This window comes from Grus americana, chromosome Z (assembly GCF_028858705.1).
Source record: "Grus americana isolate bGruAme1 chromosome Z, bGruAme1.mat, whole genome shotgun sequence".
Taxonomy (NCBI): domain Eukaryota; kingdom Metazoa; phylum Chordata; class Aves; order Gruiformes; family Gruidae; genus Grus; species Grus americana.
Window position 1 is genome coordinate 57,911,357 of NC_072891.1, and position 72,089 is coordinate 57,983,445.

Genomic DNA, 72,089 nt, shown 5'->3' on the forward strand with positions numbered 1-72,089 from the left:
TCATGCAATAAAGACACATGAAGACCAAAGTCTGGTACCTAAAGATACTGAAATTAGACAAAAGAGAGAAATGAAAGTTCTAAGACGAGGGATCACCTTTCCTTAATTGCAGGAAAGATAGGCTAATCCCAAATGGACATAAAGAAAAATCTTTCAAAGTGTTTCATGTTGCTTTATTTTACTATGACTTCTATTCAAGAATCACATTTATAACTGTCTTCAGAGGTCCTACAGACAAACCAAAATTCTGAGAGGCCTCAAGGCAAGGAGGACAGCAGGTGCTTTTTTTTTTTTACTAAAGATCAACTATGGCAGCCTTGCTCAACATACTTCACTAACCAGTAATTTCTGAATATGGCATTTGCAAAGCATGCAACTTAAGTCATTTTGTTATTAAATAAACATGGAGTAACCAAATTGTGAGTATACTCAACACTCATTCAGAAAAGGATTTTTAGCAACTTCCACATGGAACCTTTATCACTTTCCAAGGTAAGAGCCCCAAATGAGTAATAAGATCTAAAATCCTTCAGAAAAACTGAAACAAGATTGTATTTCTGAGATATGTAGGCATAGCAAAGACTTCTGAACTTTAACTTCAGAAAAACAAATAAACAATACTTAAGGTCAGAGTAACTATCAGGTCTCATGACACATAACTATGGCATGTTGCTTCTCTCCTTACCAGCACTGCACCTCCTTGACCTCTGACTGCAAAGAGCATATACCCAATCTTTGGAAGGCAATGTAGTGCTGAGGGACAGGGGACAGGAAGGGGACGAAATAAGGAGTGCAGCATGCCATCGGCCTCTCTATCCTTCCTTACTGCCCCTTCCCCTATGGCTGTCTTCATCCTTTCTTGCCCCCATTGCCAGAAGAAGTCTAAGGCAAAAAAAACCCAACTCTTGCTGTTTTACTGGGGTGAGAGATCTTCACTAAGCTACTTAAAGAAGAGAACGCATGAGAGAAGTGACTTACTGACATACCTGAGCCTGTGCTGTCTAGGCAGACTGCTGCAGTCACTGCTATCACAAATGTGAACCTCTTCTGCAGTCTGTGGTTTTTCTTCCTCCAGCTAGGCAATCCTCTTCTTTGCTTATTCCACAAACCAATCAGGCACAAACTTTCCTGCCTTGGCATTCTGTAGCAATTGCAAAAACAACTTTTAAGCTCATTTTCCCAAGCTGTTATTTTTCAGCTATCATGGTTCACAGACAGATGGAAACGTAGTAAGACTTACTAACCAGAAATTACTTCAGTCAGACAATGTTGGCTGGTCATCTTTGAACATCTTTGCATGGTCAGCTGACCTTTTGAAAGCTTCCAGAATTCCTTTTGCTTTCAGTCTTAATTAATTGCTGTTAAAGCAATTTTCAGTGCTGTTGACGCGGTGGCACCTGAGTGGACAGTGTGCTAGCCATGAAAATACAAAATGGAATTACCGCAGCATGTATTAGTACTTCACTGACCACTAACACTCATGCTGTAAGGGGACTATTAACACTCTTGAGACAGGACTATGAGGCTGCAATTAGCCAATAGGACACTTATTAAACGGCTAATGAACTAGTGAACAATACAGGCTATTAATGTTCATTACAGTAAGTCCTTTAAAAAAAAATAAATTGGCCACTGCACACAGATATATCCTTGAAAACTACTTTTTCAATGCCCTGGCATGAAAGTTACATTTCGCAACAAGATCATTCATATAGATATAAAAAGTAATTAAACTGCATCCAGCTGAAGTTTTTGGCAAGAAAAGCCCTTCAGAAACAAAAGCATAGTTATTTGCTCACATAATGCTTTTTTTTTCTGTCTATACATGCCTTGTTGTTACCACTTTCTTTTTTCTTTTATTACCAGGCTAGCATTTGAAGATACCTACATATTTACCTCCTCATTTTTAAGATAACACTTAATAACACAGACACAGCCCAGGCAGTTAGAAACTAAGAAAATGTCCAATTTGTCTGAAATGTTCATGGCTTACAGCTTAGAAACACCATAAAATGACACATACAAAAAATATTTTCTGTGCATGTAGTACTGACTACATATCAAATCAATGCAAAGTTAATGACATTAAAATATCTGAGTCACCTTATTTGTTCCTCATTAACTTCATGAGGTTTATCAATCAATCTGCATATGACAGATCTCATCTACATTTCATATGACAAGTTACCTGAATGAACATAAAGGATTTTTTTTTTTTCAGGAACTTCAGAAAACTGCTAAAGACATGAGGCTCCAGCTGGAGTCAGAGAGCATTGAAGCTTCTTAGAACTATGAGACAAGTCCCAGGCAGTGCCACAACAGGCAAGTGTCGCTAATTGGCCTTAATCACCTGGGATTTCCTCCCCTCCACCCAAAGGTGTGTGAGGAGCCCCAAGAGCCTGGGCAGTTACTCCTACCTGAACTATGTTGTTCTATCCTGTGGATGAACCTTGCTGTATCCTTGTCTCTGGTCCTACCTCCGGCCTCACTGGATAGACACTGGACCTGATACATTTCTGTGCCTTGTCTGGAACTGCTGACAGCCCCTTTGTTGAAGTACACCAGACCCCAGTGTGTTCAGGTGTAGCAGGACTGCCCTCTGGTCAGGGAGGGTACTGCTGCCTGGGTTGTGGGCATCGTCAGCACCTGTTTTGTCCCCCAGTTTGTTGAGTAGCCCTGATGTTGCTGCTTGGTGACACTGACTATGTGAAATGGAGCCACAGTAATATGAAGTGGGAGTTTTCTCTTCAGTCATCTCTCATACTAAGCTGCCTTGTGAAGGCGGAAAGCAGAATACCAGGAAAAAAAGCAAGCACAAAGAGCCTGTCAAACATTGCTTCAAGCAAGGCTGAAATTCATGTCTTCCAGAAATGGTTATTAGCTGTAAAAAACCATACAAATTCAATACAGGAGACTTAATACAAGAACAATTTGCTTTACAATCACATTCACCAGGATCTAGGTAGAAGATGCTTGAGGAATGAGTTTCTTGCACCACAAAATGACTGTGGTTTTAGGATTCAGAAGAAATGGCCCAAACGTGCTCAGAGAAGTACAAGTAGCTCTTAAGCACCTAAAATTCTTTTCTCCCTCACCTGTTGCAAGTTGTTTCTTGGGCTTTCGAGAGCTGTTTCCCCCTCTTTGTTTCCATACAACAGAAAAGGAGCATGTGAGGAGAAAACTAAAAAAATGAGTAAAAGCTTTTGCTACTGAATTTAAAGAAATCAGTATTTTAGCATATAGCCCAGTTATACTAGATGGCAAAATATTCCTGAAAGTGGTGTTCCATATAGAAGATACAACTTTCTAAAACATAAGGACAGATTCAGAAATGGGAGTACAAGTACAGGGAAGTACTGCGAGCAAAAAGAGGCCATAGTAACAAACTGTTATTATCAGCTACCGTTGACAATACTAACTCCAGAGTCATCAGATACAATTTCTAATGTAATCAAAGTACAAAATAATGAAAGCACAAATAAGGGACAGATGTTCTCTGGCATATTGTCCAAGTCTGTGATGGAAACATGAAAGCTCAGGAAACAAAGGCAAGTTGAAAGCTATCTTAGGCATGCCTGAAGGGACAGAAGGCAAACACCCTGTTCTAATCCTTTGAAGGATGATTCTGGCAGCCCTTTCACCTAGAAATTCAACAGGATAATAAAAAGACTGAATACTTCCAACTTCAAAACACTCTGATTAGAAAGATGGGGAGTTTTTATTTTCATTTAAATTAACTTTGGTCTCCCTAGCACATACTCACAAAGCAGAAGCAAACAGAATGGAAATGCTAGGCATCTAGCTCAGAGATGATTTCTCAGAGCCAGTTTGTCAAGCCAGTTTGTCATGTTTACTCATTGTTACAGTTTTGCTCAAGATCTTCATGCCTCAGATGTGCTTCACGCTGTTTTGACACAGGTCAACATGCCAGAAAATTTCTCTGGCAATCACTGGAAGACTACTACACTCCTACAGTATCCTTTTCCAAGCCAAGATATGATTACATAGAAGTATGTTTTTATTATTTGACATCTCTTTATAAATGTTCTGGAATACTATGCTCTGCTCACTGTATGACAGTGAGACTGAACCCCAACTCTATCTTTGCAGGATCCAAAAGTCCACTGTTGTGAGCTTATTCCATTAGTAATCAACAAAGTTGTTCAAGGAGTGAGAAAATCTGAATATTTCAATTTACTTCTCTGGGAGGTTATGGCTAAATCGGCAAATGGCTCCTAGTACGAACACAGTTTCATGAATTCAGGCAAAACTATAGATTTGCCCATAGAATTTATTCAAAGCAAATTAACGGACAATAATAAAGTGGGGCTTTTTTAATGATCTACTACATTAATAGTCAAGCTTTCTGTTAATAAAATTACATCTACGACAGATAGTATTTCGCTACACCCTTAAAAGGTTGACACAAGTTGGTAGTGTTAACATGCTGTAGTGAATTACTTGAGACAAGACAGTTCATGTAATTCAAGTATTTTAAATGAATGTCCACATAGAAGCACAGAATAAAGAATCATTCCAAAATGTTATAAAAATGATCTTTCATTTCCTATGGATTTGAGTCCTAAATGCTTTCCAATGATCAAAACCTTCCATAATTTCCTGTCCCTTCCACCATAACAGCTTTAGTCTTTACCTCCTCAGATCCCTGCAATAACTCTAGTATGACTACACCACTCATCGCCCAAATCCCCATGTGATAGTATTAGTGAAGAGTTAGTTTTGTGTGGCTGTTTCAGCACTATGACTTGCTGATTAGCCACTAAGCCATCCATTCCTGGTTTGCTTATTACTTGTCTAGTTTTAGATTTTAGATTTTAGACTTTGCTAGACATAAGTTTCACAGATAAACTGTGGAACTTAATAGACACAATTATTTAGATATAATTATTTTACTTTAATGGGGATGTAGTTGAATAGTAAGATATGAAGAGCTGGGAATTGCATTTTCAAGGTATGTTTATTTTTATATAGATTTTCTAGATTATGTTTCTATTTTTTTAAAACATAGAAAAGGGTACAACAGATACTAAGGAAGAATTCAATAGTGGGGGACAATCTGCAAGATAACCTTCAGACAGTGAAGCTGTTTTCTTCCTTTTCCATATTAAAGCACTCTCTGACAATCTGAAAAGCTAGCTATTTTTAACTTATAGACACTCTTTTCTTCTAGGAATTTCTATTTCACCTTTTTCTGCTGTAAAATTCAGAACTTCTATTCCAGAAAAAAAGTCACTACTTTAAAATTACTTTAATAAAAAACTGAAATAAATAGCTGACACTTCAAAATTTATGCTATTATTTTCCCTGGGGAAAAAAAAAACTTCATACACATAAATACCTTATTTAAAAAAACCTCTTTTTGGTTTTAATTGAAGATTTCTGTTTGCAGACGCTTATGCTACTAAAATAACACAAGGTAATTCCCTTAGGCATATTAGCATGGTTCAGACTTAATACAAATATACATGCAGCACTGTATTATGCATAATGTGTCAAAATGATAATATCAAAAATACATTTTTTTTACACTACAGAAGCATTTCAGTAATTTGTGTGTATTTTCTTGCTACATTGAGATGCTTCAGTGAAATCTTTCGGTTTTATCTAATCATATTTTTAAAAAAGAAATTTTTCTTCCATCTGAGTTCCACCAGAAGAAAATTAAACTCCTTTATATTTCATTATTGGGTCATACCATACTCTCGGGCATCAACATGTTTTCTGTTGAAGGGAAATTGAGCAGAATAATTACAGTGTACTAAATAATTCAGGGCTCAGTGGTTTCTCTGTGGTATGAGTTTATGAGTTCTATATAATGTCAAGAGTAAAACAGATTCCAGCTCACAACATGTAACAAGAAGCCATTTAACGGGTAAATGTCTTGCTATACTTTTATTGACTTAAAAACAAACATCACTACATTTAAAATGTGAGGTTTTAGAGTTACCATTTGGAACAGCCATAGTTAAGGTTTCCTCACAATATGAATTTACCACCTGCGAGTATGTGTTATGTTAGTCATTTTAATCTCATAATAACACACAATTTTCCCCAGACAACTATTGCTTTATTCAATGCACATGGCAGCTTGTATTTTCTTAACAACAGTTCAGTAGTTTGTTACACTCATTGACCCATGCATGCAGAAATTTTTATCTTCACTGCTGATGTTAACTAGTTAATATGAAATAAAATTATTAATTTTTTGTGAGCCTTTCAAATCCTATGCTATTTACTTTAAACAATATTAATAAATGTGCATACAACTCCATTGGATAAAAAAATGAGACTGTAGAGAGCAAAAATACTGAAGGTGAATTTATCTCTCCTAACTTTAGGGGCTAGATGAGCTACTTAAACTAGGGCATGTAATTGCCACTTGGGATGCATGAGACTGGCAACTATGACTCAAAAGCTCAGCACCTTCTGCACAGGCACCTAAGAGCAGGCACGTATTGCCAATGAGTCTAGAATAGTACTAGATCTCTAATCATAAGCAGCTGATTCAAGCCTAAGGTATACCCAATGCCTGTGCATAAGCTGCATTCTTACACTGCTGTTACAGTTAAGTTGAAATCTTGTCAGGATAGTCTAGCAAGCAATTCAACTCATCCCAAATTAGACATCCACATTTGGTCAGACGAGCAACTCTAAATTCCCTTAGTCATACTCAGTCTTCTTGTGCAAGCTCCCACTATAACCAATGTTACCCATCTACATCACAAATACCTACGAGCTGAATCTGACTTAGAAAAATTAATCAAACGTGTCTGATAATTTTTAAGGGTTGAACTTTTCAGCATTCCATTTAGCATAGCATAGAAAGCATGGCTCCCCATGTCTTCATTTATAGTTGTTTGAGTAACCACTGAATCAAGAATCTAAGAGGGTCTTAAAGTACAAGGCTAGGCATATAGCTAGGCTAAATCACCCAGTTTGGGGAGGGTGTAAGTGATTAATCCAGTATCATACAGGAATTCTGGCACAGGTTGGGATCAAATCCAATTCCAGTATTGTTTCACCTGAATTCTGTGTCTCTTTCATTGTCTACTGAAATGCCTGGCCTCAGTTTATCCATTTTTATAACAAATGAGAAAATTACTGAAAGCCAACTCAATACACTGTAGAAATTTCCTTCCTCCCTTGGGGAAGATGACACGAAGTACATGAATGTTAACTTTACAAAGAAACTTGGACATGAGTACAGAGGATTGATATAATTTCTGTGCACAGTTGAGAGGAACAGGGACAATCAGAAATGACAAAACTACAATCTTCCTTTGAAACTCAGTACTTCAGAGTATCAGTCTTTATGTTAAAATCTTGCTCATCACTTCTATTCTTTGGGATTAGCAGCATTGATAACATCTAAAGCACAAAATTCTTTCTCTCAGTTCTCACAACTAATGTCTTTGGTGATGTGCTAGTCATTGGTCACCTTAATAAATGCAATCTCCTGCTCACTTGCCTATCTGATTTTCAGTTCATGGCACAGTATATTTAAAATACATCTGTCATCCACAGGCCATTCTGGATTTATCTTCCTTTTGTGCTCTATCAATTACCTATCATCTATTGTTTTTCCTTTCACTGTCATCAGTATATCCAGAGTTTTTCATAGATCTGACTCTTCAAGTATTACTGTTCTCATTTCTTGTGACATCTGCACTACAGGGCAAGAATGCCTCCACTTCAGCTTTCTTTCTGCCTTCGTCAAAGTAGTCATTGCAAAAAAAAGTATCTTTCAAATTCCCTCTGTCTTCTTTCAAATCAACATGTAAGTATACATCTTCTTTAAAATTCACAGTCTTTCCCTTTATTCATTATTTATGTACATTTATGTAGCAGTTAACAATGGCAAACTCTAGTCAACCAAATAACTGTACAGTGGGAGTTTTTTACATTAAGCATAGGTTACTGTAATATTTAATTTACTTATTAAAAAAACAAACCAACCATCCAAAAAACCCCTAAACTCTGGCTCATTAAGTTACCTTCACCTAAGAAAAGCAAGCTAAAATTCTATCTCCTCACAAAACTAAATACTTCTGTCTTCCTGTAAATGTACCCCTATACAGGATACAACATATACAGATACCTCCATTGCACCTTACAAGTAAGGAACACTACCGTATCAATAAAAAACTATTAGCCTACTGCTTTTAAAGAGCCAAGAAATCTACTTGTAATCTAGTTTTGCACTATTTATTTTGCTTAAATTTGTTTCCAATGGATGTCCAGACAGCACTCATATAACAAAGCTGTGTCTGTATATTCTTAATCAGGCCTCAGTCTTAGAAGGAAAACAGAAAATAACAGTACTAGAACCAGCTGAGAACACAAGTCAACTCTTCAAGTGCCTGTTCCTCTTTGGGGCAAAGTCAAATGAGTTAGCCTAGATCAAAAACTTTATGATAAAAACTAGTCAAAACCATAGAGTTTTGAGCTAAACTGATTGTCTCTGCAGTTGGAGCTGACAAACAAAGACCACTCATGATTTAACATAGTTTGACTATGCAATGACCTAAAGGAAATGTCCCAGAATAAGGAGCATACTTAGTATTGAGAAGCAGTGTAAGAAACTGTTGCCTGCCACTGTTCAACGTGTTTGTTGCTGCCTCAGCTCATCTTTTTCCGTGATCCTCTCATTCAATTTTCAGTGCATACAGGACCACAGGAAAGACAGTTCATATGATTCTGAAGGTTAACACAAGAGCTAAAAAAAAGTTTTTTCAAATGACATGGAGAAATGAGCATGAAGCTGAGCTTTGGCTCGAGTCAAAAGGCCAGAATTAAATTTCTGTTATTCCTTGTGTTCCTCAGTTTCAAGGGCAGGAAAAAATCAGAATAAACTGCAACTTTTCCTGTTAAGATTAGTGGGGGATTGGTACAAAATCTACCTTCAAAAGCTCTGGTTGAATTAAGTCTTTTCTCTCAAAAATAAACTACCAATTCTCCAACTGCATGATGTGGAAGATATGCCAAAAAGCCTGAGAAATCAATGATCCATTGTTTCTGTTATGAACCTTATGTAGTCATTTTTTCAAACATTGAGAAAGGCAGTGTGCACTGTGATTTAGGGTGATTTACAAGTTTTTGAGTTTGTAGAACAGAAATCTGTGGAGGTAAAAATCTTGTAATAACATGACAATTTGAGGAATCTATTTGCAGCATTTGAATTACACCCCTTGAGTTCTTTATTAGTTCCTTGTTTTCCTACCAACTATTGGGTAACAGGAAAGCAATGGCATATGTGATATGCTGCAACCTTGTTTCATCCTCTTCTGGTGAGAGGGCACGTTTGTCCTTTAATGAGTCACTTGTTCTGTGGTTTAATCAGAGTGCAGGCCTCCTGGGCTTGCCGGAAACAATACATTCCTCAATTTGATTGCCTGGAAACCGAGTTCTTCATTATCAGTACAGATCATCCTTTCAGCTCTTTTGCAGCTGTTGCCTCTAAAAGAGGCTAAGGAGATCCTTAGACATAAAGAGGAAGATTTGGGCAGCAGAGGGGAAGAAGCTGACAGGAGTTTCTTACTGAGGTGACCTGGGTTAGCTAAGAAACCCACCAAAGTTAGACAAAGCAAGCTTTGACAGAAAAATGCCATGGTTCAAAGTAGGTTCTAAGTTTTGTAAGGAGGACTCTGGACAAATTCAGGCCATTTGCTTAATGTATGAAATGCTTAAACCATAACTGTCACATGTATTTCCAATACATAAAGATTTTAATTTGCCATATGCAAACCGCATCTGCCCTAGAAAGAAAAGCTGTATAGTACAGGATGGTTTACAGGCTAAAAGAGTGACTGATATTCACAGCAGGAGAGAAATGAAAAGAAGGAGAAAAAAGGAAGAAAAAGAAAAAAAGGAGAAGAAACTGTAAACTGGTAGCAAAGAAGAATGGCTGGGGGGTTAGCAGAACAGGAGACAGTCCCATTGGGCTAGATGCAGTCTGGATGAATGGGATACCAGATAAATGTTTTAAAGAAGCAAAGGTCTGTCAGGGCTGTTAAGGCCCTGAGCGTGGAAGCACAAGCAGTGGTTGGAAGACCTGCAGAGCAGAAATTGTGGGATGTTGTCTGGATGTAGTGAGGGAGGATTCTAGAAACAATTGAGTGACAAGTTGCTTTTACTGTTCAGGATTTCTAATAACATGTGTGCTAGACAGTCTCAAGAAGGTTAGCATATCCTTTCAGGTATGAAAATCCCTCCATGCTACTCATAAAATTCAAGGTGAGTCTGGAAGATGTATCCTGTGGTACATAAATTTCTTCTTTATTTAGAGAAGGAAGATTTACCTCACTGACTCCAAAGTGCATAAATGACACAGCAGGCTGGCTTGGTATCTGAAGAAGACAATGGAAACAAGGGCTACACTGTCAGCTTTCAGATCTCACAATTAAGACCTACTATTTTGGGGAGGAAAAAGATTTGAATATCAAGTGCCAATTGAATGGATGAGAAGTACATTCTTGCAGATATTGCAGCAACACTCTGGAGCACAAATCAAGATAACACTCTGGAGCACTAGCCCAGTACATGAGGCAAACGGTAGGAAAGGGGTGAGGAACATGCAAGAGGCTAGATTATTCCAGTGTGATACTGTCCACAGGCAGACAGAGGAGTTCATACTGCGAACTACCAGTGCTTACGGTCTTACAACTTTAGAAAATTCACAATTTTTCAAAAGCATGTTTGTATCCTGTAAAAAAAAAATGCATTTACTATAGGCTAGTTTTAAAATAAGTAAGTACCTTCTGAGTTTTTGTCATGATGCACTAGAGTAACGAATTCAAATTGTTTGTGGCCAACACAAGGGCAGAAAACATGTGACTCCTCATCTTACTTGAGGTGTAAAATGACCTCAGCTTCTCATGGTCCACTTCACTCCAGACTTAGCTGCACTAAAACACATGAACATCACATGCATCTCACCAAGGGCAACAGCAGTGGATGCCTTTGGATGGCAGAGAGCCATTAGCGTGTTGAAGTGCTTGGGGTGACAGACCTCAGCAGCAGTGGGATCAGCACCGTGTCCAGGTGTAACTGTTTCTTGCCAGCAGCATCCCTCCAGCACAAAGATGTTTGCATGGTACACTGACCCATGGCCTTGGGCCAGCCCCCAGTTTCCAGGTGGACTGAAGCAGTCCTGAGAGCACCTCCTGGACCTGCGTTAGTTGCAACGCTCATCTCCTCGCTCTAAAACTGCTCCTGAGGCCCATGTGGTGTGTGAGCACAGGCAGCGGGCTGGCCTGGTCCCTGTGGTGACCGTGCCTGGACGCGGAGTCCTGCACGATGCCTCAACATGGAGCCGAGCCCCAGGGACCAGCGGTGTAACTGACTTCCCGGGGCCGAACCGCTTCAAGTAACGAGCGAACAGCCCGGCGGAGGGCACCTGCGCTCCCCGGAGCGCCCCACCGCTTTCCCAGGGACCCGGGCCCAGGCCCTCGCTCTGCCGCCGCTCGCCGCGGCGAGGGCCATCCCCGGGCAAGGCTTCCTGCGCTCGGCCGCCGCCTTACCCCGGAGGCAACCTCCCGGGCTCCCGCCACCGGGCATGGGGTGAGGCAGCAGACCGCGCCTTACGCAACCGGCTCAGGGAGCAGCCACTGTTGCCTCGCCAGTTTCTCGGTGCTGACCGTCAGTCGCGGGGGGGGGGGGGGGGGGGAAGGAGGGAGGGGGGGGAAGGAGGGAGGGGCGGGAAAGGGGAGCTCTAAACTCAGCCGTGCGTGGCGAGGACAGGAGCTTCCGCCCTGCGTGCCTTCGTTTCTGCCGCCGCGACGTGCTGTCCTGCAGGTGCGGGGTCCGACGCAGCGGGGTAGCCTGACGCGGGCGACGGCGCCGCGGTGTGTGGCTGGCGGTCTCGTCGGCTGCTCGACTCCTCTTGCCCTGCTGCAGCCTGACCGCGGGCTTCCCTGGGCGGCGGCGCACCTCTCTGGAGTAGAAGAGGGCAGGAAAAGCCTCAGCCCTTACCGGCTTTCTTCTCAGACCCCGCACCCTGCCTGACTGTTCACCACATCCCAACTCCGCGTGTCAAGCCGCCTGCCTGTAGGGAGATGAGTGGTTGGGACGACCTTTATCCACTCCCAGTGCTGCCCTCCTGGCTACCTGGCACTGCCGTTGCGATTGTCTCTTTGCACCTCATCCAGAAACTCTTCTTCCCCTACTTCTGGGCTGACCTGAGATACCTGCTGAAAGTATTGACGTATGGGCTGAGAGTGGAGATGTATCGGCTGCAAGGGAGGATTGTCACCATCCTGGACAAGTTTGTGAAGCTGGCTGAGAAGCAGCCTCACAAGCCGTTCCTCATCTACGAAGGAAAGGTGCACACCTACCGGGATGTGGACAGGAGGAGTAACAGGATAGCGCAGGTCTTCCTACACCACGGGGCTCTGAAGAAGAGTGACACGGTGGCCTTGCTGATGAGCAATGAGCCAGACTTCATCCACGTGTGGTTTGGACTGGCCAAGCTGGGCTGTGTGGTGGCTTTCCTCAACTTCAATGTCCGCTCCAGATCTCTCTTGCACTGTGTCAGTAGCTGTGAGCCCAAGATACTGGTGGTGGGAGCAGGTAGAGTATACACCTGATTTGTACATCCAAAGCTTTTAATGTCACATCTCCCTGGTATATGTCTCTGCAGGTCCTTTACTGAAAACCTGATTTTCAGATGTTCACGGAATGAAAGAAACTCAGGGCTAAAAGGGGCTTCAGGTGATCATAAAGCTTAAGCCTCTCAGGCAGAATCAAGTATATCCATGTTTTGGGGACATCCATTTAAGCTTTTCTTAAAAAAAAGTGCATTGAAAGAATTTTTGCAACATCTAAGCACAGCTTGTTCCAAGCATTTAATCACTTCAGTAGTTGCTTAATGTGTCTCAGAAAAGTTTTAAGTGATCTATTAAGAATAATTTCCCATTCCTTTTTAAATAGTCAATTTTAATCTTATTTAAGTTAGGGACTTTCCTCTGTACTACCTCCCCATCTTTCTAGTGATCAGATACACTGCAAACTAGAACGTCTAAGCTCAGACTGTACAGCCTCTGCTGTACAACTGTTTGCAGAGGTATAATAGTCTTCCAGGGACTAAAATTGAGAGGGTATTTTTACAGGTGTAGTACATAGGAGTTTGATTTGTAATAGCCAACTTAATGTGGGCGTTGGATTGTAGAAAAAAATTGTTGTATTTGAATAGGAGATAATAGTGTGTGTTGTGTAAGTTTCCAAAGTATTACATTTTTATTAAGTGCCAGAAAAGAATTTAAAATCTTGATGTAGGCATAATATGCATTGTATATTCAAATTGGGCTTCAGTTATAGAGATGTGTAAATTGAAGACAGATCCAAAACCTAAACTTGCCTCAGCATTTATGATCAAGTGCAAGTGAACGTGCAGTGCTAAAAGATCACACGGCATCTTCGCATTTGGTTGGAGGAGGATATTTCAAAATATAAATATACTAATATTGACCTGCCTTTCTAAAATTATTATTTCAAGTCTACTTTGCCTTATTTCTATTTCACAACTTCTTGCCTTATTCCTGTTACACAGGTTGTGGGGTTTTACATCCATGACACCTAAGTGGTGGGATTTTCTTCCATCTGTTCTGTGCTGCTACAAATTTGTGCTTTCAAAAATGTATTTAAGATTTTTCCCTTGCATATTTTTTAATTATAAGTGTTGTCATTCCGATTGTGTATGATATGCTGGTTTAAGAATGCTTGGTAATTAAAACAAGCTAATGAAACAAAAGCCAATTTAAATATAAACCCAGAAAGCATTATAACAATGCTTCTGAAGTGACAGGTTTTAATTTTGCCTTCTTACTTTAAAAAAAAAAAATCTCATTTAACATCCTCTCATGAATATGTGCTTTTGAGTGTATGTGTTGAGGTCTAGAATTAATGCTCAGGAAACTCTTGCTTATTGACTGTGGTGAAGGAGAACTTTGGATCAAAATTTGTATCTAAGATCAGTCTATTTAAATGAGAGGTTAACTAACTAATGAAAAAAAGCATTTGCAAAGCAGGGGCGGAGTCCGTGTTTCTCCACACTTAATTTGTTACCTGCAGCTGATAGTAAGAGTGACTATGTTGAACTTGTTCTAGGAGTCTGCCCTGCTCACAAAAGAATAGCTATGTGCAGACAGATAATAGAACAGAGATACCAACAAATTAGTCTCTAAGCTGGTCTTTTATGTGTTGGTCTTTTTACTTTATTAATCAGTTTTAGTCTCTGCATTAAGTTTGTCAATCACTTGTGCCTGCGAGGCTTCACAGTACTCGTCTTCGGGACTTAGAGGCTCTTTTTTCTCTGTATCTGTGAAAGAAGTTGAAGTTCTGTTACGTCCTTGTTTATTGGCCACGACATATGGAAAAGAGCCTCTCCAAAGGAGTCCAGGTTTCAGAACTGAAGGTTTATTGCCATTCAGAGGCTGAGGACTAATTCATACCACTCTTGAAACAAAAAGGTTTTATACATAATTATTGTACATAATAATTTCCCCCCAATGTTTATAAAAATTGCAGGGCAGTGTTTAAAACTGAGGTTACACAGTTATGTTTAACAGATCTCTGAGAATTATCTACCTTCTTCCTTATCAGTAGGCATGACTTGAACTTTCTTGTGTGTTTTGCTCTTGTGGCACCATTTTCCACAGGATTGTGCATAGCTCAAACATAGTATTTTATTTTTTTTGCAAAATATTTACACTAAAAACAATCAACCTGTGGTCCATTATCTGTCATTGTCATAGGCAAAATGTTTGCAACTAAGATTGGTTTTTTAGAGATTAGTATGTAATGGCATTATTTCTGGATAGTGTAACTTTGAATTTTCAAAAATATGTAGTTTTTTCACCCTCCGCAAACAAATAAAGGCTTGGCTTAGCAATTCCATTTCTTGTAATAGTTACAAACCTATCTTTTCAATATTTTGGATGACCTTCAATCTTGTTCATATACTGCAGCACAGCAGAAATCATCCCCTTAACAACTTGACCATTAACTGTGCTCAGCAAGACCAAATTTACTCTTGAAATTCTTGTCTGTAATTGCACATCAAATCAGGAACCTGTATTCAAATCTACTTAACATTAAGGTTTCATTTCTGCTGAACAAAACCTTCCACCTTCTGCTAGTATCTGGAACAGTTCCCACAGATGTTCATTGCCGAATCTTCCCTGCTCAGAACGGTAGTGTAGCCTTTCTCTGCGTGAGATGATTGCATCTTGCAGCTTACAGAATCATAGAATCATTTTGGTTGGAAAAGACCCTTAAGATCATCAAGTCCAACCACTAACCTAGCACTGCCTGTCTACCACTAAACCATGTCCCTAAGCACCACATCTACACGTCTTTTGAAATACCTCCAGGGATGGTGACTCAACCACTTCCCTGAGCAGTCTGTTTCAGTGCTTGACAACCCTTTCAATGCAGAAATTTTTCCTCATATCCAATCTAAACCTTCCCTGGCGCAACTTGAGGCCGTTTTCTGTCCTATCTATTGTTACCTGGGAGAAAAGACCAACACCCACCTCACTACAACCTCCTTCCAGGTAGTTGCAGAGAGTGAGAAAGTCTCCTCTCAGCCTCCTCTTCTCCAGACTAAACAACCCCAGTTCCCTCAGCCGCTCCTCATAAGACTTGTTCTCCGGACACTTCACCAGCTTCGTTGCCCTTCTTTGGACACACTCCAGCAGCTCAATGCTTGTAGTGAGGGGCCCAAAACTGAACGCAGTACTCGAGGTGCAGCCTCACCAGTGCCGAGTACAGGGGGACTATCGCTTCCTTAGTCCTGATGGCCACACTGTTTCTGATACAAGCCAGAATGCTATTGACTTTCTTGGCCACCTGGGCACCCTGCTGGCTCATATTCAGCTGGCCGTCAACCCATACCGTTTGTTATACCTTTCTTTTGGTACATCTTGTCATTTTTCCAAAATGCTTTTATTTTTTACAGATGTGATACCTCTATCCAAATGGGCTGGGTAGTATTTATGGTTGCATTTTCTTCCATGATTTGTTCAGTTTTTCATGCGGCCTCTTGCAAGATCACTCTCATTTGTGTAATTTGTACTCTTCAGTTTTGTGCCTACATATTTTTCAGAGGTTGTGCTTTGGTAACCTGGTCCAATTAGTATCATCTTGTCTTTCCTTCAGCACTTGCAGTCAGACTTTCTTCTGGTCTGACAATTCTCTCATATTTTGATAGCTTTTTCTAATGTTAGATGGGAGTCTTCCAATAGTACTTTAGTTTTGGGTGTTTGGTTTTGACTTACACATTCTACAAACTCTCTGCAATTGAATGTTTTATTCTTAAGCCTCAGATATGTTATAAAAGCTTCAAAATTTCTCCCTCGTCAGTTTCTTACATGAAATGGGTATCTCTAAAAGGTTGAATTTTTTCTATGACAGCAATGTTCTTTTAATTCATTTAGCACAATCTAGTAACTTTTTTCCTTCTTATCCAACCACAGGCAGTAAGGCAGATAAAAATTCTCTGATTTACCAATATTTAATTCCTCTCCAGTATTTCCACTTGCCTTTGTGGCAGCGAGAGTTTTTGTTTCATCTACTTTGATTTGTCTGCTGCATCCCCAGAGCATTTAGCTCTTGCTTTAATTTGTTATGTAACATTCTCACACTTCCATTCCCAGAAACACTGTCTACCACCACTCCCATTCTGGGGAATGTTTGCTGAAAGATATTCAAAAGTTGGAGTTTAAAACTGCATTTTTAATAAAACAGCAGTTGACTGACATGTAAGTAAATGAGGAACTTGTAAAGGAGAAAAAAAAAGAAGCTGTGTGCCCTTCTCCCTATCAGACTGCCAGCATTAACTTACTTTAAACAGCAATCTAAAGTGTTCGATGATAGGTATTCATCCTTACTACATTTGTTACCAGATTATACCACCCTTATTAATTTAAAAACTACTGGTTAAACAGTAAGGTACTGCTTAAAATGAAGGCACCTTTTAAGGCACTGTGTCCTTTCTAGGGAATATTTCTATTCTTTGGAGTCTTGCTTGAACAAGGGATTACATTTTATCTTTTGGATAGTACCTGTGTAACAGCAATACTATTAAACAACACTTACAATCTACTGACCCACCAGAAGGGTACAAATGGAATTTGCTAGTGCACTTATAGGGTGTTGCTACTGGGAAGAGTTCAGCTCTTAGTAGGACATCCCAGAGTGCCGTCATGACTTCTGATGCAAGGATTCAACTGCATTACTGAACTCCATGAGATTGGTTTACATCAATTCTGATAGCAAAGGCTATTCAGGGAGTGTACATGACACATGGACACATGTGGGCATTCTGTTCTATAAGGGCCTGCTTGAGCACGGGTGTTGGACCAAGATGACCTCCAGAGGTCCCTTCCAACCACAGCCATTCTGTGATTCTGTAACTCTGTACAGAATTACGTTTCCCAGCTGTTCAAGTATAGCATTTTCCAGCCTAGGATTCTTTACTCATGAGGCATCAGTAGTGCTTTCTGCTGCTGCTGAGTATATTCTGAACTTCTTGCCTTCTGAGCTCAGAACAGGGTTTACGCTGGCAGGAGTAAAGTTCAGACAAAAGTATGTCTACATCCTGGAAAAAAAGAGTAAACAAAGTCTTTTTTGGTATTTGTGGATTAAAGTAATGTGGTATTATATACAAGTAGCAGTATCATCTCTCATACGTTAATCACTGAGTGAAAAAAGTAATGGATTTTATCAAAACCAGCTTTTCTTAACTATTTGGAATAAAAAAGCTATTTAGATCTAAACATTTAGGACAAGGAAACCATAGATGTCCTGCAGAAGACACTCTTACCTGCTGTGTTAGACACCATATTTCTTTGATCACTTGCTTTTACTTAGTCTGTGTCTCTGTCACAGATGGCCATTAAGTGGAAAACATTGCCAACTGTGATTTCCGAGACGGTTTCTGTTTTACTACCTTTACTGCCTTCAGTGGCATTTCAAGATACCAGCACTGATCCTGAGCCACGTCTGACTTGTAATTTCTGTTGTTATTACTTAGTGAGAATAAGTGCTGAGTGTAAGGAGTCCCTTAGGGGATCAAGTACAAGTAAGAATTATTTTCTGAGGCTAGACAGTGTGGGGAAGAGTTGGGACTTGCCATAGCTTACTGAGCATATCAACTAGGGTACACAACAAAGTTATGTAAGAACCATTTCAGATAGTTTTCCTTCCGAGTAACTTTCTGTTCAGTACAAGCTGATCTCATAATCTGATGTATTCCTTTCATCAGTGTAGGACTGTATCCCTGCCAACAGGCTGTCTTGTTTCTTTGCTAGAAGATAACATAAAAAACCTTTTGTGCAACTTGAAGCCTAGGACAGTAGTTCAGAACCAAAATGTATTGTCCTTACTTTCTCAAAATATGTGACTGAGTTATGTCTTCATGTAAATTTAATGTAACAAGTTTCACAGACTTTTTGTTGAATAATGAAATGCTTTAAATGCAAGGGGGGGGGAAGCAAAAAGAGAAGCATATTCATCTTGACCAGTTACAAATATTTTTTTTCCCAGTAGAAGCCCAATATTTAGCAAATGGTGAATATTCATATACAAACTATGTAAACAACACACATGGACTACATTGCCAAACTTTAGATAAGCAGTCGTTTCTTCCAAAACAAATAAACTAAAACCTGAATATACTTTCATAGTGTAAAAATCAAACAAGTACTTGAGAGTAACCACGAGCTTAAATAGCTAAATTGCTTTACTATAATTGCTTTCCTATATGGTAAAGTACACATACCAGAACCTCTAAAAATAATCAAACTATGGTACCTCCAAGAGGGCTGGTTTTTCTTGACACGTGGACAAAATTATATGTAAAGACCAATGAGACTTACACAATGTCTGGCAGAGAAGTTCTTTTTTTCATGGAACAAAACATTTGTTGACTATCATCAGAACTATTATTTGGAAATACGTTAGTACAGCTGAGAGTTATCTTCAAACACTCCATGCTCCTATGTGTTCCAGAAGTAATTTTCCATTTCTAGCACTTTGAATACAGCTGTTTTAAATTACCCTTTCTTATTCAAGAAATCAGTTATTGTTTCTGCTGTCTAACCAGCAATTTCTTTCAAGGTAACTTATTATTACAAGTTGTTCACATATTGTTCCAAGTACTAGATTCTTGAGCACATAAGAAAAATTCTATTGTATAATCCATTCATAGTTCAATAGTAGTTAAAAAACAAAGCAAGCCTCTGTGCAGCAGTAAAAACCATAGGTTTCATGAGCGAGTGTTTAGAGAAACAATAAACAGTGTGTATGTTTAATTTGAAGACTGATCTTAATTATTTAGAGTAAATATGTTTCAGTCTACTAAAAGGGAACTATGCCCTCCTGTCATTCTTGAATCTTAAATAATTATGGTTGTAGAGTTGCAATTAATAGTCGCCATCTTTCTTCCTTTGAAGGACGGAAAGAAAAGAGGGAAAAAGAAAAAGAAGAGCTAAGTCCTCTTCTTTTTTACAGACTTGCACTTCATGTTACTCAAATACACAAAGAACGTGGTGCACATCTTATCTAGAACTTCTGAATACTAAAAAAATGAGAAATATTTGTGAATTTCTTCATGCTGTGCAGTCCTAAACAAAAAGGTCTTCCGTAGAGAAGTTTAGAGTTGGTAGGTAATACAGCTTCAGCTTCATCACTTTCAAAAATGTAAAAAGCAAAACAATTAAAGGAAATGCAAGAAGGAATTAATTTATCTATAGAAGATAAGGAAATGTCACAATGATCCTTTTGGTAACTACAGTACTTAAAAAGGCTGATACTCACTGAGTGGTTTTTTGACAGGCCTTTTGCAAGGGGATAGTTTTCAATTAAACAACAGGTGAAATTTCATTTACATTCACACTTTAGTTACATGGAATAATTTTGCATGATAACTTTTATTGGGCAGTTTGTCTCAGTATTTGTACTTCATATTTGTTATCTGGTAAGGAAGGACACTACACAGAATGGACAGCTGAGTCTGGTTCCAATGCTTACTGGAAGCTGAAGGAGCCAAGAAATTCTTAACAATCCTTAACAATCTTTAACATCTTTGCTGGTACTGTAGTTGGAGCCAGTGCACCAATAAAGAATGACAGAGAATGCTATATTCTTTTACTACTTTTGAGAACAGAAATGGAGCTCCAGCCACTTCTAACACCTGTGTTTCTTTTACTAGGTTTTCAGCCTAACTTATAACTACACCAACTATCATTACTATATTTAGGAGACATATATGTATATATCTGCATAAAAGGAAGACAAAAATCAGTATTAGAAGGTAATAAGTATATAGTTTTTTGTCACAGTTTATTAATAATTCATTAGAAGTAATACTATTGTATTTTCATATTTACTACTTGAAAAATATACCCTCATTTTACAGTAGAACAGCAAAAAATTAATGTGCCAATGAACCTTGATTTTCAGTGCATTGGGTTTCCTGCAGTTAACAGTACTGTCCTTAACATTATATTTTATTAACAATTTTTCATTCTCTTGCTATGTATAGTGGAAGGGGACTGTACTCCAATGATTCAAATAGAAGGCTGTCTTTTAGATTTTCATAATTATTTGTGTGATTCCTTCCTGAAATCATTCTGCAGTGCAGGAAGTTAGAATACAAAAAATTTCAAGTCACACTCCATGAGATCTATTTGCTAAACATACATAAAATATATAGAACTTGTACTTTGTATGCTTTAGGTTTTTAAGACATGTTTAGTTGGCAACAGTAGGCTGTATCTGTGTTATAGTAATAGAGATTAGTATATCAATCATTAAAATAGATGCTACAGTCCATCATTAGGAAAGTAATTTTCTGAAAGATTAAAAATCTTCAGTTATTTTGGTGTAAAATGTATGCAAGGGGGTTCTGTTAATGGTGTCCATATTTAATATTGTCTAAATGAGTTTGGAGTTAACATCAGGATTTCAAATGCTGGCTCTGGTAATGCCTCATTATGAGGCTCTGGGTGAGTCATGTCAACTTTGTTTGTTTATTCGTCTATAAAAACAGAGACAATAACAAATTTATACCCACAGGGATATTTGCAAGATTAATTACATAAGCTGAGATCCAGCAAAGCACTTAAGTGTAAATGAGTCTTTAAGTATATGAATAGTTCTATTGAAAGCAGTATTATTCCTATTCTTGAGAATTTTCCTGGATTAGTACTTTCATGCCTGTGCAGTGTTCTGAGAAAGTGACAAGTTGTAAAAATGCTTAGAAATATAAACATAAATACCAAATGTTTTACTTAGGGATTGGCCTCTGTTATATTTTTTTATTTTTATTTAATCTGAGAATCTCATGGATTCTTTCCTGTTAAGCCAACAAAATAGATCTTGGTTATGCTGCTAGTTTTGTTTTATAAAAGCAAGTTTGTATTTATATTCAGGTGAAAGCCAATGGAAGGAATGGCTTCAGTGAATAAACATGTGATTGCAAGAAAATAAAATTGTCTGATATACCTAAAATCAGATTCATTAAGGTGTCTAAAACACTAAGAGCACTACCTAAATAGCCACATGGTTCTTTGGCAGTGTCTGAGTAAGCTGCAGGCTTGTATCATATTTCTGTTCTGTGAAATTCAGGTACCTACATACACAATATAGGTTTTTGTTTGTGTGTTTGTTTTTAAATTAGTCATTTCTGTGCTTTTGAAAAAAGTACTGCTTGATGAGAGATTGCTGTTGAGGGCATCCAGGGAAATCTGCACTGTAAGTACCAGCTGTGTATACATTTGCCTTGCATCTTCAACAAATTTCTTCATGATTTATTTGAACTACACTTCATTCTGGTCTTAGCAATGAGCAAGAGTTATCCAAAATTAAGTGGGAAGCAGGGGCTAGTAATCAAGGCTCATCATTTTGCCTTGAGGGCTAATTGACTGTTAGACCTTGTGGGTTCAGCAGTATTTTTGCCACATTATATTCTATTTTCAGTGAATTTTCATTCTAGTTTGTCATTATTTTATTGAATTTATTTATGTCCATGGAGGTGACTGTCGTTCCTCTTTCTGTTATAAAAAGTAAAACTTTCAGAGAAAAAATACTTAATTTACTAATTTTGTGAAGACATAGTATAAGTAACATTTTTTTATGTTAATTTTTAAGATTTGCTTGGGACACTGGAAGAAATTCTTCCTAACCTCCAGAAAGACCTTAGTGTTTGGATAATGACCAAAGACTCCACTTTTCCAAGTGTGCATACCCTTTTAGACAAAATAGAGGCTGCATCTGAAGACCCTGTTCCAGTTAATCGACGTTCTGCCAACAACCTCAAGTCATCTGTTTTATATATATTTACTTCAGGAACAACAGGTACAGATCTGCTAAAGAGTCTATATTTTCCTTCAGCTTTCATTTAGAAACTTGATTTCCCAAAACTCTAATCTTTTGGTTCATCTTTTCATAGTAGAATATCATATTTCTTATCTAGAAGCGATATGGTAGAAAAAAAGCATGTTTCTTGTAAGTGATTATTTATATGCAGTGGTTTATGGGCTTCTCTTCTTTTTTTTTCCTGCCACACTTTGCAAATACTATGAGAAACTTTACCTCTTATTACTTCACAGCTAAGGTGTTTACAAAACGTTTTGCTTCTGTGGTAGGTTTACAGTTATAATGAATATTATTTTGTGATCACATACCAGTGCCTAGCTAATATAGCTAATATTGTATCTAGAACTTTAAAAAACAATCTTCAAACAAGCAAATAGACATTTGGTTTTTCTTCATTAGGTCATGTTCCATGCAGGTCACTGTAGAGATGGAAAATAGGATTAAGTTGCTAGCCTTTTAGTTTAGAAACAGATGGCTGAATTTATTACCAGTGCTGCAGCAGCTAAGAAGCTAAGACTTTGAAAAAACTGATCACTGACATGAAAAGCAGCATGATGTTGTTAAGATAAGCAGATTGGCATTCTCATTCAGCTGAACACAACAGTCACGTGAAGATTTAAAATGAAGATGTGTTTTATGGCTTTGTTCCCTCATACAAATAATTATTTGATTTACTTCCTTCAGGTTCTGGGGAAAAAATAGGAAATAAAAATGCCAGTATAGAATAAAAAAAAAAAGGAAGATATAAATATTGCCAAGAAGTCAGGCATGTTTGCAATACTACTAGTATAAATATGGTTGATCTTGCTGTTTAATGAGTAAGAAGTTTTAGCTAAAAATATTATAGAATTCTCCAGGTGGGAGGATTTTGTTCTTATAACTGCATTCACAGTATCTATATGAAGTCTCAATTATGTAGAATTTAGAATATTTTTGAATGCCTGTATGTATTACATTAATTTACATTGGATTTCTTCTATGTACCATGTAACTAAAAGAATAAAGTTTGTTTAGTTTGAAGAGTATGGAATAACTAATTCTAATGTAAAGTAACTGAGCATTTTCACACTTTTTGATAAAGTAAGAGCATAATGTTGCTCCTAAAATCAATGACTGATAAACTTAGTTAAAAGAAAGAAGTATCTTGCATGGTCTGTAGTCAGCTGTCTGTAAAGGCGGAAGGAAAGCTCAAGACTCTGTAGAGCACATCTTGCTATAAGTGGTTCATCGGCAACATAGGCTTACTCCCTTTTCTCTGTAGTGTGATGGGTTTTGGAGTAGCTTTGAGGTGTAGCTAGAATCTCCGTAGATGACACTTCCAGTTAACAGCTCTAGTTAAGTCTTCAAATTAGTGGTAGCTTTGCTAGAATAGGTGAGAAAACTTTCTGACCTTTCTCACTGTTCATTATCAGGACTCTGCCTGAAATTTGTGTGTGTGTGTGAGAACATATATGAAGCAAGAACACATCCCCTACTCAAAATAATGGGAATTCTTGCATGTGAGTCTGCATATTGCTGAACAGAAATTCTGTGCTGACCCTGAGGAAACTCATATAAGAAGAACCTAACTGGAGTGGACTTTTTGATTTTTATTTTTTTTTTTATTTCTACATATTCTTCATAGCGTTCTAAAACAAATAGGTAGACTTAGATGTACGCATCTTAGATAAGCACCCACTATATGATCTACTTTGTGTAGATTCCTTACCTTTTTAATTACATTACAGTCACGTTACACATCTAGTGTGATGTCTCTTTATGTTAAAGGAAGTCCCTATGTATAGTAAATGCTTTTGGCTCTTTGTTGGCTCTATATAATTTGATAATGTGGTAACCATAGAGTTTCTTCATATTTTCACCTATTCGAATGGATTTAACATCAGATTAAGTAAGTAACAGACGAGGTTACAAACTGGCTTATGTATCTCTATGTGTACAGAACAAACATGCAATACTGTATTAAACAGCCAGTTGTCCATTAACAGCCATCTAAACAGGTGGCTGAAAATTTGGTTACAGAAGAAAGAATTGATTCTGTTATGATTTTAGAGACTTTACACAGGAAAAAAAATTGAATTCTCTTTAAGAAAAGCTTTATGCATGATTTTGTGTTTTCATTACAGGTCTTCCAAAGGCTGCAGTCATCAGTCACATGCAGGTTCTTAAAGGAGCTGCTGGACTGTGGGCTTTTGGTGCTACTGCAGAAGACATAATTTATATTACCCTGCCTCTTTATCACAGTGCAGCATCTCTTCTTGGCATCGGTGGATGCATTGAATTGGGTAGGGCTCATTTCATTTAATTGTATTGTTAATAGAGAATTAATTATTATAAAAATTAATAAAACACACTTAGGTTCACTGCCATTAGGGGAACTAATGCTTTGCTGAAATCAAATGAATAGTCTTTTCAGAATAGCTTTATATTTCTGTATTTTGGGGATGAGAGCTGTTGTAATAGCGAAGGATCTCTTACAAGCTATCTTTGTGGTACTGGAGAAGAATTAGTTATAGTCATTTGTGTCACAAATGTCTTTATGTTATATTTAGATGAAAAGGAATTTGAGGACATATGAAGTATTTTGGCAGTGTGTATAGTGCATTAGTAAATGTACAGACTAAACATTGTATGGTGGAATAGAACTAAAATGTATGTTGGTGAACTTGAAAAGACTGAAAAATACATTTGTAGTAAACAGCTTTGTCATGTATCATTAGATAATATACACCTTTTTTCCTATTTAATTTGTGCACTGTTTGGGCACACACAAATCACACAGCATCGCGGACAAGTCAGAGCAAGGGAAAGATCATTGGATTATGGATTAATTCTGTCTGAATCTGCATCAATGAATACTTTCTTTTTTGAAAAATGAGGTTTCAGTGATACCCAAATGATTTGCTAAATCAGGCTGACTTTTCTGGATATTTTCAGTTGAACTATTTTGAGTAATGTTATAACAGCAACAAAGAGAAGCTGTCGTCTTGCTTTTAACCTTTTCTCTATCAGTTTGCTGTCTCACCGAGGAGGAGGCTGGGTTCATCTCCTTCTTGTCTGCCAGGTTTGAACACACATCTAATAAAACAGCTTAAATATCATATGGTTCTCTGAATGAGTTTTCTCTTAGTTCCTCTTATGTTCTTTTGCAGAAATAGTGAACATAGCTAGCTAAGCTGTTATAGAGAGAAAATGGTTCATTTCCTTTTCTACTCTTTCCATAAAGGTGCAACCTGTGTGTTAAAAAAGAAGTTCTCAGCTAGTCAGTTTTGGAGTGACTGCAAAAAGTACAATGTGACTGTCATCCAGTACATTGGAGAACTTTGCCGTTACCTTTGCAGCCAGCCAGTGGTAAGTGGGACGAAAATGATGGCTGTTAGTCTGTAAGTGATATGTACATTTATTGTTCTTAGTGTGGTTACGTTAAAGGGGAAATAAAACTGTGCAGAACCTGTCCCTCTGCCCTTCTTTTTATGTGAGGTTCTTCAAATATTTGGCGATCTGTAGACTGTAAAAAAAACAAATGGCTTGAATCAGGAAGATGTTAAAGTATTAAAAAAAAAAAGATTTTGAGACCAAAAACTGGTTCAGTATCATTTGGTGAAAAAAATAGTATTTCACAGAGTTTCACAATGTAAGTTCAGAAAACCAGGATTACTTTTCAGTGTCTTTTCAGAATTTTCAAAACTTTGTTTCTTGGCACAGAAGTATAACAGAGGTCTCAAGTTTTGTAGGTCATGTTTTAGCACTGTTTTGTCTTGTGGAATGTGCTAGTTTTGAGACCATCTAAACCATATTTTAAAATTTGGTAAGTTTGGTCTAGGTTACCAGCTCAAAGGAACAGTGCCTTTTGTTCCAATTAGAAAGTTATTTCAGATAGTAAAGCTATTTTTGTTAAAGTGACATTCCTCTCTGTATTAGCCCTAATTTGAAAATACTTCTTTTGCCTTGGAATTCAGTGGTGTGATGGTCTATCTACATGGTATCAAGTACAAAGTATGCTGAACATGTTGTAATTACCAAGTATAGTTGACTCAGGCTAACTGAATTAACTCTTGATCTGGCTATTTTCTGATACATTTCTCTATCTACCCGTTAACGGTAGATATTTAGGCTAAGCTAAATGAAATTTGTTGGAATTAATTCAAGATGTATAGAATAATGTAGACAGAACAAATATAAACCTAACTAACTTTCTATCCTCGAATCGTAGTGGTGAATGTTTCAAAATGAATATGAAAGAAAAATTCATAGTCCAGTATAAACTAAAATTCATTTTGCTAATGCTGGCAACTTCAATCCATTTATGAGCTGCAGGTTGTCCTATTGTGTTTCAATTATAAATTCTAAATATTACATCATACATTACTCTTACTTAGTTAAGCATTTTAATAGATGACTTTACACAGTTATGATCATAAACAGCTTTTATTTTGAATATTAAACAAAAATAAATATCAGCTTCCAAGTGCCTGTATAACATTAAGCAAAACAAATGGTATCTAATTTAACAAAATGTTTAGGAGAACACAAAGAGATTTGTAAAAATGTAGAGAAGTTGGATGCAATGCAACTGTTATCTCTTTGAACATTCTCCCTTTGTCTCTATCATAATTTCATTTTGTGATTTAAAAAAATCAGTGGTTTATTTCCTTTTCAGTCAATTTTATTGAAATTACTCATCTCTTAGGAAGTGGTGCCAATAATTCAAATTAATTAATCTGAAAATTCTTTTCTAATCCAAGTCTTCATTTTATGATTTTCCAGAATAACATCCTCCTTAAGCAGTGTTCTAATAATCTGAAGACAATGCAAATGAGTCTTGTTTTCGAGCAGAATAACAATTTGCATTAATATCTGAAATTACTGACCAAAGAATGGAAAAGGTCAGTGTTCATAAGACATTGGATTTTTTTTCCTCCTGGAAATTTTCAGGTGTTTCAGTAATGTAGTGGTAGGTCATAGATCCTATAGCACTGTCCATGCATGCCTCAGCAAAGCAAATGTTCTTGAATCAGAGGTCAAGGCTGATGTCCCAGTGACCACTACTGGTTGTGATGTGACACCAGAATAGTGATACCTTTGTCTCTGTTTTTTTTGGTGGGGTTTTTTATTTGAATGGGTTTCATCTTTATAATAAACAAAAAGTTACAGGATCATGAAAAATCAAGTTAAAGACAGGAGGAAAATCAAAACATATGAAGAGCCTAGTTTTTATAAATTGTCATTTTTCTTCATTGTAGGCTATCATGATTTCCCAAAGTCATCTCCCTTCTATTTAACACTTACCAACTTTTGCTGTGTTTGCAGCCTCAGATATTAATTGTTCCTCTTTTCTGTCTTTTAACTGTACAGTTAGAGCATGGCATTTTGTTTTACTCATTTTATCCTGTTCAGTATGTTAAAGCAAGAATGATAGATTAATATACTTCATTTTCTAAAACAAACTCTTTCATTTTAAATCCTTAACAAGCCATCTAAAGTGAAAGGAGTCTTAAATTTTAAAAATAAAGTTATTTATGCCATCACTAACTATGTATGTACTACATACTATATTTATACCATCATTAACTATTCATTAACTATATAACTATTCTATTTATTTGCATATTCTATTTATGTGCGTACTTTCTAGCAGCTAGCATGCCTAAACTCTGCTCTATGAGGCTACAGGGTTGGTTTTTTTCTTTTTTGCTAGCTGGCTAAAGAGAAACCTAATGTACCTTACCAAGAAAAATTAAAATTATAGAATAAATCAGTTTGACAGCTAGGTACTTGAAGAAAGATAATGCGTATTTGTCATGTTAAAACTGGAAAAGAAACGTGTTCACACAAATAAATGGAAGGATTTTAAATATGTTGTGCAATCCATTATTATTTTTCAAGTATGTGAAATAATTTGCCAAGTTGTTATCTCTCTTTAAGTTTAATTAACTTAGAAGTACTATATATAGTGGCAGCATGATAAAGGTATGGCTAATATAACTTTTCAAGCTCTGTGAATATATTATGTGGTGTCCTGGTTTTGGCTGGGATCAAGTTAGGTTTTTTTCCTAGTAGCTGGTATAGTGCTGTGTTTTGGATTTAGGATGAGAATAATTTTGATAACACACTGATGGTTTTAGTTGTTGCTAGGTAGTTGTAGTGTCTACACTCAGTAAAGGACTTTTCAGCTTCCCACGCCCTACCAGGTGCACAAGAAGCTGGGAGAGCACAGCCGGGACAGCTGACCCAGACTGGCCAGAGGGATATTCCCTACCATATAACATCATGCTCTCCTCAGTATATAGCTGCGGAAGCTAGCCAGCAGGCAGATTCGCTGCTCGGAAACAGACTGGGCATCAGGTTGTTTTTTTCTGCAGGTGGTGAGCAACTGCATTTGTGCATCACTTCTTGTTGCTGTTGTTGTTACCATCGTCGTCATCATCATCATCTTCATATTCCTTCGTTATCCTATTAAACTGTCTTTATCTCAACCCATGAGTTAAATGTTTTCCATTCTCCTTCCCATCCCACTGGGGGATGGGGGATGAGCAAGCAGCTGCATGGTGCTTAGTTAGCGGCTGGGGTTAAATCACCACATGTGGACAGTGTTCTCAAGGTTAGAGTACTATAAAGCCCTTCTAATGAACATAGGTTAAAATCATAGCAATTATTTTAAGTGCTTCATTTGTTTCTTTAACACTAAACTTGAAATAAATGGTATATTTCTAATAGTTGGAGGCCACAGAGAAGCCTCTTATTTCATAGATTTTGAACGGAACTTTTGGCAAGTCTGTGGTAGCATATGGACTCTTGGCTTACGTTTCCTTATTAATTTTATTTTGTTTGATCTTTCTGCCTCCCACTCACATCTGCAACAGCTCTTGAAGACTCTTGCAGTAGAATTCTTCTGAAACTTGTTCTGCATCCAGTTTGGTTTAGTAACCTGTTGTCTGGAAAGAACATTTGTTAAAAAAGGAAGTTGTCTTTTTTCCTTAAGTACAAGTACAAAGACCTTGCATTATGTGATATTCATAGATTTTGCTGGGCTCCTAAGTGAGTTATACTCATGTCTGTCCTCTTCCAAGCTCTTTTTCTGCAGTCTTTTAATCGTAATAAAAGTACAAGAGCTAGCATTGATGGCTAGTAGCCATTAGTAGCTAGAAAATGGAATCTGCTCTAAGATATTAGCATGACTACTCCAGCGAAAGAGAATATTCAGCAAATTAATAACTTGGTCTTGCTGGTTGACATTGCTCAAAGTGTCTATTATCAGTGATCTACAAAATTTCAGAAGTATGGCATAGCATAGCTCCCTATCTCCTCTCTAAGCAAAGGCCTTGGAAATACCTCTCTACTAACCTGTGGATATATTTTTCTTAGAGGGTTGCAACACATTTAAAATTTAACATTTAAAGTATATACAAAATCTTCCTAATGCATTTGCAGATTTATTTCAAATTTGAAGTAATGACCTATTTAAATAATATATTGCGTCCTGAAGCTTTTAGAAATATATGAATAGTAATGCAGCATCTTTGTGCTTTTCTATAAAGGAGACCTGAATCCCGAAGTGGTTTACAAACAGAAGCTAGAAATCAGTTTTCTCAATCATTATGTCCTGTCTTCTACTCTCATAAGCTGTCATACATTATGACACTAATTGTATGATTTATGATACCTTGCATGAACTTGGTAAGCTCTGTATTAAAACCAGAGTTCACTTCTACTTGTAGTCAAAGTCTATTTAACAATTATTTATGTCATTGCTTAGAAATTTTCTTTCAATATCTGTCCTGTTTTATGTCCTTTTTTATTGAGCCAATATTATCCTTTGGCAACAGTAACTTTTCCTATTTTCTTGGGGTTACCTTAAGTGTGTAAGACCATGTCTATCAGCTTTCAGACTTTATTTTGTTAAGCTGAAGCAAACCAATCTCTCTACTAGATCCAGTTTGGCCAAGGTTTCTTTGGAGGGAGTTAAGCTCTCTGAAGTGACTTTAGAAAAGATGCTTAAGGATTTATTTTATTAAAACTCTTATGTGTTAGAACAATAGTAATTTAGAAGGAGAAAACAAGGAAGTCAATGCTGCTGGGATAAGCAAACTGAATGAACACTTTTCTCCCTGCTGTTGACTTAAGTGTTGTGGGAAGTGGTGTAAGAATGGGGTTTAGATATGTTGGATAGTACTGTCTCCCATCTCAAAACAGATTTCTTTGAAGGAAGAGAATTTGATAGTCAGATAAAGAAGGAAAAATGATTTAGCAGGCACTTCTCTACAATGCAGGTTTTACTTGATGTCACATTTTATTCCCCATTAAAGTTTAGCTCAATTTATGTTCCATACTGAAAACAGTTCTTTCTCTTATCATTAAAATGTGGAGTGGAAATTTGTCAAGCCCCTTGCAGGTTTTCAGCATAAACATTTTATTAAATACCCCAAACTAGTAATGTGTCACAGTTACAGACATCCACATCTGTATCTTCCATTTGAGGTCTCTGAATAATCTTTACATGTCATTACTATTTTATTTACTGGGGGGAATTTTGCATCTTTATAAATTCTTCTACTAACCTATAGGTTTGTTTTTTTTTTAAATCTGTGACCACTTCTGTATGTTGTAAGCAGATTCTTAATCCAAGCTGTTACTGATTTACTATAGTATTAACAGTGCCTAAAAGGAGAACTGAACGTCGTTTGTACGTGCAGTTAGAGAAAATAGAATTTTTAGATTAAGAACATATTCAGCACATCTGAAATGAAGCTTAGAAGTGGACTTGGGATGTGGAAGCTTGTATTTTTTCCCTCCAGACTGTATCAGTTGATCTAATAAAAAATATACTGTATGTATAAAAAACATGTTGCATATCAGAAAAAACTTTGTGCTTTAAACTGAAATGCCTACAGCAGTATTATTTTTAAAAAGTGGGTTTAAAAGCAGATTATAATCCAGTCCATTTTGGCTACTGCCTTCTGATATTTAAATGTGCTGGCATACATCTCTTGAACTCCATCCACATGATGATTCTGTGTCTGTTTTCTCATTCTTCCCATTAATAATGGTAAAGGTTTTCAGGTTTTCGTCTTGAAAAAGTCTTCTGTAATGTTCATAGAGTTCCTTAAGCCATAGAAACCATTGGTTTCCATACCCAAAACAACACTGACATTGCTAGTTGCAATGTCAGCTAGCATGTTCTAGCATGGTGACTCAGGACTTTTCTGAGTCTTTAAGAGGTTTCTAAGTTGACAGTTTCCTTCCTTCCAGTTTCTTTTCCTAGATACTCATCTTTTCGGTTAAGCTAGTGGAGTCATGCAGAAAATGTCCTGATAGCAGAGCCTAGAAATCACAATCCTACTTTTACAAAGGGAAGTTTCATACTGCTCACAGAATACTTTGTGCAATATGGAATGCAAGAATTAGTCTGTGGGTGCTTTCATTCTCTGAATTGACCTTTGGAAATTTTTGTGTAATTTATTTTAACTTGTGGGCTCCTGGGACAATCACCACAAATATAACAATCTAATTTTTATTACTGGGTGGGACACAGACAAAAGTGACTTTTTTTTTGTTGGTAGCTATTTTTTGAGGAAATAGAAGTACGGCTTAAAGAAAACATTTCCTGTTAGAAGAGCTAAAGGAAGAAAACTCTTGTTAGAATATAATCGTATTAGATTATTAGGAGGTTGATTAATGAAAGCACTGTGAGAGTGAGCTATACTAAACAGCAAACAGCCAGTTCCTGAACTGGAAGGATGTGTCCTGTTCCTAGAATTCCTGTTTCTTTCTTACGGTGCATCTCTTTAGTACTATTCCTGTTGTCTTGTTTTTTTAAAATTTGTGTATGTATTTAGCTTGGAAAATCTAGTTGCAATTTATAATTAGGCATTACTGAAAAGTTAATGTAAACATGCATCTTGAAGAATTTATTACATCTGTCATCATAACAACAGTAAGATACTTCTCATCTTATAGTCTCTCTACTAACTAGCTGATACCCCTTTTTTCAGGGCTAATACGTGTTCCGCTCCGGGAGGGCCTCAGCCAGGAAGATTCGTTGTTATACCCAGAGTGAGATTAAGACAGAAACGAGGTCAAATCCCACTAATCAAAGGACTTTATTGATTGCTTATCTGAACCAAGTATTTGTTTCCTGTCATAAGAAAGTAGCGACAGGAAAGGGAGAGAAAATAGAAGAGAAGGAAATCTAGCAAGCAGTTGGGATAAGATTTGCGAAAGATAGTCACCACCATGGATCCAGTGGCGTCCTGTTGGTCCACAGTCCTTGTGTACTCCAGTGGTGAGGGTCCCATTCGCCGTTAAATTGCACAGTCCATTATAGGGCATTTGGGGAGGCTGTTCCCTTGACAACGGCACGTGCTGCATCCCTGCGCATGCTCTTGGTCTCAACACGCTGGTCTCATGAAGTGCACGCGACCACTGCATGATCCTTCACCGCATGCCTCGGCAGGCTGGGGTGGTTGCCCATGTGTAGACATACCCCCTCCCAAAGCGACGTGGCTGTTCTTCGACCCCTGTTGATCTGTTCATGGCAGCTGGGCTCAGCCAAACTGTCAGGAAGTCTTGCAATGAGCTTACCCAGGTTGCAAACAAGTTTTGAGACAGTCCGCTCAAGATGTCGCCCCTCACAATGTATCAATAGAGAATGGGTGAATATGTTGTTACACACATTCTTTGTACATAAATGAATGTAAATCCTGTGTGGCCTGTCCACCATATTTTGTATTTAACAGATATTTGCATTTCTAAGATCCTGAGATCACCTTTAGTTTCATACAGGAAACATTTCATGCCTCCTTTGCTTGAAGTTGCCTTTGATTCTCTCCATTTGGCTTTTCCTGCTACAGAAACAGTAAAAGTAGAACAATGAACGTGTTTTCTTGTGTTCTTTTAAAGCAACTGCTAAGTACATTTTATATAGCTGCAGTCATGAATCCTTCCTGCACCAATTAATGTACTGTTGGTGGCAATTTAAAAGGCATTTCTTTTATCAACAACTTAATCATGTAGGTAGTCCACACAGTTTACAAAGAACACTTAAGGAGGAAAGACTAGCAGCTGAAAAATCCCAGGTATGTGGTATTTAGCGTAATAAGGCAGATCTTGACTTGTCAATTAATTGCTATACAGATGAAACAAGCACTCAAAATGGAGAAATAGTGTGTCAGAAACTGATTTATGATGTGGACAGATATTTGGTGTATGGTTCAAAGATCTTAGCAGAACGAACTCAAGTCCAGTTGTAAGGTAAGAACAGTTCTTGCTTATTGATGCTTCAAAAAGGCATTGAAAAAAATGTTTCACCTTTACTGTTGGAAATAAGTGGATATAGACTGAATCCCCATTTTATTTGAGAATCACTCTGTAAGAAAAGAAAATCACAGTGCAGGAGAATAAATGGACATTTTTAAAAACTTTGGAAAGATGTTCTGACATTCTGGTATTATAAAATCTGTCTTCCCATCTGTAGAGAACTATTAATCACATTCAGAAACACATAGCGTGAGCAGATTACCACAGGACACACATTATTTGGACTTATTTGTGATAGTTGACCAGGGCAAGGCTCAGAGTCCTCCATAAATGAGGTATTGTGAGGAAATACAGCTTTTAGTGAAGGAAGTGTTAAGTAGGTACTATGCTGTTGCAACCAGCTAAGAATATGCATGCAGACAATTGCTGCATACCAGCTGTTGCACGGTAACTGGCTGACATGCCACAGCTTGTTCAGATGTCAAGAATGGCACAGGGATAGCAGAACTTACCTCCCAGAAGAGGTGTGTACGAGGTGACTCCTTGGAATTCCTCCTCCTACTATAATTCTGTCTGCTGTACCAAAGGGAAGGTAGTTGATAAAATACCATCTGAATACGGCAGAAATTCAAGCATGACTGCTTGGTGCTATAGTCTGTTTAAAGCGTAAGTTCTGGTGTATTTAATTTATTTTTATTTTCATACATTAGGACACCCTGTGTGTGCATCTCTCAAACATGTTTCTAGAATTTGTTGTAATTATCATCCCTTTTTTTCCCCTTCTCTTATTTATTGCATTTTATTTACTGCATAAATTTTTGGCCACAGTGCCCATGGATACCAACATGTCTGCCCTAGAGTTGGACTCTAGCAGTGATCTGAACAATAATACAGATGATGAATATAAATATCAAGTCATGAAAATGATGTTAAAATGGCTAACTCTGTTCTTTTTACTGTAGTTCCCTTTCCATTGAAAACATAAAAGTTAAATGTAAAGCCAACATGAATTAATGTCATATATTAGTTATTCAAAATTTTAGGTAAAAATATGTTTAAAATAGCCATATTAATTTACTCACATGTAAAACTAATGTGAATTATCACTGTTTAAAGTTTCCCTCATTATAATCGTTCTCTTCATACTTGTTAAACCTGCTGGGAGATTAGATTACATATAGTTTCCATTCTTACAGTGGAAAGACAGCTAAATGCATGACAGTTTTAATGCCTTTTTCCCCAGAAGGCCCTGCAGTACTCTTCAGGGAGTCTTGCATCAACAGATGGGTATAACTGTGATGGAGCTGACTAAATCACAAATAGGGAGTTGCAGCAATGCAGTCTAACAGAAAATTTACCTTAGTTGTGAAGTGAATTAGTGCCCTCCCTTTTAAGAAAATTTGGTTCTTCATGACATCATACACCTCTTTGTATTTTTGCAAGAGCTGAATGCCTTAAGAGAATACTTCCTAAAGTGAGACAGTCATACATTATATTGTTGATACAATACGTTAACAAGGTATTAATGTAGCAAGCACAGTAGAATGCTGACCTGTCAGGTTTACTCTGCATCTTTTCCACTAGAGAAACAACTTTGTGCTGTAGTAATATAAACCAGCCAAATAACATGAGGAATTAAAGGTATTGAAGTAACTGCACTTATAAATGATGCTGTATTTGTCCTTTTGGAAAAAAAACGTAATCCATGTAGGCTGTTGTATCTAGTTCATCCGAGTTTGTGTATTTTCAGCAGACAACCATCAATGCTTTTATTTTTCTTAAAGTATAAATAATAGCAGCAAACTCACCTGCTTATTAATTTGGTCTCTAGAGATTTTGAATGTTCCTAGCCTGATGAATGACCCACTTAATTAGTGTGTGTGTGTATACGCACATATTGTATCTTCTGTTCATTGTGGATCAAAGGATCTGCCAAGAGCTATCTGCATGTAGTGAAATAGGTGAGTTCCTTGCTCAATCATTTCAGCAAGAGGACTGAATTTCCAGAAGAAAGACTCTGAAGCTCAATAAAGTAATTTTTTATCTTTCTATGAGTTACTGGTTTTGAAAAGGGAAGAAAAAAACTTGGTCAGTCTTTGTGATTTAGAGGAACTTAAAATATCACTGTGATTGAAGTTTTTGTTACAGAAGTAAGAATTCACAGTCCTAATGAAAAATAGAATTTGGCCAAGACGTAAGCCTCTGAGGAACACTCCTGTCCATGTACTCAGTAGAAGCTTCACTGTTTTTAACATAAAAAATATCTAGAGATTCCTGTTTCAGTCAGCTGACCATGTTTCTTTGCAGAAATAATTTGCTGTGCTTTTATGCCAGGTTAAAGGTACTAAAATGGATTTTCATTATAAAGACATACTTAATTCATATTGGATTGGGAGGGAAAAAGGAAACTAGAATAGAAGAACAGAAAATATGGAGTATCTGCTTTTTTTAGAATATGTATGTGTACATATATATGTATATATACACACACACTTACTTAGAGTGTGAATATGTACATATGTAGATATAGAGGTGTTTGTATACAGTTGTATAAGTGTACATATATAGAGGTATATACAGACAGTGTTGCAGTACCAGAATGCTATGCAGTTGTAAAGGTATGTGGTAACAAACTATACCCATTTTGTGCTGTCTTACTTCTGAGGCATTCTGTATTGCCAGTTGCAATGATGAAAAAGGGAGTCTTATTTTAAAGTAGGTGAAATTAAAAAATCCACAACAAACCAACAACAGAACAACATTTTAGACCTTTTGCCTTCTGATACTTCAACAGAAATCTGATTGTATTTTAAAGGTGCTCCATGCAATTGCGAGGTTTGGGAATGTATAAAACAAAATTAGAGAGTCTCATTGAATTGGATGAATGCATACTATTGTGTTTCTTGTAATAAAACATGGGAGTTGACAACAGTAAAAACTTAAGATCACCAAAAAATAATGTATTCCAGGTAACATTGAACAAAACCTTACAAGTCTTAATATTAAAAGAAATACAGAAGATGACTCATATGCAATGTGTGGGAAGGAACAGATATTACAAGTGTGAAATCTGATTGTTTCTTATAATCAATCTGAAGACACAAGAAAGTAACTATTAATCTCTGCTGACTTTAATCCCTTGACAGAAATAATTCCTGCCTTTCTCTGTTCTTCACAATTTTCTAATTCCTCTGAGTGGAAACAGGCTAAGATGATGCAACTTTTAAAATATGGAAGCATTTATATAAATTAATGTAGCCATTATTCAGGAAATAATTTGCTTGTTCAACAAGATAATAGGGTTTTGATTGCAGTTTGCTACAGTGTAGCTGTAGGCAAGCTATGCCAGCTTTCTTTAACTTAATTGTTGGTTTTCTTTTTTTGTTGTTTATACTTGATTTATTTAAAGAAGGTACATTTTCCCCACAATATACACAACAATCAAATGCAGTTATATTATATTTTAAATTCTTTTTTTCTTTTTTTAACAGAAGGAAGGAGAAAAAAATCACAAAGTCCGACTAGCAGTTGGAAATGGAGTAAGAAATGATGTATGGAGAGAATTTTTAGGCAGATTTGGTCCTGTTAAGATCTGTGAGTTTTATGGTGCTACTGAAGGAAACATTTGTTTCATGAACCACACAGGAAAAATTGGATCTGTTGGACGCACCAATTTCTTTTATAAGGTGACTATTTATTTACATTGTAAAAGGTAAGGTAAGTGTATTTCTTGGTTTGACCACAGGACATGGGTCTGCTATATTTATTTGGTTTGTTCTAGGTTACTAAAACTAGAAAAAAACTACATTTTTTTCACTGCTTATTCAATAGTCTCTATTTTGTATTTCATCAGCTTTAACAATGGAAGAAGTCTTGGGGAAGAAGAATACATATTATTTATATCACAAATGGTGGCTTTTCCTTCATCCTTCTGAGTAAATGAAGAACAATTTATTTCAGCTTGAAATTCACAGACAGATTTTTGCCTTTGGGTCCTATTAATACTATCTCTTAAATGGTTTAAGAAGTCAGTAAGTAGCTGTTGTGTCCCAATCTTTAGGTTGTAATAAAAAAGATTATTTAGCAAGGCTTTCTAGCAGATCTAGGATACTGGATATTTATATTGTTATTTATGCCCATTTTTACTCTTCTTGAAATAAATAGGACTACATGCGTTGCCTAGAATTTGCAAATTAACCGAGATACCTATCTATAATGAGACACCTATCTATATATGCAAAACCTGTTGACTTAAGTTGCATTTGTGCTCCTGAGGAGAACTGATGGTAAAATATCCAGACAAAACTTTTTTTCAGAGAATGATGTAAAAATATTGTCTGGAAATACATCAGAGGTATCTTCTGGTGACGTGCAAATAGGTTTCTAAACAGCATATGTTCCAGGGTCTACAACTTCAATGCAGCATCACCACATTACACTTCCCACAGACTACTTTACAGCTCAGGGCCAGAGGAATTCTTAATTTCTGGAACAGGAACCCAGACTGCAGGGAGGAACCTGGAAGCATTCAGAAAAACACCACAAGAGCTAGTGTGTTTCTCAGATACTGTTGAGAGCTCAGGAATTTAAGCAGACCAGTTCTGCTGATTCTCTGTTCTACATGACTGATGCTTTGTAGTATGCATGGTGGATATCTGGTGCTGATGAATGTCTCTAGAAGGGTACAGATCCCCTACAGGAAATCAGGAATCTGGAATTTAGGGAGTAGTAGGTGAACCAGGAACCTTAGAGCTGATGTTAATTTTTGTTCTGGACTTTCTAAGCCACATCTTTACTTATTTTAAACCTTTTTTTTTAATGTTATGAAATTTTGCATTCGTTCCAAACCTGAGTAAACTTGTTTTCAGTACTTCAGAACTTTTGACAGAGTTTTGTCATAAGTCGTTAACCTTTTGGAAATACCATGTAAAGGTTACAGCAGATAAAGGATTAGACTTGAAATTGCCTATTTATTGATTTAATTATCTGTATTTTTAATCAAGCAGTGTAATGGTTTTGCATGTTATTAATAGTGGCACTTCATATCTCAATAACATACGTTTTTTGTGTTTCGAAAAGGAAGATTAGTGTTTTGGGGTTTTTTGCACATGAAACATGCTACTTTTTAATCTTTAATGGTTGGACTTATGATTTGAGTTAGTCACTGCAGATTCGGAGAAAGAATAGCTCATATAAACTGCAATAACAAAATAAATGCAGTTCTAACTGAATGTTTGATCTCACTAGACATCTTTTCTATAATTTATATACTATTCCAAGCTGGAGCTGTTATAGTCTATGGAAACATCAATATTGTGTGGTAAGATAGCTATGGATTGTCCCCTTGCTTACTCAGTATGAGTATGGAAAGACCGTAACATATTTTATGAACTGGAAAAAGCCATTCATTCCATTTGGCTTGGCTTGAAATCAATTTTATTCTGTCTTTTTTAATAGTCTCTTTTCCCTAGAGATAAATCTACAGTAAGTCTTTGGTTATTTCCATAGTTTCTGTCATAAGGAAGTAAGTCTTCAGTTATTTCCTTAGCTTCTGTCATAAGGAAAGTAGCTAAAGCACATTATTTGTGAGCAGGCTCAATTTTTAGCTACTACCATTCTCCAAGGGGCCTGCGGTGCATTGGCTCCCAACCCTTCCCGCAGTGTATATATATTTTACATTCTATGACTGTAGAGTTTGAGGGGAGAATGAAGGAGGTCACTGACAACCAGATTGAGTACAGAGACCTCGCCTTGGTTACATGGGCATAGTATGTATAGCCAGTTCCTTGAGTGGATTATATAGCCCATTTTATGTGGAAATAGAACTGCCTCAAATCTCTTCCAAATGAAGGAGGTTTCAGAGACTACTCCAAAGCTCCATCAGGAGCTTTTTCGTAAGTAATATGTTTTGAACCAGAGCACTTATGGTTGTGCAACATACATAGTCTCTCTGTCTGAAAGAATACGTGTCCGTGAAACATGTCTTATTAATAATACTACAATAGTTAACGTATCTCAAATTAACAGTTCTGCAATCTGTTAACTAGTGGTGCCCTGCTTCTGTCACCAGTGCAGTTCCTCCAGATGGCAGTTCCTTCAGTCTGCTTCATGATACTTGTTTGCAGGAGCAGCTAGCTCCCTTGTATGCTGACACACAGTAGTGTTGACAGGAACAAAGGCTTAGATATAGTGCAGTTTCAGAAAAGTCTAGAAGAGGTTAAGAGAGAGAAGGAATGTTGAAAATATCGTGAAACATACTGTTTAGTGATTTTTAAATTTTTTTTTAAAAGTACATATTTAAACAAATACTTAAGTTTGGAGACCTTCTATATATGTTTTTGGTTACTCTGCGATCTGTGAGTATTGTGGCACAAACTAGGTGTTTTAATGCCATAGATAAGTTCATTTTTACTTATTTCAGGCATTCCTTGTGCGGTTTTTTAAATACATTTTACAGGTTACAGATTATTAAACAATGCATTATGAACTGTAGCTGTTGTGTTTGTTTACTTCAGTCTGAATGACATCCGCTGGACATCTAGCGCTATGTAAAGGAGAGCAGCTTTGTGATTTGCTGACCCATGAATGATCTGAAGTTGGAAAGGGAGACTGTCTCCTGCTGGAAAGCAGAGAATGGCACAGACAAGTCACAGACAAGGCCCTACCATCCAATTCCTTTTTTTTTTTTGGTTTCTTGAAAGAAATGCTACAAGAATTTTTGAAACATTATTCTCTTGGCACATGACACGATATGAGGAGACACCCTTAGACATACTCTCTAGGGGTTTCCTAAACACCTATTCTTAAACCGGGAATAGAAAGAGAACCAAGAAACGGGAAAAGAGGCTTGTGTGTTCATATATGTGATACGGTAAAGGATAAGGAATAAACTTACTCTCTGCTGGCATAATTGCATAGTTGGAATGAAGTAAATGCAGTATAAAAATGCATACATACAGATCTTGAGAGTGGGAATAATGGCAGGTAGGTTCAAAGTATATTTTTTGCAGGGAAAATGGAAAAGAAATAGGAAGGCATTTCTGTTGTAGGTAATGGCAATGACAGTTTCCTAAGGTGAAATGCAGAAAAAAGTTACAGCTTTAAAAGACAAATTGAGCTCTCAGAGTGAGCAAAGTAACTTTTCTGTCAGTAACTGCCAAGGATTGGGGACAAATACTTGTGATAAATATTAAGGTTCTACATAACACATTTATTTTCATAAATAATTTGGAAGACACAGGTTAATAGGAAGCAACAGCTGCATGTTATAGCATTTGCCAGACATACAAAAAGCCACTGTATGTGAGTTGTTAACTGGAAGCAGTGCTTTTGTTTGCACTTCTTTATTTTCATACTGTACTCTTTATATAAGAGGGATTGGTTCATGTGCTTAAAAGCAGCACCATGGTATATGAATAAATCCTTCAAAAAGGATGTTTGTGTAAAGTCAATGAACAGCAAAGTAGAAGCATCTGAATAGCTATTTAGCTGGTAAAACTTTAAATGTTCTACAAAGAAGAATATAGTAATAAATTACTGTCTAATATTTACATCTGGCATACATATGTATGTAGTTAATAATTCTTTTTATTATATATGACATACATTATATGTGTATTTATATAAACATGATATGGGAAAAATCTGTCAGACCTTCAGTTGTGTCTATTTTATATCTATCTATATCTATCTGTCTCTTTCTTACACTGAAATAAATTCTGAGTGATGGCAGAGAACATGCAATGGGAGAGTGGGACTAATGAGATCCAAGGAAGCTTGTAAGAACAGCTAAAAATAACCCATGGCAAGTAAACCTGAAAAAACAGCATGTAAAAAAATATTGCAGACTTTATAAATGTATTTTTTCATTATTTTAAGCATAAATATTCAACTATTACAGGAATCTAAATCTCTCTTCTTCAAAACTATGTGGATCAAAATCTGCTTTGAGCTGAGACATTTAAATCTTACAACAAATCATAAATCATTTCAACATATAAAATATTTTCTTTTACACAGCAATGCAGAATTAGTATTATGCACTTTTTTCATACAGTCATAGAACTAAAGTGGCAGAAAAGATAGTTTTTACTTTAAAAATAAACAAAGTTAGGTTGAAGCAGATCTTAAGATCCCGGAAAACTGGATTCACAGGAAGAACATTGGCATGTGTTAATCTAAGCAATGGAAGTTCTTAAAATTCATTGGCCAATAAAAATAAGTGTTGTTTCTGCTCTTTTGACTAGTTTTGAGGTAAAGCAATCTAAGGTACTTCAAGTGCATTCCAAGGTATTTTATTATAATATATGGTGATTCAGTTAATATCAAGCATAACTTTAAAAGGTTTTTTCTTGGTTTTGTTTACTTTGGCTAACAAAACTATGCAGAGGACCTATATCTACTCTTTACAGCATAAGTAAGGCATTACAAGTATATTTTTAAAACATTTATAAGATACGATGATACTGTGCTCCAGAATATTTTTCCTTAAATTTCACTTTTTTAAGATGCTTGGAACTAAATCTAGTAAATGTAATGCTTTGTTTTATAAACACATATTCTCCTAGAGAATTCAACATCATCTCACCTCAAAAATTAATAACTAAATAAAAAGTAATAGCTTGTGATCTTTGTTCTCTGATGAAGGGTCTATAAGCATTCCTTATAAGTTGAAACTTTAAGAACTTTAGGAATTTCAAAACTATTTACAAAACAATATTTAAACTCACATATTTCCAGCCAATTAAAATAAAAAGGGGTGTGGATTATAGTGTGCTGTTCATAGATAACATCCAGGCAGCATAGCAACAGAAAATAGTGTTGCAGTTTAACTCATTTTAAGTTCCAGCTAGATAAATTATGCTTTTTGTTTGCTACATTTATGTGGTGCTTTCGGGACTAAAATGTAGATTAAAATGATGAATGCTGCATGCAGTACTCTGTGAAAATAATATGTTAATGCTTCAACAGCTCAGGCCCTCTTTTCCAATAAATTTTGAATAATGAGATAAAACAAATGTACCCAGACTAAATGCTTTGCTCTGGAGTTTTCATTTTCCATATTTAATATGAAAAGAAAGCTGTTTGCATAGAGACAACTGTTTGCACAGAATGTATATTGGCATAGTTTCATTATTCATGTCTAATGCAATATATGGTGTTTTCTCCTTTTAATTATGTATTTGCATTACTTATTTAAAAAACCTAACTGGAATAAGCATAGTTAATACTCTAAAGTTGCATGCACTAAAAGATGTATGCAGCAACATAAATAGGAAAAGTCTCAACAGTTTTTAGATTATGTCAGTAAATTAAAGTTTCTGCATATTTATAACAACTTCAAATAATGCATTACACAGACTAATATGTTGACAAGATATAGCTATTGAGCTCTGAATGAATGAACAGATAAAAATGGAAGAGGGCACACTGCTGTTCTAATCAAACACAAAAATATCAGAATAACACTTCATTCTTATTATTATTCATTGCATTTGGTCTGTCATATGAAACCTATTAAAGTAGTAAATATCAATGTAAAAAAGAAAATGAAAAAAGAACAGCAATTAAATGTAGACAGCCAAAAGAAAAGACTCTAAGAAAAAATGACTTCTGTTTATTATTAAAACTTCTCATTCTGGTCATCAAGAATAATACAATTATTTTCCAATTAAGGTGAACTTTTTGTCTCTCAAATTGTTGACTTTGGAAAGTGCTATATATTTAAAAAAATTTCCTTCACTTTATTCAAAAAGTGTCCAATTCTTTGACCATAAATTGATTTTGCACACTATGACCTTGTTCCTTTGATCAACTGTTAAAAATACCTTTTTGTTTCAGACTTAGAGTAGAAGGAAAAAATTTGGTGAACATTGAAAAGACTCAGTGAAACAAGTTTGTCCATCTGAGGGTGAAATTGTGTGCTTGATGTTTGATTCAAGTTGCTATCTATTCAGACTTCCTCGATGTGGTACAGCAACAGCAGCATTTCAAATTAGGATAAAATAATTATGCAATTTTTCAACCAAATTAGCTGCAGAAAAGCAGAGGGGTTTATGTTTTAGCATCAGTCTTTTACTTCAGTCACTTTAATAACACCATCCTTAAATTATATTGGATTTCATGTTGTGAACAGTGCAGTTGTATATTCATGTGTTTTTAAAATTGTTTTCTCTGCTTCCCAGGATTTCTGCAAGAGAAGATAATTGGATATCCTTGGATGGACTAGTTGTTAAATAGATTGTTGATATACTTCTTTATGAAAAGGGGAATCAGAATCCCAAGCTAGGCAAATTGAAGTCTTAGGATAATAACTGCTAACACAGTGGTCCATGTAGTATCAGGCATATCATATCTGTCAATGTCTCTTAAAGGTCTAATTTGGATTTATATCATCGTAGAAAAATGAAGTGTAATAAGAGTCAGGCCCTGTATATTGGAGAAAAAAAGTATTGGAATTTCTAGTCTTGACAGTATCTTGCCCTCTCTTTCAGCTTACTCAGAGCCACATTCTCTGTGATCCTTGCACAAGAGGAAGGTTAGTTGTAAAACGCCAACTAGGAGGTCAGTTAGGTCAGCAGTGTCAGGACTCAAGGGTTCACAGTATTTCAGAAAAATGAAGAACTAACCCTGAAATAACTGTGGAACATGCACAGCTACATAACTATTTCAAATAATGTGGGAGGACGTATCCTTCTGCTGGTGCTCATGGTAAGACTTTTCACCATACGTACACCAGCCTGAAAAAGTTCCAGGGAAGAACTGAGGCTAGTTAAGCAAGAATAAAGCCCAACAGGAAGCAGGTTTCCCTTTATAAGGAGATTTGAGCCTTTGCTTTACCAGTTGTTTTAGGTGCCAGAAGACCCCAAGAACACTTTTTGTAATGGCCACCACCATTAAATGTCAGTGAAATTCCAGATACGCTTCTGTTATCCTAACTCATAGGCTCTTTCCACTGATATGTGGATCCCATGACTTATTTGTAAGAAAATTAACAAAATTATGGTTCTATGTCTTCACCAAGTATTTTTGAAAGTGACAAGATTGTAAAAATATTTTGATGTTGCTTACCTCCAGGAAATGGTATAACTTTACATACAGAGTATTTTCAGTTTTAAATGAAACTACATTCTACTTTTAAATGAGCAAGACTGGATTTCCTTGCTTACATTTGCTGCCACCAGATGTCACTGTGTAGATGAATAACTGATGACCCTTTTTCCCTTTTTAGCTTTTTTTCCCATTTGATTTAATCAAGTATAATTTCCAAAAAGACGAACCAATTAGAAATAAGCAGGGTTGGTGTGAAAAAGTTAAGAAAGGTAAGTATGTATTTTAATAGTGTATAATGGCCTTTTGATTGTAATATGAATACTCCAGAGAAGTTTTTTTAAGGACCCTTGCTATTGTGTTACTGTACTATGCCAACATCAACTATTACTCTTTGCTTTGACAAAAGCAATGATTTTTCATCTAAGGTTGAACATTATTAAACACACAAGTGCTGACACCAGAAGAACTTAGGAGATCCTTGGATATATTCACAGAAGAGGAATGTTCAAAAGTGATGATGTGAAATTATCTCTGAATATGTAGATAATGACATCTGTGGTTTTTAAAGGAGGTTAACATAGTGAGATGGTTGCCTAAGAAATCTACAAGAACGATGGGTGGATTAGAGAACATGCTTTTTGGTGAGAGATTAACTGTTCCTCACTAAGCTGATTGATTAATCTTATACTTTTTTTTTGGGGGGGAGTTGGTTTTTTTGAATAAAGAGGTTGCTTGATTATATCTGTCTTCAAAATACTTATCAAATACCTTGTATCTCTTGATTCTACCTATTTTCAAAGTGTTTATCTGATACTGAAGCATCTCTGTTGTACTGTAGGAAGGTAACAGCTGTAATTAGTGCCTGGAAAACTGAAGCACAAAAAAGTCATATTCAGGTCAGGCAGGCAGCTTTAACACTGACCTGAAGCAGATTTTTCAAAGGAGTTAAGATTCTCTAACAAGTCTTAAGCAAAGATAGGCATTTTCAGGAAAATATGGTCCCCAAAACATGAAATTTTATGGGAAATTATCTGTAAGGATGTTAGACTGACCTGTGAAGGGAGCACATGCTTTGATTTTTTTCATCTAATTTTTTTCCAATGAGTCTAATTTTTTCCAGTGAGTCTAATAAAAAGTATTTATCTATTGACTTTGTCTTACCCCTGCCCTGTATCTTTAGAGCATCATGGCTGCAGTGACACTACCAGTGAATTAAATGCTTTCACCTTAAACACTACCAATTTATGGAAAAAAGGCACAGTTCTTTTATGAGGAGGCCATCTTAAATTAAAAATTGTGCATAACTTTGGATACGTTTTTATTTTTATCTATTTTCATACCTATAATTCTTGTCTCTTATACAAAGTCATATAACTCTTAAGCTTTATCATTCAGAATGTGCTTCCAAAAAGGTGAGGAGTTCATACAACTATTCCACTTTCACCAAACTAACACCCTGATACTCTACATGCATAACAAGATAACCCTATCCCCATCTCTATTTTTTGAAAAAAAAAAAAAAAAAATTGTTAAAACTTTTATATTTTACTCCAAAAAGAAAGCAGTGAGGCTATATCACATTAATGAAAATTGTTAAGAAGTATTCTCAGAACTTCTGAAAGGAGACTAAGTAGGGATTTAATGCCTGGGTTGAACACCTACTTTTTATTAACACTAGTTTTTCAGTAGGAAGCTGATGAAGTTGAGACTTATCACTAGAAAGTCAGTAAGGTGTGGGGAGCGGGACATAACATTCACTTGAAGTGTGCACTTTGAGAAGATAGTAAACCTACCTGTGAATTCACAATTGATAGATGACAGTTCAGAGAGAAAACTGATGAGTCATCAGGAGGAAATGGAAAAGACTGGAAATTCGAGTGGACGTATTGTACTGTGTCTTTATGGTCACTTTGCATGTAGAGATGACTACATGAATTGCAAAGTAGTAGAAATAGGTAAGTTTTTATTATTAGGTCTTATGTACTGAACCCTGCCAAACTTGGTTCCTGGTCTTCTAAAATTGTATGTACCAAATTAATATTAAAGTATAGGAAATGTGGAATGATATCTTAGGTTTACATTCTTTCAACTTTTCTGTATAGGCGAGGCTGGTCTTCTCATTTCCAAAGTCAATGCGAAGAACCCCTTCTTTGGTTACGCTGGCAATAAGAGACACACAGAAAAGAAATTACTCTGTGAGGTATTTAAGAAGGGAGATCTTTATTTTAACACTGGAGATCTAATGGTTCAAGACCATGAGAATTTTCTTTATTTTTGGGACAGGACTGGAGATACCTTCAGGTATAATCACTGTTTGTTTTCACATTTCTTCATATAAAAACATGGACATGTAGAATAGAATTCTATTTGTTTTCAACCAGAAGTGATCAGTTTATTACTATTGTGATGTAGTTTATAATGATCTTGAAGTGGATGATAGGGGCTTAATTTTGTAAAAAGTGTTCCCATGGAACTCAATAGCTCATTTCCAGAATGTTTTGTAGGAATTACAGCTCTCTGAACAGTCCTTCCAGTAAGCATAGTAACTAGTGATGGTTTTGCTGCAAGCAAGGAAGTTGGATACTGAAGTGGAGAAAAATGTGTCAAATAATAGTGAAGACTGGTCACATTTGATACATTTAGGTGCATTTCAAATTTTTTAAAACCACTGTATCAGATTATGATAAGCTTTCACTGTGCTTTATAGCTAACATCCAGTACCATTTGAATTGCAAGCATTGTCTTCTGGTGATGAGATCAATATACCAATGTGACAAGTAGGAACAAATTTGAGGTGGTGTTAGTCTGAAATGAATGGACTTCCTACTAAAGTTAATGTGTCCATATATTTCATGGGATTAAATTATTTTTTCACATGTTTTAGATGGAAAGGGGAGAACGTTGCAACTACAGAAGTTTCCGATGTCATTGTAATGTTGGACTTCATACAAGAAGTAAATGTGTATGGTGTATCTGTGCCAGGTAAAAGAAGCTTTAACTGTATGTTTTTCTTCCCCTAGGTTAGCTGTTAACCCTCATAACTATGTTATTTCATGTTTTAAACCTATGAATCTCTTCTGATTAAGTCATCTGTTTAATACCTAGCTAAAATGTAGATGTACGTAATGAAAATACCACCAGATTGTGAACGAGCCAGTGAATCATGCATTTTTATGTGTATGCAGTGATAGGTATTTTTGAAAAGTTATCTTTCATGAATTTGTGGTAGCTACATGATCTAAATTAAAGTGTAAAGATTCATTAAATTCACAGCTGTGGAAAATCTACACATTCATATGTCAAAATGTCAAAAAGGTAAGAATTAAAGTAACTCTAAAGGAAAGTGTGTGAAGATGTTCTTGTCTTATTTCACTTTTCATTTAGCCTCATAAACCATCTGTATACAGATATATTACAAAATGAAGGACAAGGTGAAAAAGAAAACAAAGAGAAAAGTTATTAAGAAAGAAAATACATTAATTTCTATTGTTCGGTTGGGTTTTTTGTTTATTTTTATGAGATCATCTGGGCTTGATTCCCATTCATGCTAAATCTTTTTTTTAAATATGTACTAGGTCTGGCTGGGGTACAGGAAAATTTCTTTATGGTGCTGTGTTTTGCACTGGTAGCTAAAACAATGGTGGTAACTTACTAGCGTTTGGCTATTGCTGAAGAAGGCTTGCACAGTATCAAGGCTTTCTGCCTGCAGTGAGTATGGTGGGGGTGGCAAAGAAGTTGGGAGCAGATGTAGATGGGACAGCGGACCCAAATTTACCGAAGGGATATTCCATATTGTATTATGCCATGCTCAGTAATAAAAGCTTGGGGAAAGTAAGAGTGTGAGATGTTTGTTATGGCATTTGTCTTCCCAAGTAACCACTGCATGTGCTGAGTGAGGCCATGCCCTGCAGGAAGTAGCTGGACATCTGCCTGATGATGGGAAATCGTGAATTAAGTCCTGGTTTTGCTTTGCTTGTGCATGCAGCTTTTGCTTTCCCTATTAAACTGCCATTATCTTGATAACAGTCATCTTGCTTTCCTTCTATTCCTTTCCCATCCCATGGGAGAAGGGAGTGAGTGAGAAGCTGGCTGGATGTTTGCTGTTGTCCAGGGTGAACCCACTACAAAATGATAAAAGAGTTTAAAATGTGAAGAAGGTGCCAGTGGCCTCTATTTTAAAGTCAAACACAAGAAGATCATAATAAAGAAGACTGACTGAAAATCAGACTTAAAAACATGAGAGGTTCTCAATTCCTATGCAACATTTACCTGCAAATACCTACCCTGGTTATATGACTGTCTTGATAATTGCGCTTAAACATAAACAAGTTCATCACAGATTTTGTAGCATTAGCAAAAAAAAATATAGAAAGGAGACAAAACGTTGGCAGAATGTCTCTGCTGTTATTACTAGCTAATGGTTAAAATGTGCAGTTATTCAGATTGCTGAAGTTTACTGTTTTTATATTTTACCCATTTTGGTCTTTCCCATAGACCTACAGTGCTCTCTTTTTCCAGACAAACCAGTAAGAACTTTGAATCTCTCTCTGTTAACATTATCCAGATTGACAGTTTTGACAGAAGTTACTAGCAAGAGAGAAGGGCTAAAACTGAAGAGAACACGTAATTGGCTAATCCGGGAAACAGGTTCAGCACTTTTTGTTTTTGAGATAGGAGTGGTATTGCTATTTATCCACATTTATTGATTAATATTGAGCATGGGACTCCATTTACTTTTACCTGCCAAACTCATTTACAGTATTATTGCTTAATTGTTCACTTGAGTCATCTCCAAATATATGTGATATCATATAAAATATGAATGTAATCTTCCAGCTTTACTGAAACTCAGAAGATGATATATGACTGTCAGTTTATTAATGCACTACAGTTCTTTTTTGTAAAGTTCATCATTAAAATGTCAAATTTATTTATGTTTTATTTATTAATGTTTCAAAATTCTTACCTCTCTTTTCCCCCAGATCACGAAGGAAAAGCAGGAATGGCCTCTCTTATTTTAAAGCAGAATACATCATTAGACTTGGAGCAAATGTATAAGCAAGTAGTGACCTATCTACCAAGTTATGCTTGTCCTCTTTTTTTAAGAGTCCAGGTAAGCTGCATTGCATAGTGCATACAAACATCTACATAATTTGAACACAGAGATGACTAAATGAATAACATAAAGTCCTTGTTCATATATCACTTGATTAGTTTTAGGACTGGTCCTATTTGCTGTCTTCATTAATGGAGTCCTAGAAAAGGAATTACACAAAAAGTCAATAAAATTTGCAGATTATATTAAAATGAGAGGAATTGTACAAATGAGTAAGGATAGAGATCATACAAAAGGATTTAGGGAGATTAGAAGCATGAACATCAGAAAACAAAAAGATTCAGATTAGTGAAATGTGAACAATTGCATCTGAAGAAAGTAATCTAAAATCCACTTTATTCAGTGAAAATGAAAGAGAGAAGTAGAGCTAAAGCAGGAGACACTGATTGTGCACAATAAATTAAATGTTATTTGCTGTGTAGTATAATGACAAAAGTTAAAGCATTTGAAAAGGTACTAGGCAAATTGAAAAGATGGATTAAAAATGTACATTATTTTTGTCACCACCATAATCATCAGTCATCCCTATTTGTGTACTAATACTTTGCTGTAGTAACTGTCCAATTTAGGAAAAAAATAGTCCACCCACCAGAGAGTTAAAAATGTAAATGCAATAAAATGGACTGCATATGGCTAGAAAAAAATGGGAGAGTATAGAAAACATAAAATACTGATCATCACGATAAGTGAAGTCTGATGAGCATCTTCATTTCTGGTAAGTGTTTTGAAAACATCATGACAAAGGCAAACAGAAAAATGTTTTTGAAGAGATTTATGAAGGGAGTCTCCTAAGTCTGAGGAGAAGATGAAAAAAATAATCATTATTTGAAAAGAGAAGATAAATTACGGAAGTTGGTTTCCTGGGCCAATCAGAGATTGAATACTGATTCAGAATAAAGGGAGGGAAAGGAAAAAGCTATGAAGGATCTTGAAATTGAAATATATGCATTTGCATACATATGCATATATGTATATATCTCTCATAAGTCCAGGAAGATAGCTTTTGCAGCAGCATTCTGATAGGAGCAAGGTCACACTTGAGAATTTTGCAGTAGTCAGTTTATGAAATTAAACAATATTATATTAAGTAACATTTTTAAAAAGCATTGTGAATGTCAGCAAAAGAAAAGAAGCTCTTCTATTGAATAATAAATCTTTCTCTCTTCTACAGAAAAAAATGGAAATGACTGGAACATTCAAACAACAAAAATTACGACTGGTAGATGAAGGTTTTAATCCATCTACAATTACTGATCCTCTTTATTTTTTAGATAATTCTAAGAAAGCGTATGTCTTGTTAACCAAAGAAGTATATGAGTTGATCTTATTTGGGAAAATGAAACTGTAATTAACCTAATAATAGTCTACTGAGGGACAGTCTATATGAGCTACTGTATGAGAAAAAAGTAACATTAATTACCAGTATTTATATGTAGTTATCCAGAATAATATTTTATATACTTGATATTTACAAGCAGATATGTGTTGTATCTTTCCTCACTTGATCATTATTGTCCACTAATAATTTTTTACCTCTTGAGACCAATTTCTAAGTAAATGACTTGTAAAACATGACTGAAATCTATTTCATCTTGATTTTGGAATATCAATGCTGAGTCTGATAGTATTTCTTAGTACTAAATGAACATGAATGATATGTGGTATGAAACACAGTAAACCAAAATTCAACATATTGTGACACAAGTTGTTGTTTCTAGAGAGAGAAAATATGCCAGTAACATCTTTTTTTAAATGTAATTTACATTTCATATATACTTCTGAATATATATTTTAAGAAAAAAAGTGGTTGGAAGAAAAAACAAATCTTCTGCAGAGGACTCTTCTGATGGAACATCAGATGACAGTGAAGCAGAAGAAAGCCCTCCAAATAAACCCAAAACTAAGAGGTTTATACTAACATCACTGCTGAGATTTTTTGCCATAATCCATACTGTTTCATTTGTTAAACTGGCTGTTTGGAGTGTCAATTTCTCATGACAGAGCAAACTTTTATGAAATGTTTAGCAGCAGATCAACCATAGGCAGAGAAAATGTGCACATTTAATGGGGAAAATTGCTTATATAGCATAAAAAGAATTATTGCAGCACTTTACGTCATTATATCGACTAATAGCTTCCTTAGTCTTATTAATGACTACCAGAGATTATTATTTTATGAGTACAAAATATAGCAGAAATTTAAAAATTCTAAATCATATGTTCTAATGCATTGCTTTTTAAAAGTTTTAAAATAAATTAGAAGATTATTTCACAGTGTCTCAGTTTGATTTAAGTCCACATAAAGTCTGTTTTGTAGCCTGTTCTGATACACTATTTGCACAGTGTCCTCCTCTAATGGATCGCAATGCCAGGCTTGATCAGCCCGAAGCAGTATCATAGGATACTGAAAGGGCAACTCTTTAACACTGAGCATCTTAAGTCTCTCTTCTGTCATAACTGTGGTATGAAATCAGGCTCTCATAAAAGAGCAGGATGTAACATACTTAATATCTTTTGTTGTTTCTTTCTACTTTGTTCATCTAACGACATTAGAACTTGTGTCAACTTTTGATTATCACTTTCATTGATTTTCCCTAAAAACCCAAAGCAAGGATGCAGTAAAACATGTATGAAAATCCACAGCTTGCTTCTATTTCTGAATACCATATTCTTTATGGGACTGCTAGTAAAATATGCAAGTGTGCAATTTTGCAGTTTACAAAGCAGCAAGATCAAACAGTACTTACATCAACATCATGCTTTATGGTAGAAGTAATTTGTTACCTACATAACAGGGAAAGGAGAGGACTGCTGGGAAGAGATGGAAGGGGTCATGATGGTCTAGCACATCTAGCACTTCCTGAGCAGTCCCACTTTTTATATCTCTTTATGTAGTTCCCAAAATGGCTGTCTTTGACAGACCGGTGGGGGGGTGTGGGTTGCCACTTATTCGGGCAGATGGAAGTACCATTGCTCTGTTCTACAGATAGTTGCAATTTCCTAGTCAAGGACTGCAAATTTACGAATCAAGTATTTACCATGAAGTTAAACCCAATTTTGCAAGTTAGTTTATAATTTTGAGCAAAGGTTGTAGAAATCAAAACTATTTTCTCTCTTATGCCCATCTTACCATAAGTGTGTGCTGAATATACTTCAGGATTCCTTTTCTTCTATTACAGCTGTAAAAATTATGCAGTTCCTATGGCAAATAATATTTTTTTAATAATTTAAAAAAAAAAATTGTAACCCTGAGATCCACAGTAGCATGTTTAATCTTGTAATAGAATATAAATGAATATAATGAAATCAAATGCTGAGCTTTGTTATCAGATTTGCCACTTTTTAATTTTGCTTTACAATATTTGATACTATTTATGACTAGTGAAAAGGTTCTACCACTTAGATGCAACAGAAAAGGGGAGCGGGGGGGTGGAGAATGATAAAAAAGGTAAGAAAACAAGTAAATACCTTTCCATAAAACAAAAAAACCCCCAACAACAACAAAAAAACCACCCTAAAAAACTGTTTCTGAGTGTTAGCATTTGGTGGCTTATTTTGTAAAGTATCTAAGATAAAGAAGATTGTTTCTGTGTGGAGTGGTTAGTGTGGAGAGAGCATGAGATGAAGAAAAATGCATGTGTGCTAACTTTCATGCTCTGTCCACTACTAGGGCAGCCAACTGGTGTTTCTGAGCTCTGCAGTGTATTCCAGCAGCAGCAGCTTGAGCAGCAGCCTGCAGGGGTTTGTTTCCCAGCTGTGACCACTAGAGAAATACAGAATTCCAGTGACTCCTCTGTATTCCTTAGTGTGAATAAGACAGCCTGGGCAATCTACCTGTGTTCAAAGGCTAGTAAGAGTCCTGTCCCATGCACTGTCAGAGGCAGGATGCTTATGACATCAAGAAAATAATAAAGGGAAAATCTACAGAACCATAGGCTCTGTATTTCCTAAAGGGAAAACAGTGTATTATTTTCAATCCAGTAGTTTTCTTTCTTTTAGCCAGTAGGTTAGGTGCCAGCAGACGCACTGAAGCTTGTTACAGCAAAATGTCACATTTCCCATGGATTTGTAAATTGTTTAACAGGCTGGATGATAATGATGTTCATGTCAAACACCAGGGAGGGCCTTCCTTCCACAATGAGAAAATATGTGGCCCAACTTCTTTATTTCTGACCATCATACCCAGATCAACATGTAGAATGCCTTAAGGCTGAGGGCTTGAGTGTCGCTGAAAAATTACACCCCAGTATTTGCCTGGGAAATTTCACTTCATGTAGTAGGGGTAAAGAAGCAGCTGAAGGTGGCTGGGGCATGGATGGAGAGCTGCACTGGTAACCTCATCTATTAAAAAGTGAGATTAAAATAAAGGTAATTATTTATGAGATTTAGTGTATATACAAGTCTTCTTTTGCAACAGGGGACGGTCAATGATGAAATGTTTATTTTAAAAAAAAGAGATTGGAATTAGCATTTAGGGGAGGTAAAATTCTGCAAGGGTAAACACATATTCACTCTCTTGTCCTAGTGAATCTGGTACAGTTAATACAGTTATAGTGTGGACTAGTTTTCGTAAATCTTTCTCAGGATCCCCAGGAAACAGTAAAAAACTATGAAGTAGGTAGCAGATCATGGCCTGAATTTTATCCTACTTACCCAAGTCAGACAGATACAGCTTTTCAAGACATGAAGCATCTAAACTGTCCCTCACACTCCCACCAGCATTCCCATACCTGTAACAGCCACCATAAAGAATGTATTTCAATTGAACTACAAATTCCCTGCACATGACATACAGAAAACGTCTTCTACTGTTGGTTTTCTTTTTTTTTGGTTTTTTTTTGTGCATGGAAGAAAGAAGAGGTAAAGGTAGGAGCAGTCTTGTTTGTATTTTTTAAAATTAAAAACCACTGGACGGCTATGGGAGGAAAGACAAAAATACCGTCTACTTAAAAAAAAAATGTGATGATACATTTTTAGGTGCCTGTCCCCAGCTAACAATGCAACTAGTAATCTGATGTGCATTCTCTCACACAGCAGAAATATGACACATACCAGTATTTATGAAACTTATTAAGTCAAAACTAATTTCAAGCAATTAACGTCCTTCTGTTTAAAATTTGCTATCTCAAAAAATGCTATTTACAGTAAAATTAGATGCAAAGATTCAGCAGACAGCCAAAGAAAGTGGCACATGAATGGTAGGAATTTTAGAAAAAAATTTAATGTTGTGTGTATTATTAGCAGTACTGTCAATAACTGACAGTCTGATAATTTCACCATAACGGTAACATCAGATCATCAGATTGTGTCCTGGTATTCAGGACACATTATACTCTTAATTACACAAACAGATTATATGATGTAGAGGCAATGCTCGTTTTAAACAAACTAGGTCATTATTAGAGTGAAATGAAATTCCTGTATCACAAACAAATCCACAGGTTCCCCAAAGTCTGTGAATCTTTTACCAAAATAGTCTTCATTCAATTTCTCCAAGCCTGCATCAGACACAGTTCAAATCAAAGTGTCAGGAATTGCTTTTGCAATGTAACGGTCTTTGTTGCTGCCTTGTAGCAGGAGATACACTGACTTATTTCCATCTGGAGCTGTTCATGGCACTGTCAGGTTTGCATAGTTCCTGTTATTACATAGTACTGCATTAGAAGTGGGAGGTTTTGCATTATGTCAGCTGTACCATATACAGGAATAATTCCTACTCATAAAAATGGTACTTAGACCGGCAAAAACCCACCTGTTGTTGTCTCCTTTTCTTCAAGTAACTGATACTGCTATGCTGACAAAACTAATACTTCTTGCAAGTATGTATGGACAGTGTTACCAGTATAGGACTGGCCAAGTCTGGTAAGTTGGTCTTTGTGGTAGTTCTGGGTTTAGAACTCAACTAAATGGCTCAGTTCACTTAAAGCAAAACAAAGCAAACTAAACCAAGAATGTTATAACAGACTGAGTACTGAATACTCAATTATTTGAAGCACATTTTGCAAGAAAGGAGTGAACGACTTGATGGGAATTGTAACATGAGAAGAGTCCTCCTCATTCAGCACAACCTGCTGAGTACAGATAAACAGAGTTGTTAGTCTTTTACAGTGCTTACTGTATGGCAGGACGTATCTTTGGGTTTAAAATATTGTCTAAAAAAGTAGATTTGATCCAAACCCAGACAATTTATTTTGGTATACAGTTATTTGTCTGGTAAAATTCAGTACTCATCTGTTTTTACCAGGTATTTGTGCATCTTTGTTAACTATATGTGGCCAAAATATACTCACTGGTTTCCAAATCAGACAAGTTGATTTAATCTAGTTTACATGGAAGGTATCTGTAACTAACAAACTCTGACGTCAACACTATTTATGTTAACAAAAAATAATCAGATGGTTATATAAAGGATCTTTACAGTTTTAAAAATTAAAGTGTTCATGGGCATTAAGATAGTATTTCCTGATTAAATTTACTCAACCTAAACAAATACAAATGTAAAGAGTGAAAGGTGCCTATACAGGATGATGGATAGCAGAGAAACTAACTGATGACTTTGTCAGTAATGCCAACTAGGGTGTTACTTGTGATTCAAGAAAAACATGTAGTGATTAGCACAATTTCCATTCAATGTTATTTTTATTCTTCATTGATTCTTTTCTCCTTGCTAATAAAATATACTTGCATTCTTAATTATTTAAAAAAATTGGTAATAGTAAGTTGGGAATAGAACATACTAATGGTGAAACTGGTCATGCTAACTGGGAATTCTGTTGGACCTAGTCATGAGTACTGACTTTAGTAATCTGGACACATTTTTATACTAGATATGTGAAAATGTACTCAGGGTTTTTAAAAAAAAAAAAAAAAAATTGGACTAGTTAGGCTCATGGCCTCACTGAAAGCACAGAAATTAAACATGCAGACTTTACCAGGTAGCTGCCTTTGAAAATCTGATCAATGACTTAAATTTTTCTCCAAATGTAGGACATAACCACATGAATTTTAAAAAATTCTATGAATATCAACATAATTAATTAAATATAGGTAGCTACGAGATCATTAAACACTTGCCTAGTTGTCCAGCTATTTCCAAATTTTTTTTTTTCCGAAGTCATTGCTACTAGGCACCTTGCAGTACTTTTCTACCAATATATTAACACACCTATCTTCTATTATATGCTAATATTTTTCTCAACTGAGTGGACTGTACTTTAGTAGTAAAAGACTTGATCTATACTACTGCTTTTTCTGCTTGCCTTCCCACCCCCGCCCCGACCCCGCCACTGGACATGCTTTTCTACACAACTTTTCCAGCTCAGGAAGAAATACCAGTCCTAGCTCACAAGCAAACTGTGAAGGGGGATTAATTTGTGCAAAACTGTACCCTCCATGTATGAGGATTCATTTTTACTGATATTGTAAAAGCATGAATTTGAACACAGATCTCTGGAAAGGAATGCTTGAACCTTAGCTCATTCTACCAGCTTCTTGTCCTAAAGGTACGTAGAAACAGAATGCTACACATATATATTTGTGTTAAATAAGAGCCCTCTCAGATCTATAATTCAGTGACATTTGAATGATGACGTCTCAGTAAGTTGAGTATTCATAGACAGCAAAACTGACGTGAACGTCAAAATTGTCTTCTGATATTTAACTTTTTTATCGAGGAAAAGTACCAGCTATCACCTTTAGTGGATGTATAAAAAGCTAATGACATCATTCATTCAAATGTCAAAGTAGAGCTTTAAAATTAAAAGGTATTTATGTCTGTCAGCTTCTAAAAAACAGCATGCAGGAACTGTACATTGCTTTCCATTTCACTAACATTACAATGAAATTCAATACTTTCATAGACTATAATTCTATTGCGGTTCTAATTAAATGAACACCATGTGCATAGCTGAAAAAGACACCTCTTAAATATCTCCATTAGCTGCATTTCATAGTGCAAACTTTTGATACCTTTCCTATATTCTTTTAAATAAACTTGTTAAAGAAACTGCAAATTGGCAGTAAATGCAGTATACCCCAAATTAGCCACTGCAGTTCAGAGAACTGGAGGTGATTAAGCCAATCAGATAGAGATACAGGGAGGAAAAACAAGGTTTCAAACCCCTTACCATTTCTGGTGGAGACTAGCACTTACTCTTGGCTACATAAGGTTTCATAAGAGAGTGGGATGAAGCCCTTAGCCTGTGAAAATTCTTTAAAAAACCAAGAATCAAAACATTAGCTATGAAAATTTGGACTGTACTCCAGATTTGTAAGTGGATCTTTATTTCTGTAATAATCTAAATCAAAATCTTGGATACAAAGAGACCAAGAGACTATAATTTTTGAAAAGTCTGGATTAAATTCCAACAGTGTAGCACATCTTGAAATTCTGCTACTTGAAGCCCTTCCACATATAACCCTCCATCTTTATCATGTCTTTTATTGTTTCAAGCATATCTGTATCTTTACATATGTCTATATCTTTACATATATATCTTTATTTTTATACATATAATAAAACCAAGAGAGATCTAAACTCCTGCTTCATCTGAAGCCATCATGCTTAGGAGCAAACGTTGCTAATCTTTGAAGCTGAATAGCTGAAGGAAATGGAGTTGCGACAGGCATTGTTTCAGTGGCTAGCTCAAGAGCTCAAATGCTTACTGAAATTCAGAGACATCACTTTGGATGACAGCGCCTTAAAAAATGTAAGAGTAAAGTTATAGGCCTGAGAACAGGATCCACAAAAGTCAGCTCAAAGAGTAAGAACTGCTTAAATCAACTAGTGGGGAACAGCCAGAAGAGGATCATGTCTTAAATCCATCTCCTGCCAGCACATAGGAATCTAATTCTCATTTGCTGGGAGCAGAGAGATATTTGAGCTCTCTCCTGGAATTACACAAAAAGAAATTTTTTACAAATGCTTGTAATTCTACAGATTGTCAGCAAAAAGACAGCCATATGCATTCAACTCAGTTTCTATCCAAGCATTTCATTAGAATTATAAATTAAGGATAGGAGAGGAAATAATTTATTGATGGCATGTGAAAGCACTGCAATCAGTCATATATTACTGCAGTAACAAGGCCATATTGTGGCGTAAGATGAGGAAAGCCTCTTTTGGAGCTCCATTTCCATTTTGCTGGCCACAAAAATCCAATTTTTGTGAGTAGAAGCTTACATCTACCCAAATACCTGTAATCTGCCATTAACAAACTGGTTTTGTTGGGAAATTCATGGTTCAAAACAACATCAAGTATGACTCATCATTGTCTTAGTCCGTTTTTATACTAGCATATCTCTGCTGCAATGAGGAGTCCCTATGCCATTGGTATGTATACCATCAGGTATATTTTGAACTGCCTCGAGGTAGTAAGTTTTCTGCAGATGTACAGATTATTTTTAAAGACCTTTTGGCTTCCTCTTGTGCTATATTAAACCTAAATTTCTTTAGAGAAATGTGGCAAACAAGAAAGCAAAATATTGTCAAATATTTTTGAGATTGTTTTGTTCAGCTAGCTCATAACATTACATGAAAAAAAGCCTCCCTAACTAAAATTTTGATCCTATAGTCTTAATGTGGTTTAGCCCCAGCCGGCAGCTGAGCACCATGCGCCGCTTGCTCACCCCTCCCCGGCGGGCTGGGGAGGAGAACGGAGAAACAATGACAAAGCCTCGAGGGTTGGGATAAGGGCAGTTTACTGGGACAGCAAGGGAGAGGGAAAACAATCAACAGCAGTAAGGATAACAGATATTCACAGTGGGTGATAACAGAAAGCAATTTACTGATCCCACGACCGACCAACCAGAGCTCAGCCTGTCCCCAAACCGCACTGCACCGCCCTCCCCTGCCCGCCTAGCCCCCCTTTTATGGTGACCATGACGTCACATGGTATGGAATAGCCCCCAGCCAGCTTGGGTCACCTGTCCTGGCTCCTTGTGAAAATTAACTCTATCCTTGCCAGAACCAGGACAAGTCTGTATTTTTCTTGAACCTGTTTATATGATGTTCAGTACAAGTATTGTTGTTCTTAGACAACATGTGACCTAGTTAACATAATCTCTGCCTTACTTTGGTAGACCAAGACCAGTGTCAGAAAAGGAGTTTCTAAAAACAGTGTCTAGAGAAAAATGGTTTCCAGGATTGAATGAGGACCATCAGTGAATTAACAGTAGCTTTTTCAGATGAGTCTTGATTTACACAGCCAGGCAGTGGATGACAATTACCCTTGTGTTAGCTGCACTGTACGTGTTGTGTTGGCAATTCCCACAACTGTGTTTAGAACCTGTATATTCAGGGATCTGCAGAATTTAAACAGAAATCATTCTTTCTGCATCCCATAAATCACAGTATCTTGCCTTGTGTCACCACCATCCTGTCTCTGTTTAATAAATAACACTGTTACATATTCTCAGTACAGGAGCTGGCAGGACCTTGAAACTGTACAGAGAAATAAACTGAAGCAATACACTAGCTAGCATAGGGCCTGCTGCATTTATTAAAATATTAAAACACAACTGTATGACCCATTTTGATGTCACTCTGTTGAAAAAATAGTTCTACATAGACATTTCTTGAACTACAAGAGAAATATATAGATGAGATGTTAGAAAGACATTCTTTACTGTTAGAGTGGTGAGGTACTGGAACAGGTTGCCCAGAGAGGTTGTGGCAGCCCCATCCCTGGACGTGTTTAAGACCAGATTGGATGGGGCTTTGGGCAACGTGGTCTAGTGGAGGGTGTCCCTGCCTGTAGCAGGGGGGTTGGAACTAGATGATCTTTGAGGTCCCTTCCAATCCAAACCATTCTATGATTCTGTGATTCTATGATTCTATATATCTGCTGTGACATTAAGACTGGAGTCACCCAGAAGCAGTTATTTGAAAAATTTATGTCCAGTTTCCAAAATTGCAGGTTTTTTCAATCTCAGTACAAGTTTTGCTGAACAATTAGAATTTGCATTACAACTGCTAATTCACACATCTGGCAGCTGCTGATCACCACTAAGCTTCTCTCAGTGTAAATTCTTACAGAGGATAGTGCATTGTGCCTAGTAACATGGACAGCTCAAAGCCATAATCCTGCAGTCAGCACTGGAGTTCTACTTTGCCTTTCCTTTTCTAAACCTCAAATAATGCATATGGTCATTCCACTTTGAAGTAACCCCCAAGGATTATTAGAAAAAAGGGAAAGGATTTCAACTATTGAAACTCTTAGTAACACTGCCAATGCCATTCAGTTGAACCCAATGAAAACACACAGGGAATAATTTTGGCCCTGCATATTCCACTGCATCATCCTTTATCAATAAAACCCTGCTCAAATTACTGATTTTTTTTTTAGCCCTAGCTTTCAACAATTATTCGTTTTACAGCCCATCATTGAACAAATAGAGACACGAACACTACTCTAGTAGTAGAAATCCCAGAAAAGACAAAGAACTTTAAGGAAAAGAAAACGCACCTTTTTTTTTTGTTTCAGCTTTTTTTGATCTTTTGCTTTTCTTTGGATGCTACAGCACTAAAGCCCAACTCAAGAAACAGTTTTGTAATGTCTCAGACACCTTTATGTATTTGTTTGCAAAATGGGTCAATTGCCACTCAGCTTCACTGTTATGAATATAACCTATTAATTGCAGGTGTCTCCAGACCTGGAGTGACGAGGAGGCTATTCAGTCTGGTCTCTCAAAGATACTGACAATAGATTCTAGCTAAAAATATCTGTGCTTTGGATCTCTTCTTTCTCCTATGTTCTGTTATTCCAGTAAAAAAAAAAGGTTAATTTTAAGGAAACAGGAGGCAAAGGGTAATTCTTTAGTCAATGCAAAATCACTCATGGATTAAGGATTCCTGGAATTAAACCTATGAATCTCCTGAGAAATGAAAACCACATTTCATTCAGTAGCAGCTAATGCCAAAGTTTGTCAGGCAGATGTTCCAAATGACAGTAATCAAGTTAGAAAGCTTTTGAAAGAGCTCTTGGGTTAGTAAATTACATCCTCAAAATAAAATATTTAGAACGAGGAAACTGAGGACTGGGGTGATTGATTTTAACATAGATACAATGGAGATGAATGCTGACAGTGAAAGAGCAGATAGAAGATACTTCTTTTCTCCTTAAAAATCTGTAACAGTTTCCTCCAGTTTGCTGATACACCTTGTAAGAGTGGAACTACACTTTCCAATGTAGGGTAGAAAGCATGGCAAAGAGGAAAGCATGCCAAAAGAAAACGCAAAGGCAAAATGTGATAGAAGCACCTTGTTGGTTTGGATAGGTATTCACATGGAGAAAGGAGCAGAGAGGGCAAGAATTCGGTTGTATTTAAATTAACACTACAGAGTTTGTGTCTAAATAATCTATTTCTGTTTTTAAAGGTTAAAGGCTAACTTATTCACCTGATGTGAACATACATCTGCCAAAGCTAGGCTTCATATTTTGTGCTACACAATTACAGACCTCATGTCAAAACCCTGTTTGCACCATCAGGCTCTGCAAGCTGCAGCCCCCACAGCCGAGGTCTGGCTGCCTGTGCTGTGGCGACCAGCCCTCGCATATTGCAGCCACTGGCACTTGCACCAGGCTGCCAGGGAGGAGCTGCGAGGTGCCTCGCCAGGGCCCTTCCAACCTGTGTCAGGGAGCTGCTTCTAACCTCAGGCCTTTGAGTTTTGTTACAGGTATCACTGAGCCCAGACAGATACCTTGCTGATCCTAACCCTGACTTGCTGTCCCAACTTTCCTGGCTTGACCCTGGATCTGCCTCGTTGCTAGAGACTTGGCTGTTCCTGAACTGCTCTGCTTTTCTGGCCTGACTGCTGTAGGACCGTTACCTTGATGGTGAAAGCATTGCTTCCGTCTGGCTTGTTGCCACCCGCAGCTCCCAGGCAATACTTCCCTGGTAGCATAGCCCATTTGTAGAGTGAACTCTTCATGCACGTTCAATTATTTCTAGGATCCAGAAACACACACCTCAGAGGGTTTTGCAGCCCATAAAGACATGTACATTAAGAAAAATAATGTTAGTTACTATTCCTTGAGGCTTTTTTAATTTAGATATTCCCATTGGCTGAATTTAATGTCTTTAAGGAGCTCAGTAAGACGAACTATGTAAAACCGGAGAGAAAAAGGACAGTTATTGCAAGCTCAGTTCTGTTCTCAGAATGTGACAACAGAGATGATTTAAACTCATCTTCGATAGCTGAGAAGGTGTTTCATTGTCCTATTAAAATGCATCAAATGCTTTCCTTTTTTATCAGTAAATGTAAACTACTGCTTTAGTTATTACAAAAAGGTCATATAGTTTACAATTAGAAGCAAAGTAGGTCTGAACATAATAAAAGAGTGATCATCTGAGAAAATGAATAGCATTTGTCATTCCATGCACATCAGTTACAAAGAACAAACCAGACAGTACAGTTCAAAAAATTTAACTACTCCCATTTGTGGAAGAAGTGTCACATCTTACCAAAAGTCCTTGAGCACAATGTACATCTTCCAGTGTGGAAAAGGCATCAGTGTATTGATAGAGAGAGGCCAGTCATTCTGCAAGGAACCAGGCATCTCACCATAACTCTTCTCTCCCACCCCTAAGTGTGACCTGCTTTCTCTGCAATCCTTCCTCCTGCCGGGGGGAAGCCCTTCCTCCAGGGTGACACATTAGCACCCCTGCCAGTCACAGCTGAACTCCCATATGCTCATGGCTCGTGCCCTCCATACAAATGACTGCTTAGATAATCTTGCCCATCCTACCACAGCTACAATCAGTACCTATATATATTACATCAAGTGTGCACTATTAGATATTAGTAATATGAACACACATGTGTACATTTATTACAGCTATTGTGCAAAAACGCAGAAGTGATCATAGCTGGGGACAGAGACAGGATGCCAAAGCATCCTGTCAACAAAGTCAATGAGTGTAATGGCAGGGATGGCAACAAAACTGGGGAGCAAGCTGAACTGGAAGCCACTCATTCATGAATAAACAGCTCATTTGCAGGAGAAAAAATGTTCAAAGATTGAAAAACCTGGTTACTTGGGGAACCTAGACTGGTCTGATAGATCTTTGTCCAACCAATTAGACAAACTGGAAAGGTCCATAACTGCTAACAGCATGAATGAAGAGAAAAAGGTCCCACTTTAGACATTGAAAAATATTGCCTGCTGGGTAGTGTAGGAACTCGTCCAAGTATGAGCACAAAAGGTTTGTTGAGATTGTAGAAACTCTACAGATCCCTCAAATGCAACTGTTCATAAAATAATTCTGCCTTATAAACAAAATAGAAACCAAATGAAGTGACTTCTGAATATATGCCAGGATTACAGGAACTAGAAGAATTCTGCTGAACTGGAGAGAAACTACACAATCCAAAGAAGGACTTGCATAGAGAATTCTTTCAAGAGTAGCTTGCGACTAATGCTTATTTGATCCAAAAATGTCCAAGTCATCAAAGATGTAAAACTAAACTGTGGGTCAAGCCAAAGGCACAGTACAGACAACACTGAAAACTATCTTCACTATGGCAACTGGTGTCCCATGCGACCAAACATTACTGATTCAAAGGAAGAATTAAGTAGGAACTTTAAATAACCCACAAAACCTAATGCATATAAAGATGATGAAAGAGTGACTGCAAGAGACGCAGATCACTTATATCATAAAGGAAATGCTATGCATTTTCAGGTTCATCAACCTTCAGCCAACAAAATGGATTCTACCAGGTATGGCTTAACATCTCTACAATTGTCATTAGCCAGCTTGAAGCCAGGGGATGAAAAAAGCCCTCTCCTATTTGATGAGATACTGTCTGACTAGCAAAGCATATGTTTGTACATTTACATTAACATTTAAAAAAAAATTAATAAACCCATCTCAAAAGGAAACTTAACTGAAATTTTTCATCAATGGTGTAATTCCAAGTAATTCTGTGCTCTGAAAAGATATGGTGGCAATACTTGATCTTGAAATAATTGCTAGATGTTGACAACTCTGTTGTACTTTGTGATTCAGAGGTAGGTAAAAGATAATCAGATCATTAAGAATGTGTTTTAACAGAATTGCCATACCACATTTAATGGCAATAATTAAGAAGGATGTAATTATTCATATTGATAGAAAAGTGAGGGCTACCACATCTGAAAAAATATCTAAGACATTGTATTTTCACATATCATAGTGAAAACAATCATAATTATTCAGTGACTAAGCTCTTTTTTTTTTTATATTTTATCACTATATATTTCATCAATATAGTTACTATTGTCACATTTTACTATCCTGTTCCAACTGCTGTTATACATTAAAGGAATTTAGAATATCAAAATACAGCCTAGGTGGCATGGTATCAAATTGATTATTAACTGTGGAGCTTTAAAACACCTATCAAGCTGCAAAATCAGGTGGTGGACAGACATCCAGAATGCCCAAAGACTCCACCATTCTGTACACAGATTACCATTATAGGTAACTGCAGCAGAAATATAGACCTCTCTTAGAAAGGATTTTGTGTGATGTTAATACAATATTCCTGCAGATGAGATAAATGGAAGTGGCTGTGCCAAGTATGGGGTGCTGAGGCAAGTCCACATTGCAACTGGCACAACTCTGAGGTGCAAAGTACTCACCTGCAAAGTCCTAGCCCCAGCAGTATCAGCAGAATTACTTCAGAGCCAGTGCAAAGGACACTATCTCAGGTATGTAGCATAGATAGCAAGTAAATCTGACTGTAAGCTCAGTGTCAAGCGTAGTTTTAAAATACAATACAGATCTAGCATTAAAGTCAACAGAGAGTTCAGCTGGGACTGCAAAGCCAGGACTGCAAAACGAAGCTATCTGTGCTGAGCTGTGTGATAATGTGGTTAAAAACCAAGGTAGCTTAATACAGGTTTGCAGGGCAAGATGCAAGATCTAACAAAGGTTTTTGTGGCAATGCTATTGCTTTAACAATATAATCTGTGACATGACCTCATAGGGAGTAAAAGCAGTAATTTGGATGTGAGATGAAAATAATTCTGAAATATCAGAGGGGAACTGAGTAACACTGAAATAATAGAAAATCAATGAAACTGCACAGAATAGCAGCGTATTTATGCATGCCAGTTTATGTAGTAGTATGGCTGTTCCCTTTTCCTTGACTTCCTTCCTATTGCAGATGTTGTGTAAATTTCAGGCAGTTGGTATGCCAAAGAGGATTTTTAACTATAAGAAATGTCAGCTCTCTCTGATTTTAAAGCTACCTGCTCAGCTTGGACTCTCAAAGCAGAAAACTGTTAACTGCTCAATGTGCCTCAACATTCCCATATTTCTCACTGATAGAGAGGGCATCAACAGAGCAGTAAACATGTTTCTCTAGGGCTTACTCTATACATGATTTTAGTGTAATTTTCAACAGGGTACTCTGGGGAGCGTGATGCAGTTTGACATTGTGTTTAGTTCTACACAAGATGACCATATAATAGGCTTTCAGGCAGACTGAAATAAACAAGTAAAATTAATCAGGCAGAAAAAACAATTCTGAAACTTGGAATTGAGGAAGTCATCCAAAAGTTAGAATACTGGTTTTGTCTTACAAAAATGTAAATTCTTTTCTTTTTACATACTAAGAAGTTTACATTTTAATGCCCCGAATTCCGACCTTCGATCTGAAACCTAACGCATGCCTCTACTTTTAAAGTGGACATAGCATGAGCTCCCATCTCTCTCACCTTATCCATTCTAGCTCTTGATGGAAGTGCTCCTTAACTGATGAAAACAAACAAAAACATGCTTTGCAGAGGCTACAGGTCAGATGACCTTGTTCAGTTGTGCGGCAGGAAAGGAAGGTCCCATGTGGCAGGCAGACCCTTGTGTCTGAGGAGAATGCCAATGGACTAGTTAGTAGGAAGGCTTGATATAGACATAAATGTTTCAGAATTAGGCTAAGGAAATTTGATTTTCACTTAAAATCCTTGCTACTTCAGTAGTTTTCAATAAATTTCTTTATAGTGTGTTGTTGTATGTACCACCCAAGAGGCGTATTCACTGTGACTATATCCTGAGCTTCTAAGTGCAAAATTGGCAGCATCTTAAAAAACCATGGTTGGAGATCAGTAACATTGACTTTCTAGTATAAGTTGTATTTTTCTTTATTGTGTACGTGGACTGATCACACAGTACTTGCAACGTGAAGTGCTGCACAGACATATTACAAATGTGCTCAGAAACTTCTGTTGTTCAAACTGGGTAAAAAGTACATCTTTGTTTTAGGCCAAAGTAATGTGGATCATTGGACATTCTCCCTGTGTAGTGCATTGTACCCTCTTTTCTTTCTGTGAAGCAGAACTTGCTACATTGAATTTTATAGGTGGGCTACAGCCTCATGTTTGTGATGGTGCCATACCTGTGCAACTTAAAAGCAGTCTGACTTGCCACTGCCACAGGAGCTCTATGATTAAAAGACACATGAAAGGTCAGTGAATCTAGCTTACTTCCAGCTGGTGATGCTTGGAACGCGTCCCTTCCTGAGCTTGTGTCTCAAGGTAATACTTTGAAAACTGAAGATGACCAGAGCTGGGGGAGGAAAACTTTGTAGTCTGAGATCTGCTTTTGTCAGAAGTCTCTTCCTCTATGGGACAGTACCATCCAAGCACAGGCAGCTACTTAAAAAGACTTAAGTACCATCCAAGCACAGGCAGCTACTTAAAAAGACTTAAGTGCTTTCAGAAGAAAAATTAAACTACAAGTGAAAAGACTGACTGTGGACTTGCTGGAGGAAGACAAAGAATTAGAAATGCAAAAAGATCCAAGGTGGTATAGTATGATACAAGTGGAGTTAAGACACAGATAAAGGCCAAGGTTAGGTACCACTTCCTAAGGACAAATGGGTTGCATGGTAAAGAAAGTAGCCTTCAGCCTTTACCTTCATATGTGCGCAGGGATCTGGTGGTTGTGCTCCTTTGTCTGCAAGACCTTGGGGAGGGAGGGAGGCACAGAGGGCACCCGCTCTGCATGTCTGGGTCCATCTCCTGCTTGTTCCTTGACCTGAGAGAGAGGGGGGCAATGGTCAGCTGCAGTAGAGGAGCCCCTCCTTGTCCAGACTTTGGATGACTCTGAGTACTACTTCCTTGCCATCTTCATTGCCCTGCTAGCAAAAGAATTCTGTTATTTAAACCAGCTTGAATCTGGCCAAATTACAAAAATATCAGTTATGTATTCTGCATAATAACTGAGTAATTTGTATTCAAATCTATTCATTGTACCTACAATTGTAGAAAAGTAAGAAATTGCTATGGCGTATTTTGTTAACACAGATAGCCCTGTCTTGCTATAATGGAAAAAGGAAGCCCATTTAAGACACCATTAATCAACAAAACCACTACTCATGCTATGTTTTAAAAATATATTGAATTTTAAAACTGCACTCAATTAAAATTAAGTACAAATTAAGATCTGGAAACCAATTTAAGTCCCAGAAAATAAGTAGGATTCACTGAATATTCAATTAGTCACCTTTTCTTTTGGAAAGCTGGAACTGATTCAAGTCAGCTAATGACTGGGCCATAAAATTGTTCACCCTGCATGCCTCTACTGTAACAGCATTAATGACCAGGTGTATTCATAAATTAAATCAGCAGAACAGTAAGCATGGACAAATAATTAAAATAAGCCCTGAACCCTGGCTGATGGATATTTTTAGAGCTGGCAGGTGGAACAGAGTTGTATATACTTCACTGAATGCTCTTATATATGTATTTTTAGAGGTGAAAATTGCTTTTTCCCCCAGCTAAAATTGTCACACACGGGACAGGATCAAGTGTTTAAATGGAACCCAGATGGACAGAATCTCCCGCATTTTCACTCTTTAAATAATCACAGAGATGTGTTCAGTCTCACTGAACACAATCAGATTGACACTATCTCCTTTGGAAAGAGGGTGCAAACTCTGTATGAATCCACTGAACTTAATGGCAGTAAAAGAAAGCAGAATCAATCCATATTTTAGACTTGCAATTGAATCCTTTTAAAACCTTACTTTGTGTAATTTTTGCCTAGACACAGTAAAATTTGCATGTTTTCCCTGTAATGTGCAGAAGTCATTTGCTTCTTGGGTAGCGTATAAAACAATCACTTCAGGCTGCTTCAATGCCTAGTGAGTATACAAGTGTGTAAATATATAATTGTGAAAGGCTCCTAACACTTGTGATTTCTAAATCAATTCACATTGGCAGTGTATTTTCTGGGGAAAGAAAATCAATGAAAATATAATACTGTCATTTAACATGACAGCTCCAGATTTCCAACATCAGTAAAGCATAAAAACAATTCTGAGCTTCAGCTTGTTGGTATTTAGCCAGGCAGACATCCATTAACCTTGATGGTGGTGCCACTGCATTGGATAGCACGTGAAAACATCTAGTTGGTTTCAATGGAGAGTATTTTCTTTCTACGTGTAACACACTGCTCAGATCCTTTCCCTCAAGCACACTGAAGTGCAACAGAAAATCTGGTGGTTATGGCAAAAATACGGGCAACATATCCAGCTGCCAGTCACTACTGGTAAAAAAAAAAAAAAGTTAACGAATCTGGAAATTTTGTAGAGAACACAAAGCTAGGAAGGATAGAATGTGGAGATGCATGGCATCCTGATCACTTCTTCTCATCTGTTGATGCAATTGCAGGTTCGGAGCCTCGGCGTGCAGCAGCTCAGGTACCTCATGCTGTTCGAAAACTGACATTTCTGAAGAAAGCCTCATGTAAAACTCAACAACCGGTGTCGGTACCGGGAGAGCGAACAACTGTTACCTATCGAGATCTAAGATCGGGCTGGATCACGCTTGAAAGAAACCGGGCATTTTTCAGGCTCTATCAACAGGTTCCTCCACAGCCTCCGCGAGGCGCGGCCGCGCCCGTCTCCGCCGGCCCCCGCCGCGGACTGTCACGGCGCCCGGCCTCCCGCCCTGCGTCTCCGCTCTCTGCCGCGCCCGCCCGACGGGGCGTCGCGGCTTCCGGCTCCAAGCCCGTGCCCCTTCCCCACAGCAGGCTCTGCCGCTAGCTCGGCGGCGGTGGGGTGCGTCCCAGCGAAGGACGAGTTGCCTTCCGGCCGCGCCGAGGCCACGACGGGCCGCCCCAGCGGGAGGTACCATTGCCTCCCACCGCCTGTCCCTCTCCGGGGGAACCGGGCTCTCCCCGTCAGCTCGGACAAAGGCAGAGATTTAGGTGAAGGGCTGCTCCTCCCGCCACGCGCCTGAAGGGGAAACACCTGCCCTCTGAGGACGAGCGGCGGCGGAAGAGTAAGTGCCCGCCCGGCGGCGGCGTCCCGGCAGCGCGTCCACTCCCGGAGTGCTCGCGGGGAAGGGCCGAGCCCATGGCGAGGAGGAGGAGGAGGAGGAGGAGGAGCAGGAGCAGGAGCAGCCGGGATTGGGGGCTGCCGGCGCCGCCCGCCCGGCCGACGGGAGGAGGCGGCAGGAGGAGGAGCGGCGGCGCGGGCCGCAGCGAGCTGGCTGGGCTCGGCGCGGCTGCCCCGGAAGATGGCGGCGGTGGAGGCGACCGTCGCTCCGGGCGGCGGGAGCTGCTCGCCGGGCGGTGGCGGCTCGGTGCCTGTCCTCTTCTGCTTCTCCGTCTTCGCGCGGCCCTCCAGTGTGCCCCATGGAGCCGGCTACGAGCTGCTGATCCAGAAGTTCCTCAGCCTCTACGGGGACCAGATAGACATGCACCGCAAGTTCGTGGTGCAGCTCTTCGCCGAGGAGTGGAGCCAGTACATAGACCTGCCCAAGGGCTTCCTGGTCAGCGAACGCTGCAAAGTGCGCCTAGTACCGCTGCAGATACAGGTGAGACCCGAAGGCGGGGCAGCGCTAGCCGCCACAGGTGTGTGTATGGGCGGGCAGCCCCGTCCCGCCGCCTGCTGCGGCTGCCCGGCCTCCCCCGGATCCTTCCGGGGAGAAGGGGCAGAGAGCTGCGGGGGTGGGGGCGGAGGTGGCCGCGGGAACCCGGAGCAGGCTGGAGCCGCGGGCGAAGCACCGCCAGCACGCGTTGACTTATTTCTCCGTGGAAACTTCTGTTTTACTAAGGCGGTGAGGCGGGTGCGCTCCGCACCGCATGCGTTTGGTTACCAGGTTTTGCCTTTAGCGAGCCAGAACTTAACGTGACCCCATGAATGGGAAAATAACCTGGTGGCTGAAATAATCAATACTTCTTTAAACCAGGCGGCTGGTGCTACCCGGCTTTAACTGGAGGTAAAGCTGCTAGGTGGAAACTCAAAGCGTGCCAGTAAAGAGGGCTCTGCTAGAGCTCGGTCTCATGGCTCGTAGATCCCTAGGATTTCTGAATCCCTTCTTACTCCAAAAAAGCTCTTTCCGATTTACAGGTTCATAACTCACTAATTTTGTGGCCATAAACCAGGAAAGCAGACTGCCAGATGGATATGTGCATGTGTTTCATACTAAGATATCTTTATGCACACTGGAGATTTGTGCTAGTCGTGCTGTAACAGTTATGCTTAAAGCAAAAGTGCTTTTTCCTTTCTCCAGCATCAAATAAGTCAACTACAAAAAAAAACCCCAAACACACGAAAACATCAAAACTCAGTTATTGTTTTGATTCAGAACATTCTTCTTAATTTATATTTAAGAAGTTTTAGTTTGTCAAGCAAACATTACTAATAAGTTTGAAAAAGTGATGTCATAAAAACTGAAATATTGCTTGTCTTCTCTTTATGTTTCCAGAAACAGTCTAATTCACACTGTTTGCAAACCCTGCTTAATCGTAGTGTCTTGAACCCATGAACTGTCAAGGTGGCATGTTTGCTTAAACTATACGTCAAGGATGCCTCTGGAGTCTTTTGTCCTTTCCTTAACCATATGTATGGAAAGAATGGTTAAGAAGACCAAACTAGTTTAATAACTTATTTTTTCATTTATTATTCATTTTGTCATTCATCATTCATCGTATTCAGTTTAAAACCTTTGTTGTGTGTTGGAAGCAGAATGGATGGGGGCCCAGCCAGAGAAACTGGAAAGGACAGTCTCTCCAACTTGCAAAAGGAGTTGGCATGGCTGTTAATTCCAGCAAGGATTTTAAAAACATAATTTGTGTAATATGGGCATATAACAGTGGTGCAGGTCAGAATTTTGTTTCTTTTTTGTGTGTGCAGATCACTGCTCTGCAAACACTCTCTTGCAGATGGCTTCTGCGCTGAAACTGTAAATGCAGCCTGAGCACTCATAGCAGGATGTACATCTCTGTAAAAGGTCAGTGTTGAGACATGGAAGGATATGTTATTCCCAGGGTGCAG

General features: G+C 37.4%; 2 protein-coding genes across 5 annotated transcripts in view; both read left to right on the forward strand.

The window, feature by feature from the left end:
* Window positions 1-11,742: 11,742 nt before the first annotated feature.
* On the forward strand, window positions 11,743-52,322 carry LOC129199115 (long-chain fatty acid transport protein 6-like). Of its 4 annotated transcripts, none has more exons than XM_054808954.1 (10): window positions 11,743-12,588; window positions 22,171-22,377; window positions 24,522-24,680; window positions 25,622-25,746; window positions 37,143-37,337; window positions 44,882-44,972; window positions 46,806-47,004; window positions 47,588-47,685; window positions 49,686-49,816; window positions 50,991-52,322. In XM_054808954.1, exons 1-10 carry the CDS (start codon window positions 12,075-12,077, stop codon window positions 51,165-51,167), a joined length of 1,896 nt encoding a protein of 631 aa, XP_054664929.1. In that variant the 5' UTR covers window positions 11,743-12,074; the 3' UTR covers window positions 51,168-52,322. The 4 variants fall into 4 exon arrangements, with proteins under 4 accessions (XP_054664929.1, XP_054664930.1, XP_054664931.1 ...); XM_054808955.1 differs by having other exon boundaries at window positions 37,146-37,337; XM_054808956.1 differs by lacking the exon at window positions 44,882-44,972 and having other exon boundaries at window positions 46,806-46,903.
* Window positions 52,323-70,220: 17,898 nt separating this feature from the next.
* Window positions 70,221-72,089, forward strand: part of ISOC1 (isochorismatase domain containing 1) — a 16,019-nt gene continuing 14,150 nt past the window's right edge. The window contains exon 1 of the mRNA XM_054808959.1: window positions 70,221-70,626. Within this exon, the coding sequence (XP_054664934.1) occupies window positions 70,327-70,626 (300 nt within the window). The 5' untranslated portion in view covers window positions 70,221-70,326. The remainder of the gene's footprint in view (window positions 70,627-72,089) is intronic.

What these genes read in the sequence shown, in the direction of transcription:
- LOC129199115 (XM_054808954.1), top strand. Translation starts at nt 12,075, where the DNA reads ATGAGTGGTTGGGACGACCTTTATCCACTCCCAGTGCTGCCCTCCTGG. An exon ending in GTGTGAAAAAGTTAAGAAAG is followed by an intron (nt 44,973 to 46,805) that starts GTAAGTATGTAT and finishes TTTTCTGTATAG; the next exon opens with GCGAGGCTGGTCTTCTCATT. An exon ending in GTATGGTGTATCTGTGCCAG is followed by an intron (nt 47,686 to 49,685) that starts GTAAAAGAAGCT and finishes CTTTTCCCCCAG; the next exon opens with ATCACGAAGGAAAAGCAGGA.